The 72,089-nt window shown below is 38.9% G+C and overlaps 1 protein-coding gene and 1 pseudogene across 1 annotated transcript; one reads left to right on the top strand and one right to left on the bottom strand.

The window, feature by feature from the left end:
- The first annotated feature begins 42,587 nt into the window (after positions 1-42,587).
- LOC136218724 (uncharacterized protein At3g28850-like) lies at positions 42,588-46,697 on the top strand (annotated as a pseudogene).
- Positions 46,698-54,939: 8,242 nt separating this feature from the next.
- Positions 54,940-57,588, bottom strand: LOC136207394 (SEC1 family transport protein SLY1). The gene is made up of 2 exons (XM_065998661.1): positions 57,446-57,588; positions 54,940-57,203 (listed from the first exon to the last, which is right to left on the bottom strand). The coding sequence occupies exons 1-2, from the start codon at positions 57,474-57,476 to the stop codon at positions 55,372-55,374; spliced, it is 1,863 nt and encodes a 620-aa protein (XP_065854733.1). The 5' UTR covers positions 57,477-57,588; the 3' UTR covers positions 54,940-55,371.
- Positions 57,589-72,089: the final 14,501 nt, after the last annotated feature.

Here is a 72,089-nt window from a genome sequence, read left to right as displayed (position 1 = left end):
GTAAATTTTTCAACAGTAAAAATTACATAACTATTTAGTTCTCGAGGTATATTTACATTACATCATATTATGCTTTTTAGATTGAGTTATTTTTACTTTAATGGTTGATAACTCTTTCAAAGTCCATACTAACTCGAGTGTCTCTCCATTTAGATCTCAACTCATCTTTACTTTAGTTTGAAGAGAAATTTTTACCAATATTATCATATCATATAATGAATGAAAACATTTCAAATATGTTATGTATTGTATTGATTATAATGGTTGTGTTTACATGAATACTGATTGATCGTTATTTTTAAATTTAAACTGATTAAATCTAACCGTATGGCTCTATTTTAAAATTTTAATCAAAGTGACTAAATTTATTTTTATAATTTCCTATAAAATATTTACAATATCCTATAAGAATTATATTTATGTATAGTTATTTTGAATAATTGAAGAGATGTTGAATTAAGACAGAGTTTTGAAGTGAATACAGAATTAGAGAGGTATAGCTATATTTAAAATTCAAAGTGATAAAGTTTGTCCTAACTGTACGTCAACATGCTGACCTTTTCTTTTTATTTAATTTGTTATTATTGATATATATAGATAGATTCATAATCACCATCTAGTCATGTTGTTGTCAATAAATAATTAAATATAGTATATTTAGTTATCTTATCATCCTATTTTATTTTTATTAACAAAATTACAAAATCTGACACCCCAACACCAACTAAGCTTCCTTTTTTTTTTTTTTGAATAAAAGAATGGTGTTATTAACTTGAATCGAAAAGAATAACATCGCTAAGGAACGGTGGTGGACATGCCCACTCACCCCAATCAGACCTAGAACTGACAGCTTTTGCTAAAGAATGGGCTGCCAGATTCGCTGATCGCTTAATAAAAGAGATTGAAACAGAGTTCAAATCTCGTAAAATAGAACAACAATCCTGAATGATATCTGATAAATAGGAAAAATTAACCTCTTGTTGCTGGATAGCTGTGACAACGTTAAGGCAATCGGACTGGATGGAGACATTGGTCAGATTGAGATGCTTGATCCAACTTAATGCTTCCCGTATAGCCATCGCCTCAGCCATCGTTGGATCGGTAATATCGGATAGTCCTGCTTTCCTGGCCCTGATACAGTTCCCGTTATGGTCCCGAATGAGCATTCCAACCGAGCTGTGCGCCGCTTCAAGGTGGACGCCTGCGTCCACGTTACAGATCAGAAAACCATGAGCTGGTTTTTTCCATTTACCTGCGTTTATACCCGGGTCTGGAAGGGATGTTCTTTGCTGAACTCGTGCCTCTTTCCACGCCCTTTCATCTGTTATTGCTGCGTGCAGAACCGAACTAGGTAAACTGTACTTCTTATCCCAAACCACCTGATTACGATATTTCCATATGTGCCATATTATGACTGCTATTGAGGAAATTAAAGAATATGATGAGTTCAGCAGCCCCGTAAACCAAGTGTCAAAATCCGCTACTTGTTCCATTCGATTATCTGCAAAAAAGAGACCCCAAATCTGTTTGGCAAAAATACAAGTCACAAAAATATGACTTTCATCTTCACCGGAAATGTTGCAAATCGGACACCTATTTAGAAGAGAGCTGTGTCGCCTAGCCAGATTAGTCAATGTAGGTAAGCAGCTCGAAAAAATTCTCCATAGGCAATTCTTCACCTTCGGGGCAACCTGTAATTTCCATATTAAAGACCAATTTATCGAAGAGCCGGTTGTAGACAAGGTTGTAGTTGGTTTGGCCGCAAGGTAGTATCCGCTTTTAACTGTATAAGATCCGTTTCGTGTATGTTGCCACATCCAAGAATCGGTCCGACCAGGTCGACAGAATGGAATTGCTAGTATCAATCGTCTGTCCCTCTCGTTGAATATCGAATTAATCATATCAATATTCCAAGTTCCGTCTTGTTCTATAATATCACTGACCAACTCCACCTGATTGACGCTGGGAGGATCACTTGTTGGCCGCGGATCTGATTCATCGGGAAGCCAAGGACTACTCCAGATTTTAATTGTTTGGCCTGAACCCACCTTGCAGCGTAGACCTTCCCATAGCAACCCCACTCCTGAAAGGATGCTTCGCCAAATAAAGGATGGGTTGTGCCCCAGATTAGCTTCTAGAAGCTCCCCATTTGGAAAGTATCGTGCTTTGAGAACCCGTGCCATTAATGAACCCGAATCCTGAATAATCCTCCATCCTTGCTTTGCCAACAGAGCCAAGTTAAAGTGAGAAATATTACGAAAACCCATACCTCCTTCGGATTTTGGAAAGCACAACTTCTCCCATTGTTTCCAGTGAATACCAGTCGGTGAGGTTCCGGATGATCTCCACCAAAAGCGGTTCAATAGTTTATTCACCTCTTCGCAAAACTCTTTAGGCATAAGAAATATACTCATTAAATATGTAGGGATTGATTGTAATACCGATTTAATGAGGACTTCTTTTCCGACTCTAGACAGAAACTTTTCTTTCCAGCTGTTAATCCGATTCCAGATTCTATCTTTTAAGGCTCTAAACACTTGCATCTTGCTTCTCCCGATGTCAATTGGCGCCCTCAAATAGTTATCCAATGAGTGTACTTCGTTAACCTAGATTAAGTTAGCAACTTCGGTTCTAGCAGGGATGATTGTATTGGCGCTGAAGAAGATTGCTGATTTCTGGAGATTTATACATTGTCCAGAGGCCTTTTCATAACTGATCAGACAATTTTTGATGCACTGGGCTTCTGCTTGAGTAGCTTTGAAGAATAACAGACTGTCGTCTGCAAAAAAGAGGTGAGAGATCTTGGGGGCAGTTCTAGCTACTTTAAATCAATGCAACTTGCCTTCCCTCTCCTTAGCTGACAGTAACGCTGACAAACCTTCTGCACATATTAGAAATAAAAATGGGGATAGTGGATCACCTTGGCGCAGACCTCGTTGAGGAATGATTGGGCCAATTTCGCGGTTGTCCTGTAGGATTGAATATGAAACCGAAGTTACACATAGCATGATCCATCGGATCCAAGTAGATGAGAATCCCAGTTTTTTCAGCATATTGTTGAGAAAACCCCATTCAATTCTGTCATAGGCCTTACTCATATCGAGTTTGAGAGCGGCAGTCCCAACCTTTCCATGACGAAGACCCTTCATCTTATGGATTATCTCGTAAGCTACTACCACATTATCAGTTATCGATCTACTGGATAAAAAAGCACTCTGACTGACAGATATGACATCTGGAAGTACCTGTTTAAGTCGGTTTGCCAACATTTTGGAGAGGATCTTGAATAGCACATTGCACAGTGCGATCGGTCTCAGATCTGATACTAGCTCAACGTTTCTCTTCTTTGGGATCAGCACTATTAAGGTGTCATTCAAGTGTGGTGGTAATTGGTTTTGACTGAGAATAGATAGACAAATTGAACTAACATCCGACCCCACAATATCCCAGAACTGCTGATAGAAGGCGGGATTAAAACCGTCAGGCCCGGGGCTTTTATCAGGGTGCATAGAGAAACATGCCTGCTTGACATCGTCAGGTGTGAATGGTCGTGAGAGAGTCTCAGTATGATCTATTGTAATTCGGGCCTGCACACATTCCATGATATCAATATCGTTAACCCCTGTACTGGTAAAAATATTTTCAAAATAGCCAATCAGTAATTCTTCCAAGCCATTGCCCCTTGATACCTGATTCCCCTGATCATCCTTCAACGATGAAAAATTATTCTTCTGACGACGTTCCGTTGCGTAAGCGTGAAAGTACCTTGAATTCGAGTCGCCATCTCTGAGCCAGAACAATTTGGCCCTTTGTTTTCAGAAATCCTCTTGCTGTTTCAGGATCCTAGAGTAAGCTGATGAAGCTTTATTAAACTGTTCAACCCCATAACTATCTCGACAACCTTTATATTTACCCATTAGAGTTCTCATAGAAGCCAGTGATTTTCTGAAATTGGATTCCAAAGTGGAGCTCCAATCCCGCAGCGCTGAGGAGCAATTAGAGATTTTCTCTGATATAGAACAGTTGATCCCCGAATTCCAGGCCTTTGATACCACTGTAGCACACTGACCCTCCTGAAGCCAAGCATTCTCGAAACGAAAACGACGGCTTGGATGTCTTCGAATCCAAATCTGAATTTCCATAAGAAGGACTGAATGATCAGATGCAGTTGTTACCAAATTATGAAGTTTTGACGTTGCAAAGACCGATTTCCACCTCATATTTACTAATGCCCTGTCCAGCCTTTCCTCTATCCATCTGTCCGTACCTCTACCCGACTCCCATGTAAACGGATGACCACTCATCCCGACTGAAAATAACTCACAATCTTCAATTGCTGATTTGAAACCGTCAATTAGCCAGCTCGGTTGCTGTCTTCCTCCTCTTTTTTCTTCAATAGACAAAATATCGTTAAAGTCTCCGATGCAACACCACGCAATGTCATCTTGGTTTTTGAGGGATCGCAGCAAATCCCAAGATGCACGATGCCTTTGTCTCTCAGGGTAACCGTAAAAACCTGTAATTCTGCAGGTTGCTAGCTGCGGAAACGAAACTGTAGCATTGATGAAGTTGGATGAGGAAGATATAATGTTAACTGCTATAGAATCTTTCCAAAGAAGTGCCAACCCCCCTCCATGACCAACTCCACTAACCACGTAACATCCCGAGAAACCCAACTTCCGACTCACTTTCAAGACCTTATCTTCCTGTATCATAGTTTCCATTAGAAAAAGAACCACGGGCTTATGAATCTTAACAATGTCCATTAGGACATTAACTGTTCGTGGATTGCCCAACCCACGACAGTTCCAGCTGAGGAGACTCATTGTTCCTGGCAGGCCTGGATACCAGGTCCCGCTCCCTCTTCGTTTTTTGAGAAGTTTAATCCATCTACCTCCATCTCTCCCTCCTGCCTCCTTGGCCGTTTCGGATCATGAATGACTCCTTTGTTCTCCTTCCCCACAGTTTTGTATTTTACCACCACTAGGCTCTCTGTTTTTGGATTAGAAGAAGCCTCTCTGTTGTTGAATTCCTCCATCCCTGACTCCCGTAACCATTCTCTACCCACTTGACTTCCTCCACGGCGCAGCACCGCTCTTAAACAGCTTCCATATTGTCGTTCAATAGGATTATCTGGATTGTCGAAGAGCAGTTCACAGAATTTATCTGAATGCCCGATCACTCCACAATAGAAACAGAAGCTTGGTAGGCGTTCGTATCGGAACGTTACCCAAAACCACTCCCCTCCACTGCGTTTCAGTTTCTGGCCTCGTTTAATATGTTTCTGAACATCCATAGCCACTTTAATCCGTAAATAGTTACGCCGGAATCCTGTAAAGTTGTTAGGATCCGCCTCAATGAATTGCCCTATATAATCTCCCATAATTCTGCATATTGTAGCTGTCTGAAATCCTATCGGCAAATCCGATATCTGAACCCATATTATAAGATTAGTAAGATCAACCTGTAGTGCTTGTTCTGTAATCTCGAGCCTCTTGATGATAAGGACATTCTGGTTGAATGTCCACGGTCCATCGTTTAATACCCGCAGTATATCCAATTCGTGGTAAAATTGGAATAGATACCGGCCCTCCCTGTCCGTTTCAGTCACGGTAACCCCTTTCACTGGTCTCCAAATAGAGGCAAGAGTGCCTTTCATGCTATCAAAGTGGATGGTTTTTGCTATCAGAAACTGACCTATTAAGAACAGAGAAGGCTGCGATTCGTCCACCGGAACTTCCTCCGCCGTCAAGACCAGGCCTTCGTCCCCTTCATCCTCGAGCCGCATCCTGGCGTAAGCGTCCAAAATCCCCTTGCCTTTGTCCATGATTTGCGAAAAGATGACCTGCAGTTTTGTGTGTGATCGACGCAGGGAAGGAAAGCCAATTGATTATGGAGAGAAATCAATTTGAACAGAGTGAATCGGAACCCTAGAAAAGGAAAGAAAACTCCTCAGGTGAGAAGACGGAACACAACTCCAATAGGAGAGACTATACAATCCCCATGTTCTTAGCGAGTACCTAATTAGGTACTCCAAATTTCTACTTCACAACTTATTTATTTAGTATTTACCAACTAAGCTTCCTACTACTAGTAAACTGGTGGCTGTAAATTTATTTTTAGTAATTGATTTTTAAAAAACGAAAATATATATCTTTAAATTTCAAACCGTACAAATTAAAATTAAAATAGGATTAAGGTGCAAAAATACCCCTAACGTTTTGAGTCAGGATCAATTTTACCCCTAACGTCTAAAATGATGCAATTTTACCCCTAACGTTGGAAGTCAAGAACAATTTTACCCCTAACGTTAATAAATTAGGTCAATTTCATATACTATTATAAAACACATATATTTTTATTCCTTATTTAGCACCAATTGCATAACAATTCGTTCTGAAAAAAGGATTTCATGGTTTTTATAATTTAATAATAGAATTTGAGATTAATATTTATAAATTTGGTGAATTTTTTGAACTTATTTTGTCTAATTCGTACAAAAAGACATTATATTTTTTTTTATTTTTTTCACATCCCAACGTATGTTTATGATTTGTTACTGATAAAATGACACACGTATGAAGTGTAGATGACAAAATTCATAACCGAGAAGATAGTTTGATGAATTATTTCTCAAATTGACCCAATTTATTAACGTTAGGGGTAAAATTGCTTTTAGCTTTCAACGTTAGGGGTAAAATTGCACCATATTAGACGTTAGGGGTAAAATTACTCCTTGTCCAAAACGTTAGGAGTATTTTTATACCTTAACCCATTAAAATATAATGACTTTTTTAATTGCTTTTCTCTTTTTTCTTTGGGTAAATTACACCCATAGCCACTGAACTGTACTCATTTATAACATTATCACAACTGAACTTTAATTCTTAACAATGTAGCCACTGAACTTTATACTTTTAATGTCGGTGGCTACTCAACGCTTCAAAACGACCGTTGACGTCCTTAAAATAAAAAATTCGAAGAGTTAGTGATATTCTAAAGAACTTTATAGTCATTTAAGTATTGTTTTGTTATGAAAGAGAGTGGATTTTTAAAGAGAGGAAGCTCAAAAAATAATGATTTTGGAAAATAAAAATGTATTTTCATGTTAAATATCGTTATGAACAATTTTAATTCTTGAATATTCTCATTTTGAGGTCGTTAACGGTCATTTTAAGGAGTTAGTTAAAGTTGAGTGGTCACCGGTCTTCAAAATGTAAAGTTCAGTGATTATACCATTAAGAATTGAAGTTCAGTGACCGTAATATTAAAATGGATAAAGTTCAGTATCATGGATGTAATTTACTCCTTTTTCTTTTTAACATATTCCACCGTCTGACGGTTAAACATTAATTGGGTAAATTACATGCATAGCCTCTGAAATTTATCTATTTTAATATTGTGTCCATTAAACTTTAATTATTAACGGTATGTTCATTGAATTTTATATTTTTTAACACTGATAACCATTCAACGCTTTAAAATGACTGTTGACAGACTCAAAGTAAAAATTTGAAGAATTAAATGATATTCTAAAAAATTTTAATTTTTAAAATAAATTTAAAAATCATAAACTATAATTCATAAATTATAAACCTTATAAAACATATCCTACACCCTTAATTTATAAAACTTTTTTCGAAAATATATTAAAAATAATAATTTTATTAATCTGATATAATTGAAATTATTAAATTACAGATTGAATTTCCATTTACAAGTAAATTTCCATATATAAAATTTCCATTTACAAGTAAATTTCGACGTAAATTTTCCATATATAAAATTCCATTGTGAAGATTTTATATTTTTTGTATTAAAAAAATTGTAGACAAAAGAAGTGGGGCAATATTTAATAAAACAATGATAAGCAAATGGTACGGATAGGATCATGAAAGTTGCAGGAAAAGGATTTGTTTTCATTAAAATAATAGGTTTTAACTTTGGTGTGCAACTTGGAATTGCCAGTGTTATGCTAGTTGTCATCTAAACAACTTGTAACAATTTCTACACATTGTTGTTCACAAAACAATATTTAAATATATTTTTTTTGGAGAAGAATATTTAAACATTTAGATTTTGTAATTTACCTCTTCTTTACCATAAATTTATTCTGGGATAAGAATTATAACTCTAATGTTTTTTTTTTGAGAAGGGTAACATAAAATAAATTCATCTCTAATATTTCGAAACAAAATTAATTTCATCTATATAGGAAAAATTAAAACCATTTGATTGTGACTGTTATATTAGAACGATAAATTGAAATAATTTTAATAATACAATAATCGTATTATGCAAGCTTGTCGTCTTCCTGAATCAGTTCTCAACGGTTTAGATAAAATCAATCTGCGCTTCCTATGGGAGGACTCGGTGGAGGGAAAGAAAATTCATCTTATTCCTTGGAATGAGGTTTGCCAATCTAAAGATATGTGTGGCATTGGGATTAGACATACTAGGGATAATAACAAAGTGTTGTTAATGAAACTCCTTTGGAGGATGTGGCAATCTCCGTCTGCTCTGTGGGTTCGGCTCCTGTGTGGGAAATATATAAATGATAGGATTTTTGGGGGGCAAAAAAAAATCAGGTATGTTCCTTTTTATGGAAAGGGGTTAATGCAGTTTTCTCTGAATTTTGTACTAATATTGGTTGGTCGGTTGGCAATGGTAGATCGATTAGTTTTTGGAATGATGTCTGGCTTGGGAAGCGGCCTTTATTAGAGATTTGCACTTTTCCTCCGCCTCCCGAGGTTCGAAATTGGAGAATTGCGGATGTTGTGACTGAGGAGGGAGAGTGGGATTGGTCTAAATTTGATCGTTTTTTCAATCTCGAAACGCTCCTGAGAATCCGGGGAGTTAAAGTTAGCAGTATAGAGGAAGATGGCGATACTCGCTGTTGGTCGTTTACTAATAATGTTGCTTATTCTTGTAAATCTGCTTTTGAGGCCTTTAATCACAATTTGGATGTTCCTCCTTCAAACCTTTAGAAAGGTATTTAGTCCTTGAAGATTCCTTATCGTATTAGGAGTTTTCTTTGGCTTTGTGCTAAGAATAGGTTTCTAACGAATGTTAAAAGGAAAAGACGACATTTGGTGGACTCTGATGCTTGTAGTAGATGTAAAGCTAATGCGAAAACCAGTTACCATGTTCTTAGAGATTGTGCTGGAAGTAAGGCCGCGTGGAGGAAAGTTCTGCCTGAACAGTGTCTTTCTGCCTTCTTTTCCTATTCAGAACAAGATTGGTTTGCTGAGCTCGAACATGGAGTAATTCTGTTTGCTGTGGTCTGCCACCAAATTTGGCATTGGAGGAATGTTGAGGTATCTGGAGAAGGAGCGGTTGTCATTCCTAATTTGCTGGCTTTCTTCTTCAGAAAAGTTAATTCAATAATTGAGAGTTTCAAAGGTTGATAGTTTAGCAGATTCTATCCAAAAGACGACTGTTCATCTGATAGGATGGGATAGACCAGGTGAAGAGATGGTAAAGTTGAACACCGATGGGTCGCATAAAGAGGACGGAAGAATTGCTGCCAGCGGTGTATTGTGAGATGCAGGAGGTGCTTGGTTGTTAGGTTTTTCTCAGAATCTGGGTTTGGGCTCCTCTTTTATTGCTGAGCTCTGGGGTATTTTTTTCTGGGCTTAGGGTGGCAGAGGATCTAGGGATTAGGAGGCTGCTAGTGGAGTCAGACAATCTCGAAACAGTCAAGATGATTTCTGATAAAAGGGCTATGTGTTTAGGGAGCCAGAATTTAGTTAAAGCAATTAGAAGGATTTGCTCCTCTTTCGATTCTATCAACTTTTGCCATGTTTTCAGGGAACAGAATCGGGTGGCAGATCGGCGTACTACTGAGGGCCATGAGAGGGCTTTGGATGTCTCTATTTTCTCTTCTCCTCCTGATTTTCTGTTATCTTTGCTTTCTGAAGATATTGTGGGGGGTTAGCTTTCTTAGGCTAATCCCGGGTAAATTTATTGTGGTGTTTGTTTTGTCTTTACTTTCTTCTCCCTACCAAAAAATAAAAATAAATAACACAATAATCGTTTTAGACACTTTGATAAAAAAAAATATGTTTAACTTATATGTGATAGACTTAGTTAGCATTTTAATATGTTTTCTTTGTAACTATGTTGTTAAATATTCCATATTGCTTAACAAATGAGCTAAATGTTGAGTTTCTACTTATATTAGCATCACACTCCAAATGAGTTGAGCACGAGGAGAGTGTTAAATGTCCCACATTACTTCACGGAGGAGATAAAGGACTCCTTTTATGTGTGGGGCAATATTAATCCATTCAGATACCTTTTAGGGTGAGTTAAGTTGTTTATATGGTATCAAAACTATGGTTCAATTTTGGGTCACCCCTCCCCCCTCCTCCGCTAATATTAGTATCACGTTGAGCATGATGGGGAGTGTTAGATATCTCACATCTATACTATAAAGTCATGGAGATTTCGCTGTGCAATTTTAAATCCAATTTCAACGCGGCTTATTACCGATTTATCCTACAATTCCTTCTTAATCCAAGTGTGCGATCAACATTTTTTTCAACACTTATTTGAAACGACACTGTTTACCCATGTGAGATTCATCTACAGTATACATAAGCCCTACCTTCATTTTCATTTCTGATAATTGTGTAAACTTACTTGGCCAGAATCTCTTTCCTGTGAGGTGCCGTTGGGATCGGGGGACACTCCTATTGAAACACAATTTCCAAGAATTTTTGATTCTGACAAAAATAATTTAATCAGAACCCCAAAATCGGATTAAGCAATAAAATCTTAAGTTTAAATTAATTGTTATTTACTAACATGTTTGTTGAGTGAATTAATGAACTTGAGTACAAGAAAATTAAATGGGCTTGAGAAATTAAAAGCCCGAATATCCTCTAGAGGCTGCAACAATCCAGAAGCGCACAAGGCAAAACGAATGGAAAGGTTGCATTGTACGCGTGTTTCCAAGACCTGATATGAAGTACAACGCTACAGAAGGAGTGTCGCCTCAACATACCTCTGTCATAGGCACAGTCGAAAAGGTTGTAGAAAACCATGGCTCAAGAACAAAAGAGCCTCTGAATATGCAACATGACTTTTCACCTAAAAGACAAAAGGTGCCAGAAGATAAGACGACATGCTCCGTTTGTTCATAATGGCTATTTCAAATTCAAATGGATCTTTTGCCAGCCTTTCCTATAAATATCATGCCATACGCTCCACTTGAAGATGACGGAAATATACAGCTATTAAGAGAGATCAAATTCTTTAAAAGAGCTAGAGCAATATTCAAATACACAAGTAATTGTTCATATTTGTATTCGTCCAAAAATATTATTTAGATCTTCATTATGTTCTTTAAAAGAACTTTCTTTTTTCATAATATTCTTTCAGAAGCTCTGTTGTTTGCTTCGGTTATAGGCAAGCAATAGAAATATAGATAGTTGAGAGATTATAGAGGAATGTACTCTAGAAAGGCTTTATCTAGTTGTATAAAGGTTTGTACTCTACCCGTGAAAGAATGCTTTAGTGGATTAAAGTTCAGAAGAAGGAATTCTGAGGACTGGACGTAGGCTAGAGGCCGAACCATGATAAATCTGCTGAATAACTATTTTATAAACTCTAACCGACTGCTTCTGATTATTTATGCTCTATATCTGATCTTCTATAACTGCTAAATTGCTTCCATTGTGTTGTTGTTTGTTAAAGTAATATACACCTTAAACATAAGTTCTATCAAACTAGAAAGGCATTTGTAAGCATAATAGTTAATATCAGAACTGCTCACTTAGATAGTCTCCTCTGATTATCGTGTTTCAACCTCTGATACTAATTACCCTGCTTCTATGTTTGATAAAGGTGTGCTAAGCCAAGTGAGAATTTTATAAAAATTAAATTTAACAAACAGTTCCAATCACCCCCCTGGACCTAATATTACCTCACTGGAGACCAACAACTCTGATGCCAAAGTCAGTATAATATTTATGAATAATAAGGGTAATTAACAAGGGTTTTGTGAAAGTCAGTAAGCATACCTCGAATACCTCAGAGTTGGGGTATTTATATAGATTTTTGTAACTTTTTAGTATTAATGATGTTTTATTGGAACAACCATGTCATTACCCCTCTTAATGGCTATTAATTGCCATTTGAGTATATTTATTCTCGTTTAAGGGTGACTGTAAGGCTCATTTTGAGGTTCTTGGAACCGTCAAGGTGGAGATACGCTGGTATGGGGAATAATGGCGATCTCTTTCATTCAACTCTTTTTGTCGTATCTCTCTTATATACCGTATCTTGTTATGGTCCGCATGGTGTGGCATAATACTGGAGACTCCTTCATTTCTTTTATTATTATAAACTTTCCCTGAGGATAAGATTTAGATGTTATTAGAAAATGCCCTTGAAGGACCAAAAATCCTTTTAGGCCTATTCATCTACAAAAGCGTGCTCTAGGCATTTAATGGCCTTATGTCAGGTGCAATTTTCCTCGCCCTTTTACGCGTGGACACATCACCAAATGGCCTCGTTTTTCGAAGCATCACACTCCATTTCTTTTAAAATGGTCATTTTATCCTCATACGAACTCCTCCAGTCTTTTCCCTTGCATTCTATCTCCTTTTGGCGATTTCTAGTGAATTCTAACGGTTTTCTTATTAGAGTTCGTCCCCTTCATCTTCAAATTTTTTCTCAATCTTTGACATGTAAGTTTTTCTTTTAACTTTGTAGTAGCAATTTTTTTCTTTCCCGCGTTCATGATTCTGGGTTTTTAGGATGAGTCAAGATGATAATTATAAGTTGTTCGGAGAGTATTCTGAGAGTACATAGTTAGAGCAACAATTGCCTTTTACACCTATTTCCATTAATCAAAACTCTAGGGAAGGAGAGGAAAATAGTTCCTCGGCTTCCAAGAAAAAGAAGGCAAAAACACTTAGGATGGAAACCACAAGTTCTTCAGTGTCTCAATGAGCCATTAACATCTTCAAAGGTCATTACCCATGGATGAAAGACCTTGAATGCGTGGTTCTTGGACCCCAACACCATCTAGCACAACCGCCTAACGGATTGTTTCATAATTTATATTAGCCATACTAATAACTCAATGGAAGGTTGAGGATCACGTTACCTTTCAACAGAAAATAGGATACGACTCTTTCCATTCAAAGGCATCTGCCATCCATGATTGGGTGAGTGCTTATTTTTTCATCAAGGAAGTGGAAGGCGTACCTTTGTGATTCCCTGGATCGTGGAACTGGAACCCAAAACCTAAACGACTCGTAAAGCTACTAAAGTCAATTGAGAAAGGTTTCCGGTCGTTTGGAGAGGTCTTAGAATTTATTAAGGCGGATGTGCCTTTGGTGGAGATGCATGAAGGGACTGTGCTCTATCATAGCTATAACCCTTTTCTTGAAGATAATGGTTTTCATTCGATTTCTAATGAGGTCTTTTTGTATCCCTTGACAGGGAAGAGATTAACGCTGTCTATGCAGAATAAAGGAAAGCCTTGAAGGCCAAGAAAGCCCAAGATAAGCAAAAGAGAAAACATAATGCGACTGCGGCGGATGAGACAATTCTCCCGAAAAGACCTAGATGTGGTGCCTTATCTATAGGCAGTGAGGTATCTGATGGGTATGCTCCTTCTACTAGGCCCTCATATCCTCTTGGCGGATCTGAGATGTCTCCCAACCCTCAATGTCCTTCTATCCTTGCGCCCATATTTATTATGTCGGTAATATGTTTATCTATTTTTATTTTTACTCCTTCTTATGATATGTATCTTTTCTGAAGGCTTTTCATTTCATAGCTGGTGAAGCCATCGCTAGGCGAGTATTGGCATGCGATTGTGCGCTGGGAAAAAATAAGGTTATCGAGGACAGTGATGAGGCAATCCGCTAGATTCCAATGGTGGTGGATAATAGGGTCAAGTACAGTAAAACCTTGATAAATGCATATCATTGGGACCGGAAAAAAATATTCATTAAGCGAGATTATTTATTTATCGATAAATGAATAAATTATTCATTTATCGATAAATCAATATTTATTATTTTATAGATGATAGTTGCATTGTCGCAAATGTATCATCAAAAGAGGTCTTTCAAGCAATGGTCACCTTAAACAACTACTTGCTACAACATGAGCAAAATATACCAGAAGTTGTGTTTGCAATACAAAAAGTTAAGGATGGTGTTCATTTTGGTTTATACAACAACAACAAAGCCTTAGTCCCGAAATCATTCGGGGTCAGCTAACATGAACCATTATATAAAACCGTGAAATCAAGTCGTGTCAGTGACACAAATTCGCTCCCTCCACTCCGTCCTATCCACTACCATATTTTCCTCAATTTCCAGTAAACTCATATCACTCTCGATCACTCTCCTCCAAGTTTGCTTAGGTCTTCCCCTACCCCTCACCACTACATCCCTTTGCTACTCTTCGGTCCTCCTAACTGGCGCATCAAGCGCTCTACGTCTCACATGGCCAAACCACCTTAGTCGGTTTTCTCTCATTTTATTCTCAATTGATGTAACCCCTACTTTTGTCCTAATTATTTTATTACTCACCCAATCCTTTCTCGTATGACAAAACATCCATCTCAACATACGCATCTCCGCCACCGACATCTTATGGATGTGACAGTGTTTCACTGCCCAACACTCCGTACCATATAACAATGCTAGTCTGATTGCCGTGCGGTAGAATTTTCCCTTCAATCTATTAGGCATGCTGGGGTCACAAAGGAAACCCGTAGCACTCTTCCACTTCGACCAACCAGATTTAATTCTATGAGCAACATCTCCATCTACTTCTCCATCCGTTTGGATAATAGATCCTAAATACCAAAAGCAATCCGAGGCCTGAACAACTCTCCCATCTAGGGTGATTGTCCCTGCCTCCCTACTCGTATGGCCGTTAAACTTACACTCCAAATATTCTTTCTTACTTCGGCTCAACTTAAAGCCTCTAGATTCTAGAGTTTGTCTCCATAATTCCAACTTCCTCTCCACTCCTTTCGTCTCATCAACCAACACAATATCATCTGCAAACAACATGCACCATGGTATACCATCTTGAAGTGAACTTGTTAGTTCATCCATAACGATGGCAAAAAGAAATGGGCTTATTGCGGAACCTTGATGCACTCCAATCGTAATATAGGAAACTCTTCAGTCTTCCCAACACTAGTACGCACACTCATGCATGCTCCCTCATACATGTCCTTTATGATGTCAATATATTTCCGCGAAATGCCCTTCCTTATCAAGGCCCACCTAAGTACTTCCCTTGGTACCTTATCATATTCTTTCTCCAAGTCAATGAAAACCATATGCAAGTCTTTCTTCTTATTTCGATAGTGCTCCATTAATTGTCTCATTAGATGGATGGCTTCCATAGTTGATCTTCCCGACATAAAGACAAACTAGTTTTCCTAGATCTTCACCGTCCTCCTTAGCCTTTGTTCGATCACTCGCTCCCAAAGTTTCATAGTGTGACTCATTAATTTGATTCCTCGGTAGTTGGCACAATCTTGGACATCGCCTTTGTTCTTATACAAAGGGATTAAGATACTTTTCCTCCATTCTGATGACATCTTATTGTTTCTCCAAATTTTGTTGAAGAACGTCGTTAACCATTCGATTCCTCTCTCTCCCAAACATCTCCAAATCTCAATAAGGATGCCATCAGGTCCTACTGCTTTCTTCAACCTCATCTTATTTCATACCATTTTGACTTCACCCTTTTGAATTCTCCGTGATCATTTTGGTTTATGTGAAAAGAAAAAACAATCAACTATAGATGCATTTTTTCCAAAAGAAATGACTTCTAGTTGATTGATTAAAAGTATATATATATATATATATATATATATATATATATATATGAAGGATAATAGAAAAGCCTAGGCGCAGCGGAATAATAAAATTTTATCTATTTTATCTATTTCCCTTTTCCAAGATCTGTTAATTGTTATTTCATATAAAGAGAGATAGAAAGTAATACCTTCGGTGAAGAACTATCTACGGTTGCAAACGAAGTGCCCACAACTCTTAATCCGTGTATCACGAACAACAAAAGAAACAACACAGAAAAAGATAACTAATCAATAATCAACTTTAATAATAGCAATCGCAATGATTGGCTCTAACAGAAATCGATACGAGATCAAAGAGAGAGTAAGAAAGATTGTAATTAGCCGAGAAGGTTGCGGAACGATTCCTCTAGCCTCCTTATTTTATGTTGGCCGAATTTATGGGGTTAGGGAGTCTATTTATAGACTTCTCTAAACCCTAATTCCAGTTGTGTTAGGTAATTAAATAATTGGAATCTTATTCGGAATATGATTCTTAATTAGATAATTAAATAAACACTTTACTATTATCTAAATAATAACTTTTTTTTTGGTAAGAAAGGAAGAAAAAAAAACAAACAAACAAAAACCTAACCCGGGATCAGTCTAGGAAGACTGACCCCAATCCTATCCTCAAGAAGAGAAGGTAACAGAAAAGAAGGAGGAACAGAAAGGGTAGAAATACCTAACATCCCCCCATGCCCAGCAGCTGCCAAGCGATCCGCCACGCAGTTTTGCTCCCTATAAATATGGGAGAAGGTAAGAGAATCGAAGGCAGGACGAAGCCTCAAGATGGCTTTAATGAGATTCTGACTCTTAAGACAAACAACCTGTCTATCCGAAATCCTGTTGATAGCCTCCAAATTGTCAGACTCCACCGAAAGTCTTTTAACACCCATGCGAATGGCGAGTTTAATGCCAGACAAGATCCCCCAGAGCTCCGCAGTAAAGGAGGAGCCCGTACCTAAGTTATGGGTAAACCCAGCCAGCCAGGCGCCACCAGCATCCCGAAGAACTCCACCAGCAGCAATTCTGCCATTACTAAGGCAGGAGCCATCCGTATTCAACTTGACAACCCCTTCCCTGGGCTTCCTCCAACCAACTAACTGGACCTCTTTAACCGGGGAGGGGTGAACCAGGGGCTCTCCTTCAAAACTCTTTGTAATAACAGAGAGTTTTTTCGAGAAGTAAAACTGGAGGTCAGGAATAAAGACAGTCTTCTCAGCAAATAACTCTTCATTCCTCCATTTCCATATTTGGTGACAAATAATAGCGAAGAGAATAGCCCCGTGCTCCGTACTGGCCAACAAATTCCCATTAACGCCTTCAGAGAACCAGTCAATATCAGAGAACCCCATAAAGGAAGGAAGGATGTGGTGAGGAAGGACCCCTTCCCAAACCTTTCTACTATTCGGGCAATCCCTCAAAGCATGGCACAAGGTTTCCACATGGCCGCTGCATCTGCTACAGGCACCAGATACAGCCAAGTGCCTTCTATGTCTATCTGCATTCGTGAGGAACCTGTCTTTGACTCCCAGCCATAGGAAACTCCTAATGCGGTAGGGGACTTTGAGGGCCCAAATGGACTTCCAAATTTCCAAGGGAGGATCAGCCCTATTAGGGGTAAAAGCTTCATAGGCCGATTTGCAAGAATAAGAACCATTATTAGTCAAGGCCCAGCAGTGTCTGTCCTTATCCTCCTCCTGATTACTAATCTTCACACCTCTAATATTAAGGAGGGTCTCCAGGCTAAGAAAGGAGTCGAACTTAGACTAGATCCAGTCTCCCTCCGAGTCCACCACATCAGCAATTCTCCAGGAGAGGAGATCATTCGGCGGAGGGGCGATGCACACCTCAATCAACGGTTTGTCACCAATCCAGGTGTCATACCAAAAACTAATGGATCTCCCATTACCCACCTCCAAGCCAATCCCCGTACAGAACTCAGCAAAAACAGCACTAAGCCCTTTCCAAAGGAAGGAACAGCTGACAACCCTCTCCTTCGGGCCACCAAAGATTCTATCTTTCCTATACTTGCCGCACAGAAGACGAACCCAAAGGGAGGAGGGGGATTGCCACATTCTCCAAATAAGCTTCATTAACAGGACTTTATTATTGTCCTTAGCTTGCCTTATACCAAGACCCCCCCTGCTCTTAGGCTGGCAGGCTTCCTTCCAAGGGACCAGGTGAATCTTCCTCCCATCCCCAGACTCTCCCCACAGAAAACGCCGATTAATTTTATCAAGGTCGTTGAGGACCGGCTCAGGGAGCTTACAGGCTTGCGTGATGTGATTTGGAGCAGCGCAGTTGATAGACTGGATTAAAGTAAGGCGACCTGTAAGGGAAAGAGAATTAGCTTTCCAGCTAGCACACAAACCGTTAGATTTGTCCAAAATGTCTTTAAAAGAGGCTTTGGACACCCTGTCACTATGAAGAGGGACCCCAAGGTATTTCCCAAACGATTGAGTCAGGGGAATGCCAGACATCTCACTCAGTCTTCTACACAAGCTATTATCCATATTCTTGGAACAAAGCATACGGGATTTATGGATGTTAATCTTCTGGCCAGAAGCCTCACAAAAGCAGTCGAGGATATCCATCACAGCCTTAATTTGTTCCTCATTACCCTCCACAAAAAGCATGACATCATCAGCAAAGAGTAAATGGGTAACAGGGGGGCTATGTCTGTTGATGGAAACAGGGTGGAGAGTCCCTTTGCTCACCGCCTCTTGGATCAGGTGAGACAATCTTTCCATAGCAATAACAAAAAGGAAGGGGCTCATAGGATCCCCTTGACGAATACCCTTGGATGGAGAGAACTCATCCGACATATCCCCATTGATCATAACCTGGAAAACAGGAGAGGAGATACACTTTCCAATCAAATTCCTCCAGTTCTCCGGGATACCAGCTTTGGCTAAACTATCCAGAAGAAAGCTCCAGTTCAACCTATCATAGGCTTTCTCCAGATCCAGCTTGAGAGCCACGATCCCTTTCTTGCCTTTCTTAATCTTCATAGAATGGACAACCTCCTGGGCAATAACAACGTTAACCATCAATTGTCTTCCAGGAACAAAGCTCCCTTGATTTTGGCTGATAATATCCGGAAGGATCTTCCGGATTCTATTAGCCACAATCTTAGTAATAGCTTTATACAAGACATTACAAAGACTGATGGGTCTCATCTGGAGAAAGGAAGAAGGCTTGGCAACCTTAGGAATCAAGACAATGAGGGTTTTATTAACCAAACTGATATCGTTCGAACCACCAAAGACACCTAACACAAAGCTGTATATACCCTCTTTAACAATGTCCCAGTGTTTATGATAGAAACTAGCGGGGATACCATCAATACCAGGAGCCTTAGTGGAACCGATGCTGGAGAAGGCCAGATCAATCTCTTTAAGCTCAATGGGATGGAAAGCATTATTAATAGCATCCTCCCCCAAACGAGGAAAGGAAATGCCAGAGTGGCCACTCTCAAGGTCCACAGCTTCCTCTCTGAACAGGTCCTTGTAGAAATCAAGGGCAAGGCGCCGAATGTCCTCCTCCTCAAAAATCCACTCACCACTGGCGTCTTTAATAGCCTCGATCCTATTTCGCTGTCTCCTAATGATCGTTGAGAGGTGGAAAAACCTGGTATTCCGGTCCCCGTCTTGAATCCAAGCCTTCCTAGATTTCTGGAACCACAGAAGCTCTTCCTGTCTAAGCACAGCTTCCAACTCGTTCTGAAGAGCTCTTAGGTGACCATTCAGGCTATGATCAAAACGAACCTCCAAGCAACACTGAACACCTTCCATTCTCCTCAAGAGTTTGTTCTTCCTCCTGATAATATGACCAAAAGTATTTTTATTCCAAACAGCCACATTCCTCCTGAATTCCTCAGTAGCGAGGAGAACATCAGAGTGGGGATGCCAATTGCTTTTAACGAAATCCTTAAACTCGGGGTGAGACTCCCAAGCCACCAGATACCTAAAAGGTCTATTACCTTTCAGCCGATTTCCTTTGACCAAATTAATGAGGATAGGGCAATGGTCTGAGTGACGGAAAGGGAGATTAAGTACCTTGACCTCAGGAAACCTATAAATCACTGCAACATTAGCGTACACCTTATCCAACCTAACAAACACACTATTCCTTTTCCAGGTAAATTTGTGGCCAGCAGCACCCAGGTCCGAAAGCCCACACATATCCATACTTTGCTTATGATTAAGACACCGGTTCACATAATGAGTACCCCCTCCTCTCTGATCATTCAAGAGGGCAATGTCATTAAAATCCCCAGCAACCAACCACACCTCCACCATGTTAGAGCTAAAAGAATGAAGGATCTCCCACAGCCTTCTTCGGTTAGTCGAAACAGGATCAACATAGACGAAGGTAATAAAGAAGGGTTTATTACCCGGGTAACACACCTTACTATGGATGAATTGACTGTCCATAGTAACAATATCAATATTGACTTGACCTGGCTTCTAAAAGAGCCAAATCCCCCTGCCCGGCCAGTAGCCTCCGACCTGACGCAATTCCAATTCTTAAACTTTCTAACCACCTCATCTGCTTTGGCTCCACTAACCTTGGTCTCAAGAAGGACAAAGCAGGAAGGGTTAAACTGTTTAATGAGATCATTGACATGAATGCGGGTAGCCTTGCTCGCCGCACCTCTAACATTCCAAACGAAGAAGTCCATCAGAGGGGGAGACTACAAACGCAGGCCCAAACCCTAGATCAGGTATTTGTTCGGGGCTCCGAAGAGCCTAGAGACAGTCCCAGAAGGACCCCTTTTATCCAAAGAATTCAAACCATGAAGGTTCTTTTTAGGTTTCCCTTTGGGATTCTTCATGTTTAACTTACTCACTCCTATAGTCTTACCAATAGGAGCATCAACAGGAGGATGTAGAGTACTCACCTCCCTACTCAAACCCTTCCCAGCTGACAGGATAGACTGGGGAATCTCTTTGCCTTTAGCAGAAGCATTAGAGACAAAGAGAGGATTAATAGAATTACCCAGACTAGAGGCATGCTCTACCGACTCCAGACCAGGCATGCTTAAATCAATCTGCTTATCAGAAGGATCCGAGTCCTGATCTTCCTCCATAGACAAAACACCGAACCTTGACCCGGAACCCAAAGCTGAGTCCACTCCAGTCTCAATCCCCTTCTTAATATCCGGGGGTCTAACCTTGATCTCAGGAGCAATCTGGAGAGTAGTCATCTTCGTACTGATATCTGGTGAATGATTAGCATTAACATTAGCCCGTGGCTTCCTTCTCACTGGCCTCTTGGCAAGCATCCATGGGCCAAAGCTCCTTACTTCCCCTTGACTCTTCTCAGCTTCGCCTATGATAGGTTGCACTAACTCCTCCACGTCCTTCCTCCTCTTAGGACAACCCTCAAGGGTATGGCCAAACATACCACATTCATAGCAGATGTTGTGTATACCTTCATATTCAATATGATAGACCTTGTTTTGAGTACAGAACTGAGAAAGAAGAGGCTTAGCGAGATCAATATCGATACAGACCCTGGCAAACTTGCCTCTCACTGCCCCAATGGTAGTCTTATCAACATGGTGGACTTTCCCAACAAGGCTACCAATCTTGTTCAGGAACCTATCACTGTAGTATTCAAGAGGTAGGCCCGGGAACCTAACCCAAGTAAGGATCCTGTTAACAGAGCAATCATAGGGATCAAAATTTGGGACCCAAGGTCTCAGAGCCAACACATGATTGGAGATAATATACGGACCACCATTCACAACAGCATTGAAATCCTCAGCCCTTGTGAATTTAATGACATAATAGTCATTTTCAAGGTCTGTGATAGTAACCTTTCCTTTCTTTGCCCATTGAGCCTGGATCCTCTGGGCAAAATAATTGAAACTGATCCTTTTCCCCAACACAGTGACGATTAACGCCAATTTCCACTTCGATCTCATGACCCGCTTGTCATCTAAGGACAGCCGGATCCTAGGACACAGCGGGTTATCAGGCTCTCCATCCTCAGAATCGGAATCAGAGAGAAAATCCCCGGAATCATTCTCAAAAGCATCCACCTCCATCATGGGATCCTCCTCTGACACCCCTAGCAACTTATCCCTCCAGGAGGGGCCTCCCAAATCCACGGAAACTCCCGCTTGAGAGGGTTGCGCAGTCTGTGCGGCTTGCACGCTTGCGCGGCCTGTGCGGCTTGCACGGCCAGCGCGGCCAGCGCGGCCTGCGCGGCCAATGAAAGTCGCACGGCATGCTCATCCTACTGGGGAGAGATGGTCGGTACTCCCTATGGCCCAAGCACCGGAAGCGGCCCTCTAACTCCGGAATCATGCGCGCGTCCCTCCGCGAAAAACGAGTCCAGGGCCGCGGCCGTGGCACTAACACCTTCCAGCCCCCGATCGGCCACCGCATCCCTAGAAGCCCCCAACGGCACCGACGCACCCCTAGCACCCCCCGTCGAAACCGCCGGATCCTCCTCCCCACCATCCACCCACTCCGATCTACTCCTATCCCTCGACCGATCCCTCCGAATCCCGCTGCTCCGCCTCCTCCCCCGAGGAGATCCCTCGGATCTCCCATCATCCGCCGCCGCCCACGCCTCATCAATCCCGGAGTCATTGCCCCACCCGCGCCCCGCCACCACCAGATCCGACACAGGCCAGCCGCCTGCCTTCACCGACCCATCCCCCTTAACCTTCACGATCGCCTTGGTCATCGCCGAGAGAGAGAGAGAGAGATTTACTTTTCTTAAATTCTACTATTAGTTATAGTTAATTTAGTTATAACTAATTGAGAGAGAGAGAGAGAGAGAAAATTGAGTTATAAAATTGATCCTCTGTTTTAGAGAGAGAAGAGAGATCTGAAAGAGAGGAGATAGATCTAAAAGAGAGAAATAGATCTGAGAGAGAGAAATAGATCTGAGAGAGAGAAGATAGATCTGAAAATTCTCCATCTTCATAAAAATTCTTCACAATGACAACAGATCTGGGAGAGAGAAGCCAGATCTGAAAAAGAGAAGATAGATCTAAAAGAGAGAGAAAGATCTAAAAGAGAAGAGATAGATCTCAAAACTCTTAATCTTCATAAAAATTCTTCACCATGACAACAGATCTGAGAGAGAGAAGACAGATCTGAAAAAGAGAAGATAGATCTAAAAGAGAGGGAAAGATATAAAAGAGAAGAGATAGATCTCAAAACTCTCAATCTTCATAAAAATTCTTCACCATGACAACAAATCTGAGAGATCTAAATAATAACTAATTATATCTAGATAATTATTATTAATTAAATTAATAATTAATTAATGTTAGAGATAATTAATTAGAGTTTCAATCACATAAAACTTCTAATTAATATTATCAGATAATCTTTTAATTTAATTCATAATCATAATCAAATTATAATTATTAATCAAATTAATTTATCCCTAATTAATATGTAAATTTCGGCCCATATATAGTGTCTCACTAATTACATTTTCGTCCTCCGATTCCAAGTCCCATATGCGACCCATTAGGTTCTTTATTGCCACTAGCCGTATATATCCTTTGAAATTATTCATCACGATTAATTCCGACATATATATAACGGAATACCATCGCGAGCTGTTACTAGCAGAACCTATGATATTCCCCCAGAGCAATTAAGAAGTCAGGTTGATAACTGACGCTAACCTTTCTGCATTAGGTACAGTATAATACGATCCTTCATCAACTATATCCTGTTGGTCAATTCCTTATAACCATGGAACGTGTCAAGGTTACATATAACGAAGAGTCTGTTTTACTTGTACAGGTTGAATTCACTCTGAAAAATAAGTTAAGTGAAATATCCATTTCTACTCTTAACTCTATCACCTTGCAAGGATTTCAGTTAATTCACCACAAGCGGCCATTTGGATATATCTCCCACTTATCGGGAGTGAAGAATGCTCAATCTGATATTAACTATGTTGAAACACCTTTCCACATAATTTTGATTTGACAAAATTGTTTAAGTATAATTAAAAACATATTCTAAACACACTAAGTTTAAATGCTTTGATTTATTCTACTAATGTGTTTGTTCAATGTTGAGTTAAATTGCTTATAAGACATAAGGATTAAAAGGCCCAAGCCCAATACAAGAGTCAAAGCCCAAGTCAAACGGTTCAAGACAACTCGGCCCGCGTATGTCAAAACGTTGTCGTTATGGACAAAACGCAACTCAGCGAAAGAAGGATCTAGCAGACCTTCAGGGAACAACTTCGGAACGAAGCTGCTGAGTTGATTCGACAAAGCGTACAAGACAGCAGCTGGCTAAGAAAAACTTCCAGACAAAGTGTTTCCACTTTGGGTAAAGTTCAGACGACACAGTATGCTGTCCAGTTGACTTTACCATAAAAGGAGAGACATTCTGCCGAGCTGACCAAAAGCTGACCGAGGACAGAAGATACTCAAATCTGATTGGCCGAGAGCTCTGAGCAAGTCAGGATGACAACGACAGGAAGCCGTTTCCCTCCAATGGTTATTTCAAAATTCGAAATGACCGATGCCTCAAGACATCTCTATAAATAGTGCCATCAGAAGCTTCATTCAACACAGAACTTGATCAAGCCATTACGCTGACCAAATTTCTACGCAAGTTCTGCAAGCAAAAAAAGCAAAGCAATCTTACACTAAATTTCATATCTTTTGTGTAAAAGTCTAGAGTGATTATTCAATCATCTAAGGTGTCTTAGCAATCATTGTTTAGGACAAACACTTATCATTTCTAGAGATTAGAAAGGAGAGGCTGAGTACTCGGTTATAGTACTCAGCGAGAGATTAGGATTGAGTAGAGGTATAGAGGAAGGTACTCTTGTTATACTCAGTTGCTAAGATTATAAAAGGTTTGAGGCTCTACCTTTAAAGAGCTCAGTAGAGGATTCGAAAGCTCGGAACGTGTTCCGGGGACAGGACGTAGGCTTAGAAGCCGAACCTGGATAAATCTGCTGAGTAACGTATTTCTTACCTTAAACTCCTTATATATATTGCTTGCTTAAATAACCAAAAACTGACCAAGTAAAGAGGTCAAGCTGAGTTGTGCGCATCGAACATCTGAGCTCAGGAATAGACTCTAAGTGCTATATCCTGACTCAAATTAAGAAACTGACCTAGTCACCAATTGACTAAGCCAGTATCTTGCTATTTACTCAGCGTCGCTGTTTAAAACCTTTTCTCATAAGAAAAGAAGTCTGCCCTAAATTAAGAAAAAGTTTAAATAGTTCCTAACCCCCCCTTGGAACTATACTTGTAACGTTATAAGGGACCAACAAGTGGTATCAGAGCCTAAAAGCTCACTGTAAAAGGTTTAACAACCTTGAGCTGATCCCCACTATGGGCGAAAACAGTACTCGGTTTCTCCCAGGAAACCAAACAACTCAGATATTGCCTGAGGGGCTGTCCATCACTCGGCCTCCCCTATTCTTCGGGTCTAACTATACCTTCTGAAAGAATAGGATGAAAAATTTCATTCAGGCTACAAATATGAGTGCCTCGCTATCTATAGTGCAAGGCCCATTTGTACCTATCGAAGTTGTGGCTGACCAAACAGTTGTAAAAGCTGAGGCCAAATGGACAGAGGATGATCTCAAGAAGCTTCAAAATCACGCTTCGACTATTAATATGCTTCACTGTGCGCTCGATGCTGCAGAATATAATAAAATTTCAGGTTGTGAGTCGGCGCAAGAGATCTGGAAGAAGTTGGAGGTCACCTACGAAAGAACCAATAAAGTAAAAGAGTCCAAGGTGAACCAGCAGATGAGACTATACGAGCTGTTCGAGATGAACAATGATGAGGGCATATCTGACATGAATGCAAGGTTTACCAATATCATAAATGAGCTCAAGAGACTTGGGAAGATCTTCACTGAGGAAGAACAAGTCAAAAAGATACTCAGGAGTCTTCCTAAAGACTGGCAAGCAAAGAAGACCGCTGTTGAGGAAGCTCAGGACTTAACCACCTACAAATATGACGAACTCATCGGCTCGTTGCTGACCCATGAGATATCAATGAAAAACTTCGAGGTGAAGGAAAAGTCTGAAGATAAGAAGCAGAAATCTCTTGTCATGAAAACTGACTCCACTGATAGGAGCTCAACAGATGATGAAGAGATGGCTATGTTCACAAGGAAGATGAAAAGGTTGTTCAGGAAAAATGACAAATATTCTAAGAAGCCTTACAGAAAGTTTGATAAGTATAAAGCTAAGTCCAGCGACAGCAAATACAAGAAAGACAACTCAAAGCCCATTACATGCTTTGAATGTCATCAAACTGGCCATATAAAGTCAAGCTGCCCCACGCTGAGGAAAGATAAGAAGAACGGCAAAAAGGCAATGGTGGCTACATGGAGCGACAGTGATGAGTCTTCATCAACAGAAGCTGAGGCCACCGAGTCAGCGAAGATATGCTTCATGGCTGACGAACTTGCTGAGCCGTGCGTCTCTGAGCATACTGACCCCTCCATTGCATCTGACGATGAGGAGCAATCAAATGAGGTAATACCACTTTCCCAGCTCAGAAACGAAATGGGTAATGCCCTGAGTGATCTCTATACACTTGTCAAAAAGTGTAATAAGAAAATTAGAGCACTCAGCAGGCGCTGTGATGAGGTTGAAGAGGTCAAGCTGAGTGACCTCAGATACCTTCTTCAGGACAACTCAACTTCGCATGATAACATGAAGATCATACATGAGTCTGTCTCTGAAGTCTAATCAGTTTCAAAGAAACTGAGAAAGGACGTCACAACTATCCAGGACCAATTAAAGGTTCCAAATAAAAGAAACATTCCTCTGAGAACTCAGTACCAAGGTACTCAGCAGAGATGGAATCCCCAGCGGAATGTCCAGTGTGACTTCTGTGGGAAGAAAGGTCACACCACAAAGGTGTGCTGGCATGCTCAGCACTGGGGTGCTGACCAGTCAGTGAGACAACCTAAACAGAAGGTCAGCTGTGACTTCTGTGGAAAGAATGGCCATACTGTCCAAGTATGTCGCCATAAAATAAAATATGATGCTTTACCTATTGCACCTAACAAACAAGGACCCAAAAAGAATTGGGTACCTAAAAGTAACTAGTTACAATGCAGGTAAGTCTGAGATGTGCTGAGAAGTCAAAGATGTGGTATATTGACAGCGCATGCTCGAGGCATATGACTGGTGATAAAACTCAGTTCATCACGTTTGAGCGTAAACGAGGAGGAAGTGTAAGTTTTGGAGACAACAAAAAGGGTAAGATAGTAGGGTCGGGAACCATCGGAGATAATCCTACTATTGAGTCAGTCTCCCTAGTCAGCGGACTCAAATATAACTTACTCAGCGTAGCTCAGCTATGTGACAATGGGAGAAAAGTTATATTTGATGCTACTGGATGTAAAATATACGAGGGTAAATCAAATGAGTTAATTTTAACTGCCCCTCGCATAGATAATGTCTTTATGCTAGACTTAGAGAAAAAGTTTTTAAAAACTGTATGCTTAGTATCAAAGGAAGAAAATTCCTGGCTATGGCACAAGAGACTTGGTTATGTAAGCATGGACCTCCTGGCCAAATTAGCAAGAAAGCAATTGGTTGAGGGACTTCCTGAACTTAAATTTGAAAAAGATCAATTATGCCACGCTTGCCAAGCTGGAAAACAAACCAAACAATCTTTTTACAGCAAAAACATTGTCTCAACTAAGCGTCCGTTAGAGTTACTACACTTGGATCTCTTCGGTCCAGTCCAGCCGCTGAGTCTGGGTGGAAGAAGATTTTCCTTGGTCATTGTAGATGACTTCTCTCGGTACACTTGGGTCATCTTGCTGAGTAGTAAGGATGAGACCTTTGAGACATTTTCAAATTTGGTAAGAAAAATTGAAAATGATAAAGACCTAAAATTGGCTCACATCCGAAGTGATAATGGTGGAGAATTCAAAAACCAAAAGTTTGTTGAATTCTATGACGCCAGCGGCATTGACCACAATTTTTCTGCTCCTAGAACACCTCAACAAAATGGGGTTGTTGAAAGGAAGAACAGAACTCTGGTTGAAATAGCCAGGACAATGCTGGATGAGCATAGGCTTCCAAAGTATTTTTGGGGAGAGGCTGTTAACACAGCGTGCTATATTCTTAATAGGGCTCTAGTTAGACCTATATTAAAGAAAACCCCCTATGAACTTTGGAAAGGACGAAAGCCCAACATTGGATACTTTCGTGCCTTTGGCTGTAAATGTTTTATTTTGAATACCAAAGATATCTTAGCAAAGTTTGACTCAAAAGATGATGAGGCTATCTTTTTAGACTACTCAACAAACAGCAAAGCATACAGAGTTCTCAATAAACGAACTCAAGTTTTAGAAGAGTCAGTACATGTTGAGTTCGACGAGACTAACCCTGCAGGTAGATACCAGCCACTGACCGAGGATGATCCACACTCAGTAACCGCTGACCAAGAACCAGTTGTTGAGTCATTTACTAAAAGGCTGAGCAAGAGTAAGAGTGAACCTAAGATTGTTTTCACTGACCAGTCTACTTCTGCAGAGATTGTTGAAACACAGACAGTACAAGACATAAATCTACCTAAAGAGATAAGGATTCCAAGAGGGCACTCAGAGAGTGCAATCCTTGATTCTGCTGGGAATACCCTGATGACGAGGAATCAACTCAGGAGGTACCTCAGAAATGTAGCCTTCATCTCAGTTCAGGAACCTAAGAACTTCGCTGATGCTGAGGAAGATGAATTCTGGATGAGCGCAATGCAAGAGGAACTTGACCAATTCAGAAGAAACGATGTATGGGAGCTAGTGCCACATCCAAGGAATCAGAAGACCATTGGAACAAGATGGGTCTTCCGCAACAAACTGGATGAGCAAGGAAATGTAGTCAGGAACAAAGCAAGGCTTGTAGCTCAGGGCTACAATCAGCAAGAAGATATTGACTACGGTGAGACCTTTGCCCCAGTGGCAAGGCTAGAAGCTATTAGGATCTTATGTGCATATGCATCTTACATGAACTTTAAATTATTCCAAATGGATGTTAAGAGTGCATTTCTTAATGGAGTTATAAACGAGGAAGTTTATGTTAATCAACCTCCAGGGTTTGAGGATCCAAAATTCCCAAACCACGTTTATAAACTCAAAAAGGCTCTGTACGGCCTCAAGAAAGCACCACGTGCTTGGTATGAGAGGCTGACCAGTTTCCTGCTGACTAGAAATTATGTCAGGGGCAAAGCTGATACAACCTTATTCATTAAGAGAAAGGGTAAAGATACCCTGCTGGCTCAAATTTATGTTGATGATATAATATTTGGTGCAACTAACGAATCAATGTGCAAGGAATTTAGCAAACAAATGCAGACTGAGTTTGAAATGTCGATGATGGGAGAACTCAACTTCTTCCTCGGACTTCAAATAAAACAAGGAAAGAATGGCATCTTCATCAGTCAAGCTAAATATGCTAAGGAGATATTAAAGAAATATGACTTGGAAAATTGCAAGCCAATATCCACTCCTATGGGCACTGACACTGTCCTCTGCACTGACGAGAATGGTAAGTCAGTAGACAGCAAATTGTATCGAGGTATGATAGGCTCTCTACTTTACTTAATAGCCAGTAGACCGGACATTCAGTTCTCAGTATGCTACTGTGCTAGATATCAATCTAACCCTAAGGAATCTCATTACATAGCTGTAAAAAGAATCATTAGATACTTGCAAAGCTCAGTGAACGCAGGTTTATGGTATCCCAACACTCATGGCTTTACACTCGTTGGATACACTGACGCTGACTATGGTCGAGACAAGCTAGAACGAAAAAGCACCTCTAGAGGATGTCACTTCTTAGGAAGCTGTCTTGTATCTTGGTTCAGTAAGAAGCAGGCATCAGTAGCCTTGTCTACCACTGAAGCTGAGTACATTGTTGCTGGTCATTGTGTTGCTCAAGTCCTATGGATTAAGCAACAGCTTGAAGACTATGGTGTTCAACCAAAGACAATTGAGGTCAAATGCGATAACAAAAGTGCAATTGATCTATCAAAGAACCCAATTCAACACAGCAGAATGAAGCATGTCAGCATAAGGCATCACTTCATTAGAGACCATGTACTCAAAGGTGAGATAAAGCTGACCTACGTCCCAACGGATGAGCAGCTTGCGGATATCTTCACAAAGCCACTGGCTCGTGAACAGTTCAGCATACTAAGAGAAGCCATTGGTATGTTTAATCCTCTTCAGTAAATTCCTGTTCTAAAATGTAAATTTATGCTGAGTGAATTACTATGCTGAATGATTTATGCAAATGCATGCTGAGTGATTGTTATGCTGAGTACTTAACACAAAATACACATCAATACTGAGTCAATATGCACACCGAGTAGTAATCTTAAACTGAGAAATCATCCTTTCATATACTACTGACCACTCAGAATCCAAAACGCTCAGTATTCTAAACGCTGAGTGTTAGATCCGTTGCACTTAATGCTTAAGCACGCGAACAGCCACCTAGGATGACGTACGCGCCGAATGTGTCATAAATGCCAGGATCTTTGTCGGTTGACAATCCCAAGGCAAAACTGACACATGGATTCGATAAGATCCACTCTTCACCGCTATCAATAATGGGTAAATCCCCATTCTTTATTTTCTTTACACCTACCGAATTCTAAGGCAAAGCTTTCTCTCGAAAAACTCTCAAAGCTTCCCAAACTTGTTCTGAAACTATGACTAAAGTTTCCATCAACATCTCCGGTGCCGGTCACCCTAAGACCAGCTCCGATGAACCCTCCAGGCAAACCTCTGTGCCTAATACTACCAAGGTCACTACGCCGAGTAAAGGAAAAACTGGGCAAGTTACCTCCTCCAAAGAAAAACCGACCAAAACCAGAACCTATACCAAGGTCTTTGGTAACATTAGCGAATGGAAAGTGGACTTCTCACGATGGGTCTCTGAGTCCTTCGTGACTTCCGAGCAACCCTTCTGCGAATGGATATCGCACAATGGATGGACCGAGCTGTTCTCTATTAGGGATCACACTTATCCTGACCTAGTAAGGGAGTTCTACCATAATCTCCGTGTTGCTGATGACAACCAGGACTATCTGGCAACTGTGGTAAGAGAAAAGACCATTTTCATAAACCCTAACTATCTGGCAAACTTGCTGAAGTTGAAAATGAAGCAGCAAAGCTGAGAAGATCTGGAGATCATGACGGTACTGGGTACGAAGTCACCTTCTGTAAACCTGAAGGCCACTCAGGAGAAGTCTCCAGTTCCTCTATGGGACATCACCAAAAGATGGCTCACTATCTGCTGACCTACTTCATTTATCCTAAGATCAACTGCACCACCTCAGCAATGAACTTTGAGCAATGCTTCATATGGCATATGCTGACATACAAACCGATCAACATGCCAGTATTCCTGATTGCTGGGTTCCTACGAAGCACTGGAACTCTAAGGCTGGGCTCGCTCATCACTAGGATCCTCATTGATCATCAAATAGACCTAACTGATGAAGTTAAAGCTAGAGGATCTGAAATCACAGCAGCTTTGCTGAGGGCTTTGAAGTTCAATCAGCCTCTGAAGAAAGGAAAAACTGATGCTGCTGGTGAACAACAAGCTGAGGAAACAGCTGTCCCGAAGAAAGGGAGAAGAACTAAGGCTCCAGCTGCCCGCAAGAGGAAAGCTGTTGAGACCCCTTCAAAGAAGGCTGAGCCTAAGGCAAAGAAGCCTAAGTCAGTTGTTGAACCAGGTCAGGAGAGACCTAAGTCAGCTGAGAAAAGGAGCAGGCAAGATGAGCCTGGAATTGAGGAAAGACAAGATGCTGATGAGCAACCTCAAAAGAAGCAGAAGTCTTCTTCACTGACTCCAATTAATGCTATCCCTACTGACGTCATTGTTCTTGGTGACTCTCACTACACACAGTGTCTAGGAACTATAGCTGAGCATCAAGAAGATGAGGTGCATTTGGATGATTAGTTCATTGCACAAGTTGAGGAAGAGCTAGATGGTGACAATTCAGAAGATGACGAAGAAGAAGAGGCCAGCGGTCAGGATGACGCTGAGGACAATGAGGAAACAACTAGTGAGGTTGAAGCTGAGCAAGCCAATACTGAGTTGGCTGCTGGAGAAGAACAAGAACATGACCAACACAATGTTGATCAAGTACAAGAACAAGCTGACCAGCTTAATGCTGATCAAGAAGAAACTTCTCCATCTCACTCAGGAGAGTCTATCCAAGCTGAAACTCCTCCTCCTCGCAGAAGAAGATTGGTTAAGGCAGGTCAGACGACAGTCAGTGACATTCCTATTCAACAACCAACCCTTCCTGACTTTGTTATTCAGAAGCCAACCAAGGACCCCTCTGCACTTAAGCTGAAATTTTTCAGAAAGCAACCATCCTCTACTCCACCGGCTTCTCTAGAAAAGCAAGCCTCTATTTCTTCACTAAAGGAACATGCCGACTTGAATGCTTTCGCAAATTCTACGAGTCAAGTGGAATCAATTCCAGTCGATGCTTTCAATCCAAGTCTTGTGCTGACTCAGAACATTCCTGCCTCAGTTAGCACCGACAGCATCCGGATTACTTCTTCTCCAATCAACACCTCTGCCAATCAATCAGTTTTACCTGAAACACAAGTGCAGATTGGAAACTCACTTCCAGTCACTGACCACGTCATTCCCTTGACTCCTCTTCCAACCGGTCATACTGATGTCACTGGACAACTTAATGAAGGCTCTCAAAGTTACATAAATGCCACTGAGTCTGGCAAAAGAATAATCGACTCAGTGCAAGCATTGATCAAAGACCTTCAACAAACTACTCCTCCTGCTGCTGGGTCTTCCACTATTGAGACAACTCAGCTTTCCCAAGTCACTCAGCTTCTCAACGAAGTTAAGGGATTCAAGGATTTGCTGAATGTCATCATTACCTTTCAAGCACAGCAAGCTAAGCAGGATTCCATTGCAAAGCTGGCTGAGATCCAGCAGACAATAGTTCAACATCTCAACGCTCTTCAAGAACAAGTTCAGACTTTGTCAGCTGCGAACATACGCTATGCTACTTCTGATGAAGTTAAAATGCTCTTTGCTCAGCTTCACACTGAGCAAATCAAAACCAACGAGCAAATGGTCTCCTATTCTCAGTGCTCAGTGGAGCAAATTGGTGAGGCCATTCGATTGCTGAATCTGAACAAGCAAGAGATGGATACTGACGCTATGAAACAAAATGAAATGATGTCTATCACCAGACAAACCTTCAACCACATACGTCACAACAATGTTCAGCGTCAATACTATGACACCTACTTACTCAAAACATTCCATCAAGTCATTGCTGGTCTGACCAATGCACTTACATGGATAGGCAAATCTCAAGCCTTCACAGTCAGCATGATCAGCGCTGCTGAGCTTAATACACCCGCCGAGGTCTCAGATAATGGAGTGGCTATTTTTGATGGTGTCAATGAAAGCGCCGATAGACTTAAAGCGCTGTCCACAGAACTGACCAGAGCCGTCTTAACCGACGCATTTAGGATTCCTCCTCCCGATGCTGACAAAACGGGGGAGAAAGAACAAACGAGAACACATCATGAGTCTAGTCAGTTGATGCTCATAAAGTATATAGCATTTAATAGGACAAGTGTATCCTATCGCAATAAGTAATATTGTGCTAAGCACGAGATCGAACCACAAAGACTATTCGTTACAACTAGTAAATCTACCTAGAATGATCTAATTGTTTAGAGTGTTGGATAAAGATTGGGTTTTTGATGACTAATTAATCTAATTGAAAGCAATAAAGATAACAAAATAAAGTGAACAATTGACAGGCTAGAAGGTGGATTGACGGATGACACAATATAGGTTGAGGAATCCTTTGATTAAATCCTAGGTATGGGTTTAGGGAGTTCAGATTTGTGTTTTACCAATGATTGAAGGTAATTGTCCTAAGTGAAAGACAAATTTGTACGGGATTTGTCTAACCTATTCACATGCATTCGGGTGACGGCTTGATTAGGCATATACCCTAGGTCATGCAAAGCATTAGGTTTATTGACAACTAAGGCTAAAGCCGTAGCCCAGCCACAAAGCCTCATTCCTAGTGGTCTCTAGCGAAGTCAGATTTACACAAGTTCGGTATAGACGATTCCGTGGTCAGGTTCTCATCTATCTATAATCCTATTTAATGTCAGGGTCACAGGCATTAAGCACATTATATACATAAACAGGAAATAATTCTAACCTAGAAAGCAGGAAAATCTAATCTAAAAAGAAATAAAACTACATTATGGAGGAGAGAAAGCCCTAGCGGCTCTCCGATTTATTCGTTGGCTAATCCCCCCCTGAAAGATTAGGATTAGCTCCCTATTTATAGAGTTAGGAAGGAAACCCTAATGCCTCAGGGGTAAAAATGGCATTTACAAAGTGTTAAATGGGCTTTTAGGGCATTGATCCGCGAATTTCAGCAAAGGGGAAGGCGCAGGAGCGCCTTCCCCCACCTCGTCTCGTCGAGACAAGGCCTGTCTCGACGAGACGAGGGCTTGTCTCGACGAGACAGGTGATGTCTCGCCGAGATAGGTCCTATTTGAGGAACTGTGGCTCCGGCTTTTATCTGTTTAGGTCCCTGGGCTTCTAAAAGTGCTCTAATGGTCCCTGACGAATCCCAAAAGTGCTCTGATGGTCCCTGAATGATCCGGAAATGCTCCAATAGGCTTGGGTCTGGTTCGGAAATGCACGAAAGGTCCCTGAAAATCCCTGAAAACACCGAAAATGCCATAAATAAAGGAAAATACTAAATTTAACTAAAAAGTAATAAAACGATACTGAAATTAAATAGAAACAAATGGGAAACAAACTAAATTAATTCTAAAAACCCTATATAAATGGGAGCTATCAACCTCCCCACACTTGAATCTTGCTTGTCCTCAAGCAGGACAGAATCTAAAGCAGAGAAAAATCAACAAATAGCTCCCTTACAAAAACAAGAATCTACTACACTTTATTATCCGCAACAATTCAGACTACTCATTTTGCAATTAAAAACATAATGAACCTCAGACGAGTCTCCAAAATTGATTAATTTGGTTTTATCGATCAACACTTCATGAAAACGAAAGAAAAGAACTAAAATTGATAGCTCACAAGTGGTCACTCTAACGCTCAAGTGTTTGAGAATTTTTTTTTTTGTAAACGCTCTACATGTTATTGCACAAAGTGGTCACGTTGGGATTGCATCATCCATCCGGTCAAAATTAATGCATTAAAATTAAACAAAATCATAGGTCTTTAAGGGTTGTAACGTGGGCTGAAGGTTAGGGTAGGAAAAAGGGAATTTTAAGCAAAAAGTTAATGACTCAAAATAGTTAATTTTTTTTTGCAAAAAGGACATATTTTTAGCATTGGGGAGCTATAAACCACCTCCCCACACTTAAAATCTTGCTTGTCCTCAAGCAAGTCAGAATCCAAAAGGGACACGTTATCTGCTATGTATAAAAAGGTTTAAGCTCAAGGTTGTGTTTGTGAGGCAATGAAGTATTTGGGAAGCAACTAAAAATATAAACACGTCTTTTATCCTTTCCTCTATTTTTTTTATTATTTTTTATTTTTTATTTTTTGATTTGGTTTTTAACCATTTTTTTTAATAGAGGGGATAAAGAGTGAAAATCAAATGGGTAAAGGTTGCTTCTTCTATTAAAATTACAACCTTTTAATGATTGCTAGCGAGAATTTGAAGGATATTTGTGTCTAAGGATTTATCAAAAACTAAATTGAGTCAATTAACTTGGGTGAGAAAGGATATTTAAGAAGGCTATTGTTTGTAACATGGTTGATCAAAGAAAGGGGTAAAAGGCTCAAAGGCGCTTATCTAGTGGAATTGTTAAGGGATTTTGGCTAAACAAAGAATAGGCTAAATTCACAAAGGGCTATACCTAGGTTGCCTAATCATTTCAAGTTTAATAAAAACACAAAATTCAACCAGTATTGGATGCAATTCCTATGAGCACAATGACAATAAATGTAATCCCACACTTAAGAGATCAATTGTTCCTAATCATGAGTCTAAAATATTGATCTTTATGGCTCTAACTCACAATTTAAGGGTTATTGGTATCAATCCTAGCCTCAACTAACGTTCCGTTCCATGTCAATTTTAGGCAAATAATACTCTTTGGAGACTCAAACGTTGTTCAAAATTTTTCTCATGCATTAATTTCATTTAGAACGTGCAAATTTTTAAGCGCATTGTCAACGGTATTGCGGGATAACTAAATGTATCAAATTCAACTGCCTAGGATTCTTTTTATTCCTGGAATAAAAAGCAAACAAAAAAAGAATGAAATCCTAAAATTAAAATCAAAACATGCAACCTAATATAGAAAAATTAAAAAAAAAACAAACGATTAAAAACATGCAAATGGCAAGAACCAAAAATCATCCTATCATATTATCTCATCCCCACACTTACAATATGCATTTACTTCCAACAAAAAGCAAAACATAAAGTGCAAAAAAGAAATAGGATAGAAAAACTCCCTCAGGGGTGGCTCTCAATCCAACCCCGAATTTCCGATGCTAAATTTTCAAATCGAAGCTGCAGTCCTGAAAATTAATCTGGCGTCGGTGAGTATTCCGATTAGAGGGTTCTGCCAATAGAAAAAGAAAACAAATATAAGAATAGAGAAAGCAAAAGAAAAGAAAAAGAAAAACGTATAATTTTTTTTTTACGGAAAAAAAACACATTTTTTTTAATGTGTCTCGTCGAGATAGACAGGTGTCTCGACGAGACGAGACGACACGAAAAACCCGAAAAAATATATATTTTTTTAATTTTTATATACAAATCTAAACAATTGTTTCAACCTATTCAATTCACACAGATTATAAACGAAATAGTCCCCGGCAAAAACTTGATGGTGTTGTTGTCGGGTATTTTGAAATATAATCTAATTATAAATAAAATAGTTCCAAGCAAATTTAATCTAATTATAAATGAAATAGTCCTCGGCAACGGCGCCAAAAACTTGATGCTCGTAAAGTATATAGCATTTAATAGGACAAGTGTATCCTATCGCAACAAGTAATATTGTGCTAAGCACGAGATCGAACCACAAAGACTATTCGTTACAACTAGTAAATCTACCTAGAATGATCTAATTGTTTAGAGTGTTGGATAAAGATTGGATTTTTGATGACTAATTAATCTAATTGAAAGCAATAAAGATAACAAAATAAAGTGAACAATTGACAGGGTAGAAGGTGGATTGACGGATGGCACAATATAGGTTGAGGAATCTTTTGATTAAATCCTAGGTATGGGTTTAGGGAGTTCAGATTTGTGTTTTACCAATGATTGAAGGTAATTGTCCTAAGTGAAAGACAAATTTGTACGGGATTTGTCTAACCTATTCACATGCATTCGGGTGACGGCTTGATTAGGCATATACCCTAGGTCATGCAAAGCATTAGGTTTATTGACAACTAAGGCTAAAGCCGTAGCCCAGCCACAAAGCCTCATTCCTAGTGGTCTCTAGCGAAGTCAAATTTACACAAGTTCGGTATAGACGATTCCGTGGTCAGGTTCTCATCTATCTATAATCCTGTTTAATGTCAGGGTCACAGGCATTAAGCACATTATATACATAAACAGGAAATAAATCTAACCTAGAAAGCAGGAAAATCTAATCTAAAAAGAAATAAAACTACATTATGGAGGAGAGAAAGCCCTAGCAGCTCTCCGATTTATTCGTTGGCTAATCCCCCCTGAAAGATTAGGATTAGCTCCCTATTTATAGAGTTAGGAAGGAAACCCTAATGCTTCAGGGGTAAAAATGGCATTTACAAAGTGTTAAATGGGCTTTTAGGGCATTGATCCGCGAATTTCAGCAAAGGGGAAGGCGCAGGAGCGCCTTCCCCCGCCTCGTCTCGTCGAGACAAGGCCTGTCTCGACAAGACGAGGGCCTGTCTCGACGAGACATGTGATGTCTCGTCGAGACAGGTCCTATTTGAGGAACTGTGGCTCCAGCTTTTATCTGTTTAGGTCCCTGGGCTTCCGAAAGTGCTCTAATGGTCCCTGACGAATCCCAAAAGTGCTCTGATGGTCCCTGAATGATCCGGAAATGCTCCAATAGGCTTGGGTCTGGTTCGAAAATGCACGAAAGGTCCCTGAAAATCCCTGAAAACATCGAAAATGCCATAAATAAAGGAAAATACTAAATTTAACTAAAAAGTAATAAAACGATACTGAAATTACATAGAAACAAAGGGAAAACAAACTAAATTAATTCTAAAAACCCTATATAAATGGGAGCTATCATCAGTCCAAACAGAAGAGAAAGAAATAGATATAGGCTAGCTCAGTATAGGCTAAGTATGTAGTCTCTATGCCTGTCTTGAACTTTTGTTTGTAAACACTGACTATCTATATTAAATATCAATACTTGTATCTTCTGTTCAAACTCTGAGTTATGAATTATTTTTATACGATGCTGTGTATTATGTCATTATGTATCTTCAATAAAATCAGCTATGTTTAAAGGCTTATAAAATTTATTGATTGAACCCAATGCTGATAACATGTTTGACATTGACTTGAATGTTTATAAAACATCGTCTTATAAAACTCATTGAACAACAAATTACTCAGCGCTCTCTGAATGCTATAATTTCCTCTTAAACACTGAGTAAGATAGAATATGATCCATGAGCTGACCTATATCTGAAAACTGACCTTAGACTTACTCGATTAAAACCTTTAAATGTTTAAAGTAAAACTAAGTCAGTAGCTCAACCCTTACGGGGGAGTTTGCTAAGTTATATTAGGTCAACTATCATGGGGGAGCTCAACACTGAGTTCCTCGCTGAATAGTTTTTCCAACATCAAAATGGGGGAGTTTGTTGAAACACCTTTCCACATAATTTTGATTTGACAAAATTGTTTAAGTATAATTAAAAACATATTCTAAACACACTAAGTTTAAATGCTTTGATTTATTCTACTAATGTGTTTGTTCAATGTTGAGTTAAATTGCTTATAAGACATAAGGATTAAAAGGCCCAAGCCCAATACAAGAATCAAAGCCCAAGTCAAACGGTTCAAGATAACTCGGCCCGCGTATGTCAAAACGTTGTCGTTATGGACAAAACGCAACTCAGCGGAAGAAGGATCTAGAAGACCTTCAGGGAACAACTTCGGAACGAAGCTGCTGAGTTGATTCGACAAAGCGTACAAGACAGCAGCTGGCTAAGGAAAACTTCCAGACAAAGTGTTTCCACTTTGGGTAAAGTTCAGACGACACAGTATGCTGTCCAGTTGACTTTACCATAAAAGGAGAGACATTCTGCCGAGTTGACCAAAAGCTGACCGAGGACAGAAGATACTCAAATCTGATTGGCCGAGAGCTCTGAGCAAGTCAGGATGACAACGACAGGAAGCCGTTTCCCTCCAACGGTTATTTCGAAATTCGAAATGACCGATGCCTCAAGACGTCTCTATAAATAGTGCCATCAGAAGCTTCATTCAACACAGAACTTGATCAAGCCATTACGCTGACCAAATTTCTACGCAAGTTCTGCAAGCAAAAAAAGCAAAGCAATCTTACACTAAATTTCATATCTTTTGTGTAAAAGTCTAGAGTGATTATTCAATCATCTAAGGTGTCTTAGCAATCATTGTTTAGGACAAACACTTATCATTTCTAGAGATTAGAAAGGAGAGGCTGAGTACTCGGTTATAGTACTCAGCGAGAGATTAGGATTGAGTAGAGGTATAGAGGAAGGTACTCTTGTTATACTCAGTTGCTAAGATTGTAAAAGGTTTGAGGCTCTACCTTTAAAGAGCTCAGTAGAGGATTCGAAAGCTCGGAACGTGTTCCGGGGACAGGACGTAGGCTTAGAAGCCGAACCTGGATAAATCTGCTGAGTAACGTATTTCTTACCTTAAACTCCTTATATATATTGCTTGCTTAAATAACCAAAAACTGACCAAGTAAAGAGGTCAAGCTGAGTTGTGCGCATCGAACATTTGAGCTCAGGAATAGACTCTAAGTGCTATATCCTGACTCAAATTAAGAAACTGACCTAGTCACCAGTTGACTAAGCCAGTATCTTGCTATTTACTCAGCGCCGCTGTTTAAAACCTTTTCTCCTAAGAAAAGAAGTCTGCCCTAAATTAAGAAAAAGTTTAAATAGTTCCTAACCCCCCTTGGAACTATACTTGTAACGTTATAAGGGACCAACAAACTATTCTGCAATTACTTTGTGTGATACCCAACACTGCTCTCACACACCCCAGGCTCTCACCTGTTGGATCGTGCTCGCACAGAATCAAAGTATCAGACTCCATAATCCAGAATCACTAATTAACGAATGTTTGAGTCTGAGGATTAGTTATACCTACTAATACCAATGAGATGAACATTTGACACATTAGATAAATCAATCCATTATGTTATCTCAAGTCGGGTCCCAATCCTAATGAACTCTTTCACCGGATCCATGTAACTGTCTAGATATCTGAATATCTAAAGCTTGTGAGATCAACTTTTTGGCTTGACAGAAAACATTGTTACATGCAAGTCTCAACAGTAATATGTCAACCCCTATAACATATTACTTGACTTGGGTTTACTTTAAGTCTATTGGTCTATTATAAAGTACAGTCTCACTTCATGCTTGTATGAACACTTTATAACTACTTAAATAAACTTAGGGTTACTTTCTTTATGAAAGATTTGTGCCTTTATATATAGTTACAGTTTAATGCTATATATCTGATTAAACAAATGATTAAATAAACAATTTATTCATTAATATTTATATCCTAAAACAATTGTCTATAGGACATAAACCCCAACAATATATATATATATAATTCAATAATTATTAATTTATATTTTCATTGGGCTTTTGAGGATTTAAATATTTTTATTACTTAATGCATTTAGCGAGGTTATTACTTTAGTCCATTGGCCCAAGTCGGGACCGAAAGAATTTATTATATAAACGAGGTTATTATTTTATCGAACATTCATTTATGGAGGTTTAATTGTATACCCCTATGAGTCATGCTGCACACGCCTTACACAAGACACATAATTTTTTGAGTTGGGTTTGAGTTTACTCTTTTTAACACGAATCCGAAATGACACGACACGAACACGACAATTGCTATGTCATTTCTAACATATATCTTTAAAAATGTGTAAATATCAATATTTCAACAAAAATATCATTGAAACAATTCAAATAAATAAAAAATATAATGTTCACGAGTACTATCAAACGTTGGGTAAATTACATACGTGGTGTACAACCTTTACCCGTAATCACATTTTGGTGTACAGCCAAAATTTTGTCACACTAAACTGTACAATCTTTTAGTGACCTCCTATTAAAGTGTACCACAGGTAAAAATGACCGGTCAATGCTCAGTCAACGCACCACCTTAGCTTTGACCGGTCAAAAAGTCAAAAAAATACAACCACTTAATATAAAGTTACTTCTATACCCTTATCTCTCAATATCTTCATCTTCTTCTTTCTATTTCTTTCTCTCTCTTCAAATTTCTTTCTCTCTCTAACCTCTCTCTTTGAATTTCTTTCTTTCTCTCTCTCTAACCTCTCTCCATAAAATCAATATCATAAATCTCTGTAGAAAACTTCAAATTAGATCTATTTTGTTTTCAGGGTCATAAAACATAACAACTGACAGTTCTGATAAGATTCATTCACGCTATCGCTTCAGATTTATCGATTTCTGATGTTTTGTCTCCGACTTATGTTCCTTTAATTGTTCAATCTTTTTTTGACCACGACCGAGCTCTGAATCACGACGGCCATGTCAAATCTCTATTGACAATTCAAGTTACGGAACTAATTGACGGAATCTTCATCGGTTGTTCCATGAATCACGCGATTGGCGACCGTAACTCTTTCTGGCATTTCTTCAACACATTTTCTGAGATTTTCCAATCACAACAGAGAGAAGAAGAGAATCATACCGATTTTCAAATCTCGCGTCCGCCGATCCTCAATCGGTGGATTCCTGAAGGTTATGATAAAATCGTCAATCTCCCGTTCACAGATCTCGACCAGTTCTTATCTCCATTCGAATCGCCATTGTTGAAAGAGAGAATGTTCCTTTTCTCCTCAGACGCCATAGCCACACTCAAACAAAAAGATAATTCAGAACTCAACACTCTCAAGATCTCATCTCTGCAAGCCTTATCAGCGTTTCTCTGGCGGTGCATAACCCGAATCCGCCGTCTACCGGAGAATCAAGTAACGAGTTGCAGAGTTGCTTGCAACGACAGATCGAGATTGAATCCGCCGTTATCGCAGAACTATTTCGGGAACTGTATTCATCCGCTTAGAGCATTCACGACAGCCGGAGAATTGCTGAAGCAGAATCTGGGATGGGCGACGTGGAAGGTACATGAGGCGGTGATTGATCTTCCTCCTGATTTAATGACTGCTCTTAAGTTTAGTGGTAAAGTGACGCCGTATCCTGGAAGAGAAGGTGGAGGAAGTATGGAGTTGGAGATTTGTCTTCCTCTTGATTTAATGACTGCTCTTGAATCTGATCATGAATTCATGCAAGTCTTCTCACATATTTGAACTCAAATTCTATTATACAAGTTACTAATCCATTTTAGTGTTATTTGTATAACTTTTATTTTAAATACCAATAAATTCAAGTTGAGATGTATGTTACGTGTAAATTATGTTATTTGTATAATTTTTTTTTTATGATATTGATTTTATGGAGATAGGTTAGAGAGAGAAAGAAATTCAAAGAGAGAGGTTAGAGAGAGAAAGAAATTTGAAGAGAGAGAAGGAAATAGAGGGAAGAAGATGAAGATATGGAGAGATAGGGGTATAGAAGTAATTTTATATTAAGTGGTTGTATTTTTTTTGACTTTTTGACTGGTCAAAACTGAGGTGGCGCGTTGACTGAGCATTGACCGGTCATTTTTACCTGCTGTACACTTTAGTGGGAGGTCACTAAAAGGTTATACAGTTTAGTGTGACAAAATTTTGGTTGTACACCAAAGTGTGATTACGGATAAAGGTTGTACACCACGTATGTAATTTACCCATCAAACGCTATGAAACAATGTCCTTAAAGTCTTAAACCATATTATGAAAATAATAAACATAATTCACAAATAAACATGCGACAATGTTCAAACATCAATTATTATAAAGAGAAAAAAATTAATAATAAAAAGCTTATTTTCATCGTCGGTTAGGCGCCGCTTATGGTCTAGGCGGCATCCAGACAGCTAAAATCACATAGAAGAAAAAAAAATACTCAAAGAGACTGATCGAAGAAAATAAAACAGATTTTTAATTTCGAACGTATAAACCGAACCCAGATGCTTTTTTTTGTTTTTTGAATAGTGGGTAGAAGCATAATGTCTCGACCGAAAATACTAGCCTAAAAAAATAACAAGTGCATGAAGAGGTAATTCCTAAAATAGAGAAGAATAATGATAAGGTAAAGAAGAAAGTTCATATATTCTGATTCAAAAAAAAAAAAAAAAAAAAAGTTCATATATTCAGGAGAGATCCCTAATTTGAAGTTGAAAATGAGTTTCATTTATATATTTATTTCCAACTAGTACTGTGCCCGCGCATTGCGCGGGTGGATAATTTTTTGTATAATATTTTAAGATTTTTTTTTAATTTTATATCATTTACATGTAGTGATATTAATATTTTGTTTTAAAATAATACAAATTTACAAATTGTAAATAAATTAACATACATATCTTTATAATTGCATGATAATAGGTTTTGGAAGTTGTTGAAGTCATAATCTATTGGCCATGTTTACAAGGGTTACTATTACACCTATGCCTAATTTGAAGTTGAAAATGAGTTTCATTTATATATTTATTTCCAACTAGTACCGTGCCCCCGCATTGCGCGGGTGGATAATTTTTTTGTATAATATTTTAATATTTTTTTTAATTTTATATCATTTACATGTAGTGATATTAATATTTTGTTTTAAAATAATACAAATTTACAAATTGTAAATAAATTAACATACATATCTTTATAATTGCATGATAATAGGTTTTGAAAGTTATTGAAGTCATAATCTTTTGGCCATGTTTACAAGGGTTACTATTACACCTAGCAACTTATACTAAAAAAATGAAAATATACAAACCTTTGTTTAGTCATTTTGAAAAAATTGAAAAGACAAATAAAAAAGAAAACATAGATAAGGCAACGAGAGGTGTGAAACAACACAATTGAGAACAAAATAACTACTGCGCATGAAAAAAATCGAATAATTACCTTCAGAAACATAACGATTTCCTGTAATTTCTGACACATTTGCTTTTCCCGATTTTAGTTGTCTATGTCTCTTCTATTTCCATCTGATTTCTTCAATTCGAGGTATCAAAATCCAAATTTTTTCAATTCTTGGAAAAAATGCTATTAATACAGTTTATCAATTTCGCTCTTAAATAAATCTGAATCTTTTAATGAAGTAAGAACAAAATTATAAGACTATAAGCGAGAGGTGTGGAACAACAATTGAGAACAAAATACCACTGCGCATGAAAAAAATTGAATAATTACCTTCGGAAACATATTTCAGTTGTCTATGCATCTTTTATTTCCATCCGATTTCTTCAATTGGAGGTATCAAAATCTAAATTTTTCCAATTCATGGAAAAAATGCTATTAATATAGTTTATCAATGGAAACAACTCTTAAATAAATCTGAATCTCTTAATGAAGTAAGAACAAAATTATAAGACTATATTATTTGAATTAAGAATAAAATTATAAGATAAGAGCAAAACTAATACATAATCAAAAATTAAAGGATGTCTTTGATTTTCGGTGGCCGAAGAATATAATGATAGAATATCATATATCATGCTTTATATATAAGTTTATTTCTGACTTTTGGATTTCCTTTTAGTGCTTTTTCATATTCTTGTAACTCATGTTTTCTTTTATTACTTTAATTAATGGGCTAATAATTGACAATAAATAATGTATTAATATAGTACTGATGGTAAAGAGATAATAAAAGCTTATTAATTCATTTATTTATTTTTCTAAAAAAAACTCATTTATTCTTTTTGTTCCTACGATGCCAACTAAGCCAAAAAGGCTCTAAAACACTTTTTGTAAATTCTCTCTGCTTTCGCTATTCAATATAGTATAGATATAGATATGTATCTTAAAGGCATTATTCGCTAATAATAATTTTATATTATTCGCTAATAAATCCATTTTAATTAATTTTATCAAAATTTTAATGTTGAATCTCAATATGTATTATTGTTGGTTGAACGTGTTACTGTAAATTTTTTCAATAATAATAATAATAAGGGAAAAGTACAAAAATAACCTTGTGGTTACACCTATTTTCGATTACAGCCTTGTGGTTTAAAAATTTACAAAATGGTACCTTGAGTTTTATTCCGTTAGCAAACACATACCAAATTGACTAACGGTGTTAAAAGTCAAATGTAAAAGAGTTCATTTGGTCCTTATATTTATTTATTTTATAAATTAACACTCCTCATTATCTAATTATCACAAAGAAACCCCAAAAATAAAAATAAAAATCAAATACACATTTTCTCCATTTTTTTTGTTAGTTTCTCTCTTTAAAATTACAAAATCAAATACAATCATATATTAGAAGACAAACAGAAACATTGTATCCACAAAGAATTGAAGACCGGAGAATTTTCAGTCGGACTAATTGAAGCCAAATCCTGATCTAATATGATCCAAGAGAAAATCCCCAAAATAATCTCCAGAACTCCGATCAGAACGCCGCCAGGTGAGCCTGAAACGATTAACACTTGGGAATCAAATGGAAGGGCTTGAAGCAGATGACGATTCTTTAAATTTTCCTCCCCATAGATTTCGCAGCTTCTCTTTCGATATCACCAATGATCGAAATCGAATTGCCGATAGTCCGAAACTACTGAATCATGTGAAGCCAATTTGGCTTTAATTGGCTGAGGAAGAAGAAGAAAATCCTAATTCAATTAGTTCAGAAATTCGATCCGTCACATTTAGATAATCACTAAATCAACTCTCCTCAGATCACCCATTTTACGTCAAGCCATCATCCTCCGACGAAGACGACAAACCGGATAGTTCAAAGGGGAGCAAAGAGAAGGCAATCATATACTCTGCGAGGAGTTCGAAAAACTTATGAGGATTGCTGTCATGTGAGAGTAATTCTAAAAGGATTAGGCCTTAGAGTTGACGAAAGAGATGTATCGATGCATTCATGGTTTAAGGAGGAGCTTAAAAAACTATTAGCAGAAGGTTTGGACAGAGGAGGATTGGGACTTTCGAGAGTTTTTATCGGAACAAAATACATTGGTGACGCGGATGAGATCAAAGGAATGCATGAAGAAGGAAAATTAGATATGGTTTTCCATGGCTGTGAAATGGCTGAGGGATATGGTTTAATCTTAATGCAATGTTTTTGTTTGTCTTCTAATATATGTTGTAACTCGAACTCAGAAAAACAGGAACAGACCGAACAAAATTAAATGGGCAGAGTCGCGGACAATGTCGCTTTCTTTAAGACGTTCGCGGAACTGCCGGAAATTAGCAAACAGTATGAACTCCGTTCGCCTCCAGGATAAAATAGCCCTCTTAAATACGATTTTTGTATTGCACCGTACGAAAATCGTTCTGTATACACTCTCTGTTTATTTGCTCAGTTTCGAAAAAATACAAAATGAATCAAAGTAATTGTATTATGAAAGGTAGTCTCACATCACCTATTTATACAGGGAAAAAAGAGCTGTTGAGCTCTGATTTCATGGAGAAGGTGAAGGAGGAAAATCAGGAAGGTGGAGGAGACTGAAGACACGTTCAGAAAAAATGGACGTTATGAACAACGTTCACAAAGACTAAATCAGAGTATAAATAATTAAATAAAAAATTGATTTCCGAAATTAATAAAAATAATAATAAAAAATATTATTAATTTTTTTAATAAAAAAATATACATTTTACACCACACAACCCCAACCTAACCCAACCCGGCCCGGCCCGGTTCGGTCGGACGGACGGCGCACGCGCGCATGTGTGGTGGTCAATCAAGGAGATAGGTCCTCACCCTTTCACAAAAGTGGGTACCCCTTGGGGCACACCCCAAGCATGTGAGGACCTTTTTTATAAACATCTCCACCAAGTGCTTTGAAAGCAATGTAGGATGTTTTTTTCACTTGAAAAAACTTAAAGACACATGAAGACACATGGGTGGTCTTATTTCATAAATTATAATTGGGCCAAGCCCAACAATCCCCCACTAGAATTTTTGAAATCGTTTTACTGAGCAGTTACATAAGGTCAGACATAAACAGAGGTATCTTTCGATTTGAACCTTTGCGTAGTGAGTATAGTTCAGATTTTACTAGAGTGACTCGTAGTCTTGAACTCTATCTCTGATTTATATCACGCCATAACCTTTTCAGAGTGTAGTTCTAGTAGCTCGTGCGTTTATGGCCATGCACGTCTATCCCGGTTTAATGAATGCTCTAGAGTTTTGCCCTAAACTCATAGGAAGCGGTCTCACTTCCACATTCATATAGGTGAGTCTATCAAAAGTACTCCTGTAGCTATGTACTTCACTCCAAATGGAGTATAGACTTCATTAAAAGTTTCTATTATCTCAACCTCAAATCGCTTCAGGATATTCATGCTTCAAATTGCATGATCTGACTCATATTACAACACAACTTGTTATTACCCTTTGAACCTATTTCTTGGGATCTCCAGTCTATAGGTTGGGATACCATTGTGTGTAACTCATCACTGTAGGGGCATAAGTCCCATACTCTTTGCCGTATTATGGACTTTCTCTCTAGCTAATCCTTTCGTCAAAGGATCGGCTAAATTCTCTTCTGAGCGTATGTGATCCACTCTAACAGCTCCTTTAGTGAGTAGCTCTCTCACAGTGCTGTGCTTACGACGTATCTGTCGTTTCTTATCGTTGTAATAACGATTCTGAATTTTAGCAATAGCCGCGGTACTATCGCAGTGGATCAATACAGCTGGAATCGGTTTTTCCCATAGGGGAATCTCAGCTAACAGACTTCTCAACCAACCTGCTTCTTCACTAGCCACAGCTAGTGCAATCAGTTCTGATTCCATGGTTGATTGAGCTAGAATAGTCTGTTTCTTAGACTTCCATGAAACAGCACCACCAGCTATATTGAAAATATAGCCACTGGTAGCCTTGGAATCATCTGATAAGGTATTCCAGTCAGCATCACTATATCCTTCAAGGACTGCTGGAAACCTTTGATAATGTAATCCAAGATTCATGGTTCTTTTAAGGTATCTCATGACCCTTTCTATAGCATTCCATGCTCCACACTAGGTCTACTAATAAATCTGCATAGCGATCCTACGACATACGCGATGTCGGGTCTAGTACAATCAGTGCCATACCGAAGACTGCCAATTATGCTAGTATACTCTGATTGTGTTACACTGTCTCCAGTGTTCTTAAAAAGTTTTATACTCGGGTCGTAAGGTGTACATGCAGGTTTACAATCAAAGTAGTTATATTTCTTTAGAATCTTCTCAACGTAGTGAGATTGATCTAAAGAAATTCCAGTTTCAGACCTAGTTATCTTTATGCCAAGAATGACGTTCGCTTCTCCTAGATCTTTCATATCAAAGTGTTCACATAGCATAGACTTAACAGCATTCACAACATGAATATTAGATCCAACAATAAGCAAGTCATCAACATATAGGCAAATAAGGGTGCAGAGACCATTTTCATATTTGTAGTAGATACACTTATTGTTGGTCCCTGGAAAGGTGTTTCAACACTTATCACTTTCATTCACCTTAAAGCCATTTGAAATAATCAAGTTATCAAATTTCGCATGCCATTGCTTAGGTGCTTGTTTTAGCCCATATAAAGACTTATCTAACTTACATACCTTATGGGCTTGATTAAAGACTACAAAGCCCTCAGGTTGATCCATATAAACCTCTTCTTCTAGTTCACCATTCAGAAATGCAGTTTTAACATCCATTTGGTGCACCACAAGATTGTGGACAGAAGCAATAGCCATCAAAACACGTATAGACGTAATCCTAGTGACAGGTGAATAAGTATCAAAGAAATCAACATTTTCTCTTTGTCTAAAGCCTTTAGCTACAAGGCGAGCCTTAAACTTATCTACTGAACCATCAGGTTTCAGTTTCTTCTTAAGGATCCATTTACAACCTATTGGTTTACAACCTGGTGGCAAGTCTACTAAGTGCCAAGTTTGGTTTGACTCAAGTGAGTCCATTTCATCATTAATGGCTTCTTGCCATAAATCAGCATCTAATGAGGTTAAGGCTTCTTGTATAATAAGTGGATCCTCTTCTACTGTGAAAGCATAAAAGTCAGAACCAAAGTCTTTAGATACTCTAGGTCTCTTACTTCTCCTAGGTTCAGATTCCTCAATCTCTTTTTGCACTATAGGTCTAATAGCGGGTATGCTACTAGATGATGCACCCCCACTATTTCTCAATTTAAAGGGAAATCTATCTTCATAAAAGTCAGCATCATTTGACTCCAAGATGACTTTTGCATTCAAATCATAGAACCTATATGCTTTGCTATTCACAGCATATCCAATAAACACACATTCATAAGTCCTACTGGCAAGTTTGACTCTCTTTGGGTCAGGAATCCTAACATAAGCCAAACAACCCCAAGTTCTAAAATATGACAGGCTAGGTGTTTTATTTTTCAAGATCTCATAAGGAGAGATTTTGCTTCTTGATTTAGGGACCCTATTTAGCACATAGCAAACAGTCAAAATGATTTCTCCCCACCAATGTGAGGCGGCACCTGAACTAAGCATAATAACTACTACAGATTCAGTAAGTGTCCTATTTTTCCTTTCAGCCTTTCCGTTCATTTCTGGTGAATAAGGTGCTGTGGTTTCATGTATAATGCCATGTGTTTTATAGAAATCAATAAACAGTCTAGAACCATATTCTGTGCCTCTATCGCTACGAAGTCTCTTGACTTTCCTATTGTATTGATTTTCTATTTCAACTATGAACAACTTAAACATGTCAAACGCTTCACTTTTATTTTTCATCAAATAAACAAAAGTAAAGTCAGAACAATCATCAATACAGGTTATAAAATATCGTTTGTTATTTCTAGTCAACTTTCCATCTAATTCACATATATCAGAATGAATTAAATCTAGAGGTTCGGAATCCCTAACAACAGATTTATGAGGTGTGTTTTGTGATTTTTGCCTGACTACAATAATCACATTTAAGAAACTCATTCAAATTCAATTTTGGAATTAATCCTAAGTTACTCATATTTTTAATGATACGCTTATTAACATGACAAAAACGAGCATGCCAAACATTAAAAGTACACAAAGAGTAAACAGAAGCATTCACTTTATTAATCTCAACATTCAACTTAAACATGCCTTCAGTAGCATAACATTTTCCTACAAATACATTGTTCTTAGTCAAAGTAAATAAATCTGCTCCTATAGTCTGAGTAAAACCAGCCTTGTTGAGAAGATAGCCCGAAACCAAATTTTTTCTCATTTCTGGAGTATGCATCACATCCTTCAAAGTTAAGGTTTTTCCAGATGTGAAGTTCAATTCCACATTACCAATTCCAGCAACAATAGTGGTATGGGAATCACCCAATAACACTTTCTTATCTTCGGTCACAGCAGTGTATGTTTTGAACATACTTCTATCATAGCAAACATGGCGAGAAGCACCAGTGTCTACCCACCACCAATCTCATCCACCTATGAGGTTGATCTCAGAAATCATAGCAACAAAATTATGTTGCTCTTCAGTCAGGTTAACACTAGGAGTAGTGTTTAGCCTGTTCCTGCACTTACGTGCCATATGACCTGGTTTCCCACAATTAAAGCATAGGAAAGCAACATCATTTCTAGACGGTCGTTGCTGTGGCCTATTTTGGTTCCTTTGAAGGTTCCAATTCAAATTAACTCGGGTGTTGCGATTTTGGATTGGTTTGCGGTTCTGATTCTTAAAATTCTTTTGAGTGGGTTTCAGAATCGCAGTGGACCTTTTAGTGTTATTAGAAACAATAAGCACTTCTTCTTTTAAATCTTGTTTTCGAGCTTCCTCCTCAATTCGGAGGCGTGTAATCAGACTTTCCATCGAAAATTCTTTTGTTTTGTGCCTCAAAACATTTTTAAAATCTTTCCACGAAGGAGGCAATTTGTCAATAATGACAACAACTTGAAATTGATCGTTTAAAGGCATACCTTCTGAAATAATTTCATGTGCTATCTTCTGTAATTCATGAGATTGAATTTCCACGGACTTGTCATCAGTCATCTGGAATTTGAGGTAGCGGCTTACAGCGTACTTTTTCGATCCGACCAAATTTCTTTTGTTGTTTTTTCTTCAGCAGTATAGTAATCGTAGAGATCGTCTGTCAACCCATTGAGTATATAATTTTTGCACAGAAAATCATTTTCTGTCCATCTTTCAGCAGCACGAATAGCAGCACGAACATTTGCCTCATCACCATCACCATCTTCAGGAACAGTCGGTTTTTCAGAAGTCAGAACAGAAGCTACCTTCTTTGTTGTGAGATAGAACATCATCTTCTGTCTCCATCTTCGGAAGTGGGCTCCTTCAAACCGGAATGGTTTGTTGATTTAAACGATGCCATTTGATTGTTCGGTAGCCATCAGCAGAAATTGAATCGTCTTAAAATTGTTGTAACTCGAACTCAGAAAAACAGGAATAGACCGAACAAAATTAAATGGGCAGGTCGCGGACAATGTCGCTTTCTTTAAGACGTTCGCGGAACTGCTGGAAATTAGCAAACAGTATGAACTCCGGTCGCCTCCAGGATAAAACAGCACTCTTAAATACGATTTTTGTATTGCACCATACGAAAATCGTTTTGTATACACTCTCTGTCTATTTGCTCAGTTTCGAAAAAATACAGAATGAATCAAAGTAATTGTATTATGAAAGGCAGTCTCACATCACCTATTTATACAGGGAAAAAAGAGCTGTTGAGCTCTGATTTCATGGAGAAGGTGAAGGAGGAAAATCAGGAAGGTGGAGGAGACTGAAGACACGTTCAGAAAAATTGGACGTTATGAACAACGTTCACAAAGACTAAATCAGAGTATAAATAATTAAATAAAAAATTGATTTCCGAAATTAATAAAAATAATAATAAAAAAATATTATTAATTTTTTTCAATAAAAAAATATACATTTTACACCACACCACACCACACCACACCCGGTTCGGTCGGACGGCGCGCGTGTGTGGTGGTCAATCAAGGAGATAGGTCCTCATCCTTTCACAAAAGTGGGTACCCCTTGGGGCACACCCCAAGCATGTGAGGACCTTCTTTATAAACATCTCCACCAAGTGCTTTGAAAGCAATGTGGGATGTTTTTTTCACTTGAAAAAACTTAAAGACACATGAAGACACATGGGTGAGCTTATTTCATAAATTATAATTGGGCCAAGCCCAACAATATATGATTTTATTTGATTTTGTAATTTTAAAGAGAGAAAGAATAAGAAAAATAAGAAATTATAGAGAGAAGAAGGTGAATTTGATTTTTATTTTTAATTTTGGGGTTTGTTTATGATAATTAGATAATAAGGGGTATTAATTTATAAAATAAATAAATATAAGGACCAAATAAACTCTTTTCCATTTGACTTTTAACACCGTTAGTCAATTTGGTATGTGTTTGCTAACGGAATAAACCTCAAGGTACCATTTTATAAATTTGTAAACCACAAGGCTGCAATCGAAAATAGATGTAACCACAAGATTTATTTTTATACTTTTCCCTAATAATAATATGAGAAAATTAATTTATAAACATACATTTTTTTTTTCATTTTTAAAAATAATGTTGATAGTCTTAATTAGAAACTTTTTAGCTTTTTATATCAAAATTAATAATTAAATATAAAATTAGAAGTAGATTATACTATCAAATATAATTCTATATCACTATATTTTATATCGTAATTTAAAAAAATTAGACTTTAATTCATAAATCTTTAACCTGAAAAAAAATATATCATAAACTCATAATTTATATAAACTTTCGTTAAGTTAAAAATAATAATAAATTAAATCAAAATAATTTAAATTATTATTTGAGATAGTTGCAAATAATTAAAAAGAAATAAATTTCTATGTAAATTTCCCAAACTTTGTTGAAGCTATGTGAACACCACTGATGTGAGCAATCTTTCTTATTCAAATTAGGCTGAGAAGGGAAAAAATTTAAAGGCCCATTATCATTGCTAAAGCCCAACTCTAATATAACTATGGTAAAGAGGCTAGCTGCATATGACATTTCTCTTAATTGTTTTTTATGCTTACCAAAATGCGAGAAAATTACGTGTTTATACAGCATTAGTGAGAAAAAAAAAAGTGCAAATTGCCCATAATGTGTACTTACATAGGAGCGATTTTACTCATAACGTTTAAAATGGTGCAATTTTACTCATAAGATTGATAGTAAATACCTTTAATGTTGAAATTCGGTTAAATTTAAGAAATAATTCATCAAACCATCTTTTTGGTTATGAATCTTGATATTTACATTTCACATATACGTTAATTTGTTATTAGTTAGTGAAAAATATACTGTATTTTATACGAGTTAGAAAAAATATTAAATATTTCGTTGGATTTGAAAAAAATAATCTCCAATTTTATTAATAAATCACAAAAAAAAATATGAAATCTTTTTTTAAAACCAACTGATATGTAATTGGTGCATAATAAAGAATAAAATATATGTGTTTTATTATGATATTTGAATTGGCATTACCACCAACATTAGTAGTAAAATTGCTATTGACTGTCAACCAACGTTAGAAATAAAATTACTTATTACTCTAAGTATATTTACCTCTTATAAAAAAAAAAAAAAAACTTGTAAATAACATAACAGAAAAAAAAGCTAAGACTTGGGGATTACATTGAACAATATGTAAACTTTCGTTGGTAGACTTTAACTGCTCCTTTTCTGTCCTGTATAAAGCTATTTAATATTTCTAGAAATGTCAAAAGTTTATATTATTTATTATATATTTAGTTTTTAAAATATTAATGTAAATACCTAATATACAAAATTTAAATGTTTTTCAATTTTAAATTTGAATTAATAATAAAAATATATTTTTAATTTTTTCATATAAGTTTTTAAGTTTAACACTTTGTATTCTTGATTATAATTATAATTCAAAGTTAAAATTTAGTGTGATTAACCAAGAATAAATTTTTAATTTTTTTTTATATTCTTGATTATAATTATAATTCAAAGTTAAAATTTAGTGTGATTGACCAAGAATAATTTTTAAACTTTTTTTTTTGTCTTGCCGCGTGTCTACAAGGAATTTTTATTGGCTCGATCGATGCATCAACTTTCAAGTGGGATTTCTCGTATCGAACTATAATGACTTAACAATGTTTGTTTAGGTTTACTAAATCGCAATTTTAAACTTTTTTAATGAAAGAAATAGTGTTCTTAAACTTTTCGCAAAAAAAATCCCTTTTAGGGTCTTACATGAAAAGTTATTTGTATTTCATTAATTTTGGTAAAATTATATTTTTTATTTTTATAAAACACTTTTCTTTTTTAACATTACTCATATCTTTATTATATTATCATCGAACAAATAAAGCTTTGCTCCATTAAATAAATTACTGTTTTTTTATTTTTATTTAGTCATTTAGATTATTATTTTTATTAATTTGCGTATTACATTTTTCATTTTATAATTTATTTTTTGATTAATTTAAATAATACTCATATTAGACATTTTATAAACTAACAATTCATCATAATTATTTTAAATACTACTAATTAATCAGCTAATGACAAGCTAATAACAAAGAACTAATATCGAACAACCACTAACTTAACCAACCCTTAGTAAAACTTTAATGAATTTATCGTCTCGAAAATGACTTTAGTGACCACGGACACGCATACCTCACACTTTAGTAACCATGACTGCATTTGACCATTACCCATAATTAAGTAATCAATATAAATCAAGAATTAGTTGATACAAGGCAAAAGGAAAGAGGCAAAGTCCTGCATTAAAATACAGTGTAAAATCAACCACACAAATAAATTGAATCAGAATTTGCAATCCTTATGTTGATATGTTGATTCAAATACGGATAATCTCCACTCGCATCAAAAACTTTAGTAAAAGACCACAGACAACTAAGCTAAAATGAAAAGATCAACATAATAGCTTTTTAATTTGAAAAATAAGATACATGATATACGAACCCCTCTCTCTCGACTAGTTTAAAGACGGCGAAATTCTTGTCTGAAAACCTGCATATCATTCTCCTTAGCTTGCAGCAAGAGAATAGACTCCATCCGAATCAAAGAGTATCATAACTTGTAATAGATTGTGTGACTCCTATTCTTCAATGTGTGAACCATTAGACAAGCTGGTTTAAGGATCATGTACAAAATTATCTGCATTACTGAGTTGGAGCAAGAGCAGGAGCACTAATACTACTACCTAATCCCATCTTTTGCCCCAACAGAGTCAGCTGGTCGACAAACTCTGCTCCGGTGAGCATTTCTGTCGTTCCATATATTATGTGCTTAACCGGCTGCTGGCGTTGTGCAAGCTCTTGCAAGCTTCCATACTCTACATAATTGCCACCACCAATCATGAATGCAATTGCTTCTTTGAATGGACCTTTGAGATGGCTGCTACCTGCCCCTGATTTTGGAGCACGGGGATCAAACACCATGTATGAATCAACTTCAGGATTAGGTCTTCCCTCCATCAACGCTTCGATAGTCCTCGTCAATGCTAACTGACTATCACTAGATAGTAAATTCTTCATACCAGCTGTGACAGCACCGAGCCCGTAAAGCTTTCCAGCCCAATCAACAATATTGTTTCTGCTTGCAGAGTTTGCTGATGCTAATGAAACGTTTAGTGACTTCATTTTCTTAACATACTGGAATGCACAAGTATCGACTTCGGATTCCTTAAGAGCCGCTTCCACTGCTTCAACTTCTGACTGGTTAAGGCTCTCACAAGATATAAGGTAAATGATTGCAAATCTCAACTTATCCATCTTGGATCCTTTCCCTTTAAGCACTCCCAAAAGTTCGTTCCGATCAATTCCTCCTCTGATAATCATGTCACTTTCCTTTTTGGCATAGGAATCAAGGGACCTCTCCTTGATCTCACCCAATAACACAGTCGCAATGTTTGTGTGCTTATCAATCACCTGCTTTCGCTCTGTCAACTCAGGCAGGGAATTCACTGCATTCATCAAATGTTTTGTATTCCCAATCATGTCTGTGCCATCAAATTCTGCCCCATCTGTTCCACCAGTCCTCCTGTTCACTTCATCAACGTCCCTCTTGTACTTATTCAATTGGGTCTCAATTTCTACAGCAACTTCAGGAAATTCCAGAGATCCATTCGCAACCCAAAATGGATCAGAACTATCCAACTCAAATGATTTCATCCCACCCTTTTCACCTTGTACACTCAGCCTATTCAGCCTCAAGCCAAGCACATCATGAACAAGAGGGCGATACCTGAAATCATGCTGTATCCCTACTGACAATTCAAAATTCCTATCAAATATGCACAGAATTGGCCTCTGAAATGAGGTCATAAAACCTCCACCTTCTGAAAACAAATTGTTCTTCGATAATAAATGATCCCTCAGCCTCTGATCCAATGCCGAAGCCACCATCTCTGCTGGTCCTCCGCGTGGGCACCTAATAACCGGTACAACTGCCAGCGTTGCCAGAACACAGAACAAACCACTAACAATCTTCTCAATAATTTCCTCAATTTCCCTATCCCCAGCAGAGGGATCATTCAATTGAACGTAGTTCGACTTCTGGGCCAATGAAAACAAGTTATCCTCCAAAGTCACAAACTCCAAATACTGATCATGCACCTTAGATATCCTTTCAATTGATTCTGAATTCAAGGTACCAGATGCAAGATCTTCGAGAAGTGGACGAGGGATTGAGGATGAAAAGTTAAGATGGAAAGTATCATACAACGAACGCGAGGCATCAGCAATAATTCGCTGAATATTGGGTTGACTAGGTTGAACAAAGTAGACAGCAGGAACATCATGGACAGGTTTCCTATCTTTGTCAATAAGGAAATAGAGGGTAACCCCATGCTTGCGAAGATCCTTGACATGGATCAATGGAGATAAGATATTCTGGCAAAACTTATCGTAAATCAAGATCTTGTACACCTCTTCATTAGCAGTACCAGTAGCGTTTACAGGTTGATTCAGGTTTAGCATCCGGATTATACATTCTGAATTCAAAATTATAGATCAAGTTCAATAGACATAGAAAAACAGCATAAAAAAAGGTTACAATCTCTATCCTACATAATTTTATTTGATTTCTTCCACCAATTGAAGTATAAGGATCGAAAGCCCTAAACTATATTCATGCAATTAGAGAAATGGAATGAGACATGAAGAGAACAAACAGCAATACTCAGAAGATGAAATTTCAGCAGAACAAGAGATAGAGAGAAAAAGGAAACTTTACCGGTTTGTTTCGGACGGAGATTGAGAGCCATGTTGGTAAAATCTCTGATACTCCGAAAAGGATCTCCGATGTTTCAATCTCGATCTAAGGTCTGATTAGAGAGCTGGGTCGCTGCAAATCGAGAGGTCGCTCAATTTGGTGCTGCTGAGAATAGATTGGAGAGAGGTGTAAAACGGCGTCGTGGAATCAGATCATGGGCCTGCTTAATGTCTGAAAAAGCCCAAAATGAGGAAATGATCCAATTTTAACCAAATTCTTAAATATTGTCAACATGGAATTATAACCTTGTCACATAATATATTTATATTGGTAATTTGTCACGTATAAATTTATTTTACTTCTATCACATAATTATAAATCATTATTTTTCTTTTTATGGTTAGTAAAAAGATCTCACTAGAAATAATTTTCAAATTAACTTACTCCATGATCCTACAATATTTGCAAAGTAATTTCTCTTATTCTCCATTAGACGTGGTGAGAGTCTCACCCAAACTCATGATGCACTTATTAAATATAGATCTAAAAGCACGCTAGTAAAATAGAAGAAAAGAAATCATGGAGCAGCCCAACAAAAAATTAATCAAGACTGAAGTAAAGAAGTTGATAGACTGCGGCCACATTGAAGGGCTTTATTACTCGAAGTGGATGGCCAATGTTGTTACGGTGAAGAAGACAAATAGAAAGTGGAGGTTATGTATTGACTTCACAGATTTGAACAGCTTGTCCGAAGGTGTCTTATCCGCTCCTATGCATTCATATACTAATTGATTCTATTCGTTACTTGATACCGCTATAAGATATCATCAAATCTCGATGGATCCCAAGGACATGGGAAAAACTAGTTTCACCACACGAAGGAACATATTTCTACAAGGTCATGGCCTTCGGCCTCAAAAGCATCGGGGCTACGTACTAGAGACTCATGAACAAAATTTTCAACGATATCAACAAACATCCGCATGAATATATGTGGGTGATATGATAATTAAAAGGAAATTTGTGGAAGAGCATGCTTCAAACCTTCAAGCATATTTATGGTTGATTCATATCCTGTTTGCCGAAAACATGCTTGTCTTTTTACAAAAGCTTTAAAGGAGCCAAAGATTTTAACTAGACAATATAATGCCAAACGTCTTTTGAAAAGATCAAGGAAATTCTAGCTTCTTCACCATTACTAAGAGGACCAGTCCATAGAGAAACATTATATATGTATGTACATAAGTGTGGCCATAAGTCCCTCATAATGGTCTTGATTAGAGAAGAAGGTACCGAGTAATGCTTAGTTTATTATGTAAGCAGGGTCTTGCAAGATGTTGAAGTAGTAATTAGGACACAAAAGCTTGAGCACTATTTTCAAAAACACTTTATTGTAGTGAGAATAGATACTCAACTTCGAAAGATACTGCAAACGCCATAAACTTTGGGAAGAATAATTGAGTTTGCTCTAAAATCGACAAAGTTTGACATAAAATTTGTACCGCGAAGAACTTTCAAGGCTCAAGCTTTGGTCGACTTCTTAATAGAGATCCCCAAATGGCAAAGCACTTGGTCTTGTTCCAAATTACATATTGGTAATAATTATTGATAGAAGCTCTAACAAGGATGACGTTGATATTGATGTTTATGTGAAAGCCCCAGAAGGGACCACCTTGAAGTATGTTGTATCTCTTAGTTTTTCGGCATCCAATAACAATACAAAGTATGAAGCAATACTTTAAGGCATCTGAATACTCCACATCATAAAATCAGATCGAAAAATTATAAAAAGTAACTCCAAACTGATGGTTAGCTAGATAACCAGCAATTACGAGATACAAGACGCCTCAATGAAGAATCTTTAGTCAATCAGTTCATGGCTCAAGGCCAACAAGAGAGAAAAAGCCTATAAATAAAGCATATCGGGAGAAGAAAAATGTGAAGTTTATCAACATTTAACTCTTAATTGTACCATTTATAATATTACGAACGAAATAACTCCCATTGACAATATTAAAAATATTTGTATACCTATCTCTAAATACGAATTGCAGAGCCTTACTTAATAAGCTTTTCAGCCAATTGATGGCTTGACATTATTAAATCATGACTTCTAAACATAGAGATTGAAGATATAAATCCTAATAATATCACTTATTAATGAAATTTTAATACACAATAAAACGAGCATACTAATCTTACATTATCTGAATTGTTTTAGGTAATTAATTCCTCGACATACATCACAAGTTCCGAAATTAATAAATACTAGGATCAAAGAAAAAGTTAGATTAAGTAGAGAAATAGGATTAATTAAATGTACATATTGCTTAAGGCCCTGTTCTTTATCACTTAATTTCAGTAACAATCAGTTCAGTTCAGTTCAGTTCAATTCAATTCAATTCACTTCAGTTCAGTTCAGTTCAGTTCAGTTCAGCATTCAGTTTCAGCATTGATAACCGGTAGAGAAATTCTGATCAACTTCCGTCCCTGTGGGGGCGTCGTTGGATTCGACGGGGGGAAGCTCCGATGCCAAAGTCAGTAAGATGATTCAAGGAAACAAACTGAATTGACAAAGGTTGTGAGAATGTGTACCTTGATAGCCTAGGGGATCAGGCTATATATAGCTGTGAAGTCGTAACCTTCAGGTAACTAGAAAGTCTCCATTAATGCTCCATTAATGGCGGTTACGAGTTATCTTTAACCTGGCAGTTAGCTAATTGATTACTCATTAATGATCTTTATGGCCGAGTCGGCGGCCAGCCGTTATAGTGGCGAATCAGGTGAATGAAGAGATTCGCCTCATAGGTCCGCCAACGGATCTCCCAGAGCAGATCCGTGGAGATCCGCCTGCCAGCTCCCCTTTGGGGATCACTACGCGGCGTTCTTGAGGTGAATATCCCTTTCAGTCCTCGGGTTAATATCTCGATGTTATCAAAAGCCCCCCCAAAATGCCCTTAAAGTCCTTTAGGGCTTTTGAGCTTCCGCGCGCCGTCATAAACACCTGTATTAATGAGCACACTGTTCAATGCCAATGGATGAATGACACGTGTAGTGGACGCACTGCCCCAGGAAGGAGAAAACTTTCTTCTTCCTCTTTCGCTTTCCCTTTCTTCTTCACTTCTTCGTTTTTTCTCTATTGCTCGAAGCTTTTTCTGAGAATTTTTCAGAGTTTCGCACCAAGCTTCCGATTTCTCATGTAAGTTCATTTTCTTTTGTTTAACTTTTCTCTGGATGTTTAGAAGTTCGTCTTCATCTTCTAGATCAGCTTTAGAACTTTTTAATTCGACCCCTTCTCCCGAAATAGAAGTTGATTTTTGTTAGACCACTTCGTCATCGGAGAACTCTTCTTCTTCCGAGGGCACGATTAACTCGGATCTAGCTGGGTTTAGTGACTCGGTGCGTAATCACTATCAAACTCGTTCCACTAGGAACCCGATTCTTTTTACTTCTGTCTCCGGCGCCGCTCCGGCCGGTGCATCTAGGTGGTTTCCGGGGACAATGGCCTCTTCTTCTATTCCTCCTAGGAAAAAGAATCCCCGAGCGGAGTCTACTCCGTCTCGTATGAGCGCCGCGGATCTAACGGATCTGGCGAATCGCTTTCCCTGGATCAAGAACTATGAGACTCAGCTTGCCGCATCTCATCAACGTCCTTCCTGTCCGCCTAGCGGTTTCCTTATAGTATACTGTAGTCACGTGGAGAGAGGATTCCGACTTCCTCTTCCAAAGATGATGGCGGACATCCTCTCCTACTTTAACATCACAGTCAGCCAGCTACACCCCAACTGCTGGTTAGATATCGCTTTAGACTGCTACCTCGCCTCAAATTTAGGAGTAGTATATACGGGGCGTATCTTTAGAGCCTTTCACAAACCATCGAAACGGAAGTCCGAATCCTACCTTACATTCGCCAAATTCGGAGTATATTCGCCCTTTAGTGACAAAATGTCCAATGTCCATTGCTGGGATGTGAGATTCTTCTACGTGAAGATAAAAGATGGCAAACCACTGGGTTTTCCTTCGTTTTGGAATCCCAGGCCATTACATATGGCGGGCGATATGCGAATTTTAACGGATAGCGATGAGGAGGTGGCGGAGCTCATGAAGCAGATCAAGGCGGATGCATGGACATATGCGGATGCCTTAGCTTTCATGATGAGTGATATTCCATTGATTCGCCGGGAAGGGGATCAATTCATTTACTCAAAGATTACGCAATTTGACCAAGGTACTTTTCGTTTCTTCGTGAACTTTGATTACTTTAATGTTTTCTTTGGCAGGGGTTTATCTAAGGCCAATCACGCTCTTGCAGAGAAGCATAGGAAGTTTCTTGAGGCTGAAGCACGTAAGAAAGATCAAGCGGCGAATCCTCAAACGAATACTGGAAAACATCCTGCGGAAACGGTGGTTGAGTGATGCGGTTTCTGCGAAACCTCACTAAGGGATAAGTGTACCCCGTCGTTATCAAGTAATAAATTTCTGGTTTAAGTCCAGGTTATCGTCCACAGGATTTATTTCTGCAAGTATCAAGCTACTCGATCTCGGATGTTATCTAGGCTTAGGGGGTTTTGAGTTTGGTTTGTTTAATTAATCTACTCCTAGGTTGAATTATGCTAATCCTAGCTAAGTTATCTAATTCTAACTAAGTTATTCTAACCCTAACTAAGTTACTCTACCCCTAATTGATCTTTTACCAAAGCAATTAACTGAATGAACATGAAGGAATACGATGATAACAATGATAGAATGTTTAAGCAATTGAATTGAAACTAAGTCGCTTGTGTCCAAGGCGATTAACCCGACCTATCCTCCTAAAATCCCTAGTTCGTGATTCCCTTGTAAGGCCGAAACTAGCTCTAAGGCTCAGTAATTTGGGCTTAATCTTCTATAGGGTCGTCAATCCTATAGGCACTGACTAGGTCAGATTCAGCTCGCAATATGTGCCAACCTAATTTTGGGATTATCGAATGAGTTAAACCAATCAGACAAAGCGTGAGACAAAGATTAAAACATCAAAACAATTGAATGAACAAAAACTACATTATATATCAAAGATGAATGTATTGTCACGAAGTTACAATAAACCTAGAATTCATAGCATGTATCAGAGGCTAGACAGAATATAAAAGAAGAAAAATCCCTTTCAGGGAACCTGTCTACCAATGCAGGCGTCTTTCTAGGATTTAAGGATGGAGCTTCAGTAATCCTCGGTGAACGGAGCTTCGAAGGTATCTTCAATGGAGGTTTGAAGGATATGGAGGAGGTGGAGAGGATTTCTCAAGGTGGAAGCTAAGCTAATTACAAAAGTAAAAGATTTCTAAATTACAATGGAAAAATCCTATTTATAGACGCATCTCGGGCCTCATTTTGACCTATTTTCGTGTCCTTGTTGGTGTAGGAAGACGTGGGGCCGAACGTGGCTTCGTGGGGGCGGAATTGGTCTTTTTGACCAATTCCCGCAGGGCTGCTCGCCGAGCAGGGAAGGCTGCTCGGCGAGCAGGGCTGCTCGCGCCGAGCAGCCCCCTGCTCGCCGAGCAGGCGCCTGGTGGCCTGCTCGGCGAGCAGGCTCCTGCTCACCGAGCAAGCGCCTGGCGCCCTGCTCGACGAGCAGAAATGGCCCATGGGGCCCTGCTCGCCGAGCGTTTTCGCCCGAAGCGTGCTCGATTCAAGCTTGATGAGTTCCATGCCCTTTTTCGTCCGAACTTACACCTGCACACGCATAAAAACTCCGGAAAACATTAGTCCAAAAGCCAAAATTGATCCGTCAATCGCTCATTTTAAGCAAACGCTTCGTTTGGCGCGACTTTTGACGGACCAATTAGCTTCAAAAGATAACAGAATTCTATTATGCATGCTATTTCGGCCGTATTTTCCTAAATTGATCATAAAACGAGCCTAAACGACGAAAAGTAAATAGAACGTTTCCAATTCCTAACTAACTCACACAAAAGCATTTAAATGCGAGAATTGCTCGCTTATTAACCAAATAACTCTAAAACCCGTCCTAAAACCATACCCAAAGATAGGGGTTTTTGACCCCTATCAAACCTCCTCGCACTTAAAACTTTACTTGTCCCCAAGTAAACTAAAAACTAAACCCGCCATCACAAGCAAGCTAGAAAACCTCCCGGTTTGACTAAGTGCTTGACACAACTTCGAGCATCTGTAATTACATGCATTCGGAAATACAAAGTAGTGACACGATATCCAAAAGCCGCATTTCAATTATCATGGGTCATAGTTTTAAGCAAATGGACACATGTTCAATTAAACGAGTTTAAGGGGATCGCTAAGTAAAACACCTCACCATAGGTAGTTCACTCATTCACACAATTTTGGTGGCTAAAGTGTTTACTCTCGGCTTATGTTCTTGCTTAGGATTACGTTGATTTTGCACGTTCATCCGAGTTCCTCTACTATGCTATATGACTCCGATGACATCAAAAATAGCCTCTAATTGGGGTTGTAATGTGGTTAGAGGGTTAAAGGTACAACAAAGGTTAAAAGCTCTAGCGCTACAAAAACAAAGTTAAAATGGCTTTAGCAAATACGAAGTGACTGAGCTTTTTATTCATCCCTTATTATTTTTTTCCTTTTGGGATGTTTTCTTGAGACGTTTTTGATTTTTAGGAACTGGGGAATGAAGTTTTTCCCCGTTTGTTCGTCTCTTTTCTTTTCTTTTTCTTTTTCTGTTTCTGTTTTTCTCTTTTTCTTTTTGGGGTAGTGATGCTCATTCACTTCTTAGCCTTTTGGCTTGCTACTGAAATGCCATAAACAACGGTAAAGCGCTAGAAGAAAGCAAAGGCTCAATTTCGAGCTTTGCAAAAACAAAGGTTAAATAGCGAACCAAGTTGTGGTTTGCAAAAACGGGTTAGAACGAAAGAAAAATCTACAAACTATAAAAATGTCGGCTCAAAGGGGCTTCCTAGAGTGGATGAAAAAGAAAAAATAAGGTAAAGAAAAGGATTAATTCTAATGAGGCTGATTCATCGTTTATCATCTCAAATCATTGCATGTAGGTTCAACACAGTATTAGGTGCAAAATCTGAATCTTCCACAAGTCAAAGCATTCACACAAAAATGTCAAGAAAAAGAGCTTTTTGATGTTCGCTCTTAGGCTCAAATTCAGCTCACAATTCTTTGGGTTTCAATTTTGTGTTTACTAGTTTTCCCCAAACTCAAGTTTAATATCACATGCCTTCAATTCTTAAGTTATCTACCTAAGTAATGATTTTAGCATTTCTTCAAAAGTAGGGTCTAAATGCAAACTGTAGCTCATGCTTTTACAGATACAAGAGTTGTGTCCTACGCCTAAACTAGTTGTCATGCAATTTTAGATTCGGTTCTCAACCCTCAAAGACAAATAACGAAGTTTAGATTCGAAGGAGGTTCACGGTTTTAGGTCCTAAAACATGCAAAAACATAAACAAAACCTAAAAAACGCTAAACTAAACTAGACACGACGCAACAAAAATTTAAAATTTATACAATTTTTGTAAGTTTGTCTACCCCTCCTCCTCACACTAAAACATGCAATAAGTTCCAACATTGCATCACAAATCATGAAGTACGAGTGTAAAGAGTTAGGGTGGAGAAGACAACTTACTGATCGGCCGGGGGGTATGGCCAAGGCATGTTGTAGCGCTCGCAGTAGTCTGCTGCTACGTATTCAAGACCCGAAAGCCTTCGGTCCATGTTCTGCTCAAAGTTGGTGAACCGTCGGTCCATCTGCTGAACAGTGTCAAAGGTCCGTAGGTTAAGATCTCGCATTTCTGCCATCATAGTGTTGATGGCTTGGAACTGGGCCTCCGTCCCCGACGCTTGGTGTTCCCTTTGGTCTCCTGCTGTCGCAGGTTCTTCTTCCTCAGGTTCTTCGTCCCTCTGCTGTTGTGGAACTCGTGCTCTTTTTCTTCCCCCTGCGCTAGAGCTTGCTCCTCCGGTTGGGTTCCTGTTTAAGACTTCTTGAAAAGTAGATTTCCCCAAAAACTTGGAGTTAAGCAAAGTGGGGTAAATAGCAATTTCGGGATTGTCCAAATTTTTGAATTGGCTCTCAAGTAGGTTGGTAACTAAGTGCCCAAGGCCTAGGGAACCGCGTTTTCTACTTGTTTGGCTTGAGAAGCCTTCAAATATGGTCTTGACATTGTCCACGTGTTTGTGGTTGGCCACGCACCATAGTATGAGCAATTCCGTCTTTGAGACTTTATTGCTCTCGTTTTTGCCCAATAAGTTGTGGGCCACAAATTTGTGAACAAGATTGAGAAGTGGGTCTAGGAGAGCGACTGGGCTAGCAGTATGGGAGTTAAAGTCTGATATGTTTGTGAGTTGTTCCCAAGCTATATCTTTTGTTATAGGCTTCTCAAAGTCTGAGATTGCCTCTGGGTCGTTGTAAACTCCCATTAGGGCTGCTAGTGTGGTGCCATCGAGACGGTAGGGTTTATCGTTTAGTCTAAAAGAGTGTTTCCCACCGCCCAAGGGTAGCTCTTTTTTCCAAGTGGTCAAGAATTCCATGGTAAAGTTGTGATAAACTGGAGTCTGTTTGGTGGCTAGTCTATACCAACCGTGGAATTTGAGGATTTCATTGAAATCCTTCTTTAAACCTATACTCGATAAATAAGTTTGATCAACAACTATGTGTGTAGCAAGGTCTTGCTTGGAAAACCTATCGTACAATATTCCCTCACGTTCATCAATAAGACCAAAGGGTGGATCATACTTAGCTTGGAGGCTTTCGTCGAACTCGACCTCAGATTCGGCTTCATTCTCGACGACGACCTTAGCTTTGCCTTTCCGACCCATAGTTCCTGAAGAATAGACCAAAAATTGAAGAGTTAGAACATATTTACAAGTTTCAACATAAACCCCCAAACAACCATTCATAGGCAAAAATCATAGCTTTAGGAACTTAGGGACTAAACCATAAGTATTTGGTCCCTAAGTGTTTCACCCGAAATTCACAAATTCATGCAAAATTTGGGATACCCAATGACCAAAACATAAAAAGAATGCAATTCACAACTCCATTGATGCGGCGCCAAAAACTTGATGCGGTTTCTGCGAAACCTCACTAAGGGATAAGTGTACCCCGTCGTTATCAAGTAATAAATTTCTGGTTTAAGTCCAGGTTATCGTCCACAGGATTTATTTCTGCAAGTATCAAGCTACTCGATCTCGGATGTTATCTAGGCTTAGGGGGTTTTGAGTTTGGTTTGTTTAATTAATCTACTCCTAGGTTGAATTATGCTAATCCTAGCTAAGTTATCTAATTCTAACTAAGTTATTCTAACCCTAACTAAGTTACTCTACCCCTAATTGATCTTTTACCAAAGCAATTAACTGAATGAACATGAAGGAATACGATGATAACAATGATAGAATGTTTAAGCAATTGAATTGAAACTAAGTCGCTTGTGTCCAAGGCGATTAACCCGACCTATCCTCCTAAAATCCCTAGTTCGTGATTCCCTTGTAAGGCCGAAACTAGCTCTAAGGCTCAGTAATTTGGGCTTAATCTTCTATAGGGTCGTCAATCCTATAGGCACTGACTAGGTCAGATTCAGCTCGCAATATGTGCCAACCTAATTTTGGGATTATCGAATGAGTTAAACCAATCAGACAAAGCGTGAGACAAAGATTAAAACATCAAAACAATTGAATGAACAAAAACTATATTATATATCAAAGATGAATGTATTGTCATGAAGTTACAATAAACCTAGAATTCATAGCATGTATCAGAGGCTAGACAGAATATAAAAGAAGAAAAATCCCTTTCAGGGAACCTGTCTACCAATGCAGGCGTCTTTCTAGGATTTAAGGATGGAGCTTGAGTAATCCTCGGTGAATGGAGCTTCGAAGGTATCTTCAATGGAGGTTTGAAGGATATGGAGGAGGTGGAGAGGATTTCTCAAGGTGGAAGCTAAGCTAATTACAAAAGTAAAAGATTTCTAAATTACAATGGAAAAATCCTATTTATAGACGCATCTCGGGCCTCGTTTTGACCTATTTTCGTGTCCTTATTGGTGTAGGAAGACGTGGGGCCGAACGTGGCTTCGTGGGGGCGGAATTGGTCTTTTTGACCAATTCCCGCAGGGCTGCTCGCGTCGAGCAGCCCCCTGCTCGCCGAGCAGGCCTCTGGCGGCCTGCTCGACGAGCAGAAATGGCCCGTGGGGCCCTGCTCGCCGAGCATTTTCGCCCGAAGCGTGCTCGATTCAAGCTTGATGAGTTCCATGCCCTTTCACCTGCACACGCATAAAAACTCCGGAAAACATTAGTCCAAAAGACAAAATTGATCCGTCAATCGCTCATTTTAAGCAAACGCTTCGTTTGCTGCGACTTTTGACGGACCAATTAGCTTCAAAAGATAACGGAATTCTATTATGCATGCTATTTCGGCCGTATTTGCCTAAATTGATCATAAAACGAGCCTAAACGATGAAAAGTAAATAGAACGTTTCCAATTCCTAACTAACTCACACGAAAGCATTTAAATGCGAGAATTGCTCGCTTATTAACCAAATAACTCTAAAACCCGTCCTAAAACCGTACCCAAAGATAGGGGTTTTTGACCCCTATCATTGAGCCGCCACTAAAGAGGAGGAAGCCTAACACCACTGGAGGTCTTAAGCTTATGGCGGATGCCCTGAGGTCCGCCAAACCTGCTGGGGAGATTGCACAGGTAGGTTACCTTTGATCTTTATTTGTTCATCAAGTTTTGGACTTGAGTTCTGACCCTCGAACGTTTGTGTAGACGGCGAAGCCCGATATTGGTGGATACTGGTCCGCTAAATTTGGATCCCAAGGATCTTTCAAGAATGAATCCATCCTAAATGATTTGGATGAGGCCTTGGGTCAGGTGGGCGAAGTGCAGAGGAACCATAACCAGATTCCTAGTTCCATTCATGCGCAAAAGGGGAAAACGGAGCTCCTCATGGTGAGTTTCTTTAGAAAGGATTTCGCTTTGCAGAAAATGCTAGTCCTTCATTCCTTTTTGACTGAATTGTTTGTTTTTGACAGTTGTATACTCGCATACGCACCATGGAAACAGAGCTCCTTCAAAATGTGGCGGATAAGGTAACCATCGAGAAGTTAGAGAAGGAGGTAGCGGAAGCCAATGCGAATATCGCTTCTGCTAATGCAAACCTCGCTTCCGCTAATGCAAACCTTGCTTCCGCCACAGCCGCCTTGGTTCTTAGGGACGCAGAAATTGAGAAGTTAAAGGCAAAGATCGTGTCTGATGCTAAAAGCCACGAGGACGCCCTTGGAGAAGTTGAATATATGGCGGGTGAGCAAGCCTTTTATTACGGCGAAATGCTCATGGCGTACTTCTCGCTGGCGCATCCTGAGACTAATTTCACAGATCCGCAATTCGCCGTCCCCGAACCAGAGGATGTGGCGAAATTCAACAAAATGTCAGATGCTAAGGAGTACCTCCGTGATTATGTTCGGAGATGGATGAAGGGGCCTATGGAAGAAACCAAGTCGTCCACTACTGTCACATTAGATGAGCTTGAGGAGGTGCCCTCTAAGGCAGGTGAAGAACCGATTCCTGACCAGACTCTTCCCCTTGGTCCCACATCCTCCGCGGATAAGGAGGTATCTGCGGCTGGCGTATCTGTGGATATGGAGAAGGAAGTTCCCCCAGCAAGCGCCGTGAGCAAGGAAAGCGCAAAGGAGGATGCTCCCATTGTTACTTAGTTTGTTTTTATTTGTGATATTGTAAAAACGCCTTTAAGTACAATTTGTTTTAATCCTTTATGGAAGCTATGTTATTTTACCTTTACGTTTGCGTAAGGAAATATATAGGCATCTAGGATTTGTGTTGGAGTAGGTGGCCAGCCATACTCCATTGTATGAACCTTTGTGAAGGTTAGAAGCTGTTCTATTCCTTCTAGAGGAAGTAAAGCTGCCCAGGGGATCAATTTGCTACCTATCTTTGAGGTGAAGTGATCCGCCCATAGGACTTGTGAATCCTTCTCTGGGAAGGATAAGAGAGTGTAAAGACCTTGCGTTCAAGGATCGTTTTAACTCTATTGGAGATCGGGATCCGCTTAGAGACGGATCCGCCTATAAGATTGATTCTCTTATGTCTTTAAGGCGAAAAGAAAGTAGCTATGAGATAGCGATACGTTGTAAATGTGGAGAGCGTTGGATGCCCCCCTTCTTTTTAAGACTGGAATATTGATATTGCTGCAATAAACTTTAAAAAGAACATAGATAATAGAACAAATGATGTTTATTAATGGGAGAAATGCTTTATTACAGCAAGTAGGTCTTATAGGTGAGCCTCGTTAAAACCTTTAATAAAAAAAACCACATGGGAAAAAGCTTATTAAAGGAAAAAGAGTACTCAAGACCGTGTGGACACTTCATTTTCTGACAAAATATTTGCGAAGATTTTGGAGGTTCCATGTGCGTGGCAGTGTGTTGCCCTCCATGTCTTGGATTTTAAATGTGGCGAATCCAATCTTGTCTACTATCTGATATGGACCCGTCCAGTTGAGCCCTAACTTGCCCTTGCCTTCTCGAGACTGGACTTTGTCAGCCTTTCGGAGCACAAGATCACCCACATTTAGATCCACAAGCTTGGCGTTTTTATCATGGTAAGCTGCGATCCGCTGTTTATATGCCGCCATGCGCACATAGGATTGGTCCCTGCGATATTCTATCTGATCTAGATGCTCCCTTAGCCGTTTACCATTGTCCTCTTCACAATAAAAGGCCACTCTATCACTGGGGACCTGTATTTCAACTGGGATTACGGCTTCGACACCATGAGAAAGGGCGAATGGTGTTTCCCCTGTGGCCGTCCTTGGGGTGGTGCGATAAGCCCATAGAACGCTTGTCAGCTGATCTGCCCACTTCTTGTCATGCTCTCCTAATCTCTTCTTTATCCCCTTTACGATCGTCCGATTTGTAACTTCAGTCATCCCGTTGGACTGGGGATAATAAATGGAGGCAAATCTGTTCAGGATGCCCAACCCTTCACAGAAAGCCTTGAATTCGTCACAGTTGAACTGTGTTCCATTATCGGTGATGATGGTATGTGGAACACCGTATCTTCCCACGATGTTGTCTTTGACGAATTCCACCATTCGTTCTGCAGTGATGGAGGAAACAGCTTCGGCTTCTACCCACTTGGTGAAATGGTCCACTGCCACTACCACGTACCTCCTCTGTCGGCGAGTCGGAGGAAATGGGCCAACGATGTCTATTCCCCAGAGGGCGAATGGCCGTCCTTTTATGATGGGCCTCTGGATATGTTTGGCAGTATGTGATTCATTCGCATGAATCTGGCAACTGTGACAAGATTCTACCAACTTTTGGGCATCCAATTCTGCCGTGGGCCAGTAGAAACCCGCTAACCTGGATTTCTTCAAGATGGTGGCGGATGCTTCATGAGCCCCACATGATCCCTCATGTAGCTCTTTGAGGATTTGTTGTCCCTCTTCCGGCAGAATTCACTTCAACCAGGGATGGCTAAAGGATTTTCTGTAAAGGCCATCATTGATCATGGAGAAATAAGCCGCTCTCCTAACTATCCGCCGTGCCTCTTCTTTGTCCTCAGGTAAGGTTCCATTTAGCAGATATTGGCGGATGACCGATCTCCAATCATCTTCTACTGTTGTGAGTAGGGATACTTCCTCTGAGGCGAAGGCTGGAGCTATTTTAACTTCGAAGGGACAATCCGGATCTGTCCAGTTCTCCTCACAAGAGGCCATTTTGGCCAAATGATCTGCCTCTGTGTTGGACTCCCTTGGTACGTGAATCAGTTCCCATTTAGTTTCCTTAGTCTCAAGGTGATCCAGCAATTTTTTGACTTCTGCTACGTATTTGGCCAGAACCTCGTCTTTCACCTCGTAATTCTTGATTACTTGGTTGACCATTAGCTTAGAATCACTATAGATCACAATCCGCTCAGGAGTGATTTCTTTGAGTAGGCGTAATCCCAATATCAGAGCTTCGTATTCAGCAGCATTATTAGTTGCATGGAAATTTAATTTTGCTGCGTACCGTAATTTTATGTATTGGGGACCCTTGATCACAACGCCTACACCAGCTCCATCCGCCGAGGAGGCACCGTCGGTGTACATTGTCCATTCCTCTATTGGAGGCTTGGGATGATCCATCCCTTCATCAGCGAATTCATTCACAAAGTCTGCCAGAACCTGACTCTTTAAAGCTGACCTGCTTTCATATCTTACATCGAATTCGCCCAGGCGGATTGCCCATTCCATCAACCTTCCCGAAGTGTCTGGTTTCTGCAACACCTTTCTCATTGGTATATTTGTTCGAACCACTACAGTATGCGCCTGAAAATATGGCCTAAGGCGAATTGCCGTGGTGACAACAGCCAGCGCCATTTTATCAAGTTTAGAATATCTGGTTTCGGCGTCTTTCAGAATCTTGCTCACATAATAAATCGGAAATTGCTGGCCATCCTCCTCTCGTATCATGACCGTGCATACGGCTTTATCCGTAACTGATACATACATGTAGAGGTCCTCTCCTTTCAAAGGTCGACTCATCATGGGTGGCTCTGTAAGGAACCTCTTGATTCCTTCGAAGGCCCTTTCACAATACTCATTCCACTCGAATGCCTTTTGCTTCTTAATGACCTCGTAAAAGGGCTGACATCTGCGAGCTGAACAAGAGATAAACCTGCCCA

The sequence above is a fragment of the Euphorbia lathyris genome, chromosome 1 (genome assembly GCF_963576675.1).
Source record: "Euphorbia lathyris chromosome 1, ddEupLath1.1, whole genome shotgun sequence".
NCBI lineage: Eukaryota > Viridiplantae > Streptophyta > Magnoliopsida > Malpighiales > Euphorbiaceae > Euphorbia > Euphorbia lathyris.
The sequence above is the reverse complement of the archived record's forward strand: the minus strand, read 5'-3'. Positions and strand labels throughout refer to the sequence as shown.

What these genes read in the sequence shown, in the direction of transcription:
- LOC136207394 (XM_065998661.1), bottom strand. Translation starts at nt 57,476, where the DNA reads ATGGCTCTCAATCTCCGTCCGAAACAAACCG. An exon ending in TCTCCGTCCGAAACAAACCG is followed by an intron (nt 57,204 to 57,445) that starts GTAAAGTTTCCT and finishes TTTTGAATTCAG; the next exon opens with AATGTATAATCCGGATGCTA.